Source organism: Peromyscus maniculatus, chromosome 8 (genome assembly GCF_049852395.1).
Source record: "Peromyscus maniculatus bairdii isolate BWxNUB_F1_BW_parent chromosome 8, HU_Pman_BW_mat_3.1, whole genome shotgun sequence".
Lineage (NCBI taxonomy): Eukaryota > Metazoa > Chordata > Mammalia > Rodentia > Cricetidae > Peromyscus > Peromyscus maniculatus.
This window is the reverse complement of record NC_134859.1, coordinates 11,723,334-11,793,768: the sequence shown is the minus strand read 5'-3', so window position 1 is coordinate 11,793,768 and position 70,435 is coordinate 11,723,334. Positions and strand designations below refer to the sequence as shown.

At 44.1% G+C, this 70,435-nt stretch overlaps 6 protein-coding genes across 7 annotated transcripts in view; 4 read left to right on the top strand and 2 right to left on the bottom strand.

Annotated features, from left to right (window-relative positions):
- LOC102915853 (olfactory receptor 1f45-like) overlaps positions 1–820 on the top strand; it is a 945-nt gene extending 125 nt beyond the window's left edge. The window contains exon 1 of the mRNA XM_006996330.3: positions 1–820. This exon is cut by the window's left edge and continues 125 nt beyond it. Within this exon, the coding sequence (XP_006996392.3) occupies positions 1–820 (820 nt within the window).
- Positions 821–16,667: 15,847 nt separating this feature from the next.
- Positions 16,668–17,766, top strand: LOC143274430 (olfactory receptor 1f45-like). The gene has a single exon (XM_076577508.1). It carries the CDS (start codon positions 16,837–16,839, stop codon positions 17,764–17,766), a length of 930 nt encoding a protein of 309 aa, XP_076433623.1. The 5' UTR covers positions 16,668–16,836.
- Positions 17,767–26,462: 8,696 nt separating this feature from the next.
- On the top strand, positions 26,463–27,392 carry LOC143274431 (olfactory receptor 1f45-like). The gene has a single exon (XM_076577509.1). It carries the CDS (start codon positions 26,463–26,465, stop codon positions 27,390–27,392), a length of 930 nt encoding a protein of 309 aa, XP_076433624.1.
- Positions 27,393–42,807: 15,415 nt separating this feature from the next.
- On the top strand, positions 42,808–43,956 carry LOC102910263 (olfactory receptor 1f45-like). Its single transcript, XM_006984717.3, has one exon. The coding sequence runs from the start codon at positions 42,808–42,810 to the stop codon at positions 43,747–43,749; it is 942 nt and encodes a 313-aa protein (XP_006984779.2). The 3' UTR covers positions 43,750–43,956.
- Positions 43,957–44,202: 246 nt separating this feature from the next.
- Znf200 (zinc finger protein 200) lies at positions 44,203–52,472 on the bottom strand. The gene is given in 6 exon segments (XM_076577785.1): positions 44,203–46,249; positions 46,252–46,502; positions 46,504–46,600; positions 46,603–46,843; positions 47,376–47,523; positions 52,402–52,472. Coding segments are annotated over 6 exon segments (939 nt in total). The 3' UTR covers positions 44,203–46,118.
- A 2,251-nt stretch (positions 52,473–54,723) lies between these two features.
- On the bottom strand, positions 54,724–67,112 carry Mefv (MEFV innate immunity regulator, pyrin). 2 transcript variants are annotated; one of them, XM_016003244.3, is made up of 10 exons: positions 66,653–67,108; positions 63,944–64,807; positions 61,949–62,295; positions 61,480–61,575; positions 59,305–59,535; positions 58,863–58,885; positions 57,207–57,322; positions 56,745–57,040; positions 56,371–56,403; positions 54,724–56,214 (listed from the first exon to the last, which is right to left on the bottom strand). In XM_016003244.3, exons 1-9 carry the CDS (start codon positions 66,927–66,929, stop codon positions 56,392–56,394), a joined length of 2,262 nt encoding a protein of 753 aa, XP_015858730.2. In that variant the 5' UTR covers positions 66,930–67,108; the 3' UTR covers positions 54,724–56,214; positions 56,371–56,391. The 2 variants fall into 2 exon arrangements, with proteins under 2 accessions (XP_015858730.2, XP_076433599.1); XM_076577484.1 differs by lacking the exon at positions 56,371–56,403 and having other exon boundaries at positions 66,653–67,112.
- Between the last annotated feature and the right edge of the window lie 3,323 nt (positions 67,113–70,435).

Sequence of the window (70,435 nt, the reverse complement as noted above, 5' to 3'; positions counted from 1 at the left end):
AAACCTGCTCATCATCCTGGCCATCGGCACAGACTCCCGCCTGCACACCCCCATGTACTTCTTCCTCAGCAACCTATCCTTTGTGGATGTCTGCTTCTCCTCCACTACTGTCCCCAAGGTGCTGGCCATTCACATACTCAGGAATCAGGCCATTTCCTTTTCTGGGTGTCTCACACAGCTGTATTTTCTTTGTGTGCTTGCTGTCATGGACAATTTCCTGCTGGCTGTGATGGCCTATGACCGGTATGTGGCCATATGCCACCCCTTACACTACACAACAAAGATGACCCATCAGCTCTGTGTCCTCCTTGTGGTTGGGTCATGGGTGGTTTCCAGCATGAATGCTCTGTTGCACACTCTGCTCATGGCTAGACTCTCTTTCTGTGCAGACAACATCATTCCAAACTTTTTCTGTGACTCAACTCACCTTCTGAAACTCTCCTGCTCAGACACACACCTCAATGAGCTGATGATTCTTTTTGTTGCCGGGCTATTATTGATTTCTCCGTTTGTTTGCATCCTCGTGTCTTATGTCCTTATTGCTTGTGCTATCCTGAGAGTCTCATCCCCAAGTGGAAGATGGAAAGCCTTCTCCACCTGCAGCTCCCACCTGGCTGTGGTCAGCCTCTTCTATGGCACCATCATATCCCTGTATTTCAACCCCTCCTCCTCTCACTCAGCTGGGAAGGACACAGCATCTGCTGTGATGTACACAGTGGTGACCCCCATGCTGAACCCGTTCATCTACAGCCTCAGGAACAAGGACATGAAAGGAGCTTTAAGGAAAGTGCTTACCATGAAATTCTCATCTACTCAGTAAGGCTAAAAAGATCATAGAAAGAAGTAATTTCCGAGAAAACCATATTTGGTCTACTGTGTGAAACTTAACTTTTGTTTCGTTAGGAAAGCATCTACTATCTTTCTTGGGAGAACAAAATCCGAGTTGTAGACTACATAGGAAAAGGTGGAAAGTGGCTTGGGATGCAGCTCAGTTGTAGTGTCTTTATCTGGCATGTAAGAGGCCCAGGTTTGATTCCCTCTCATGTCAAAATAAATATAAAATTTCTTAAATGTTTAAAATGTGTGTGTGTGTGTGTGTGTGTGTGAGTGTGTGTGTGTGTGTGCCACATGTGTATGTGTGTCCAAAGAGACAGAAGAGGTTCACAAGTGTATTTGTATCACCCAACATGGTTCTTGGAAACCAAATCTGGAACCTCTAGAAGAGCAGCAAGTGACAGCTGAGCTATGTCTCCTGCCCAATAAAAATGCTCCAATCAAATCACTCCATTCCATCATGAGTGCCCTCCTGACAAAGGGCACCATAAACATGCTTACACTTTATTCTTGATTAAAAGAGGAGAGAATAAGCACACTTGGGGAACAGTGAAGTGTCTCAGTTGGAAGCTGCTAAAAAGAAATTATGACAAGCTGAGTTTGCTTTGGGTGATGTTGGAAAAGAATTGGGGACTGACTGTGGCTTCAGATGGGATGCTGTTATTCAGGATGCTTGTAGGTGGCTCTCTTAGTGTATTTCATCTAGAAGAAAGGAATATATAAAGCTTGATCTTTGGCCAAGAAGCACTAGCCATTCATGTCAATCATCTTGGAGCACTGGGTATGGGTCATTTTGTGGTTAGGACTATATATACGGTTGTTTTTGCTTTTTTGAGACAGGGTTTCTCTGTGTAGCCCTGGCTATCCTTGAGCTTACTTTGTAGACCAGGCTGGCCTTGAACTCACATAGATCCACCTGCCTCTGCCTTCTGAATGCTTGGATTAAAGACATGCAAAGCCACATCTGGTACAGGACAATATTCTTAATGTTCTCAGTGGTTCTTCCAGAATAACCTTTGTGATGTTACAATCCTAGAGACCTTATTTGCTACAGCTGTCCTATGAAATTCATTACTTTCGTTGGGAAAACTCAAACTGTGCCTACCCAGCTCCTGGGTGACAGCACTAAGCTTCCTTTCTCACAACAGTCTTTGATGTGAGCACATCTGACGGGAATACCTGATCCAGCAAAGTGATTACAGCTATTCATACTATTTCTTCCTGTGTAAGGATTGACATGTAACTGTCTTTAAAAGAACTGGTCTGTTTCACCGATGTTTTACAATTTGTGACAGGTATGTTCATAGAACCCCTTTCTCACTCTTTTAAAATTTGAGCTTTATATTTAAGTATATGGTGTTTGGCCTGTATGTAGGTCTGTGTATTTTGTGTGTGCAGTTCCTGAGGAGACCAGATGAGGGCACTGTGTCCTCTGGAACTGGAGTTACAGGGGTTGCTGATATGTGGGGGCTGGGAACCAAACTGGTTTCCCTGAAATAGCAGTCATTCTTTTAACCACAGAGCCATCTTTCCAGCTCCCTTTTATCATTCTCTTAATGTAGAGAGGACTAGTAATGCTTCCTCAGTGATCTCTGATACCTGTGTTTCAGGTTTATGTGCTACAAGTCTGGTTGCTATTGGGAAGTGATGGGACCTTTGGGGGTAAGGCTTAGTGCAAAGAAGCCAGGTCATAAACAGATGCTTAGGGGACATAGGACTTTTTTTTTTTTTTTTTTTTTTTTTTTTTTTTTTTTTTTTTTTTAGACAGAGTTTCTCTGTGTAGCTTTGAAGCCTGTTCTGGATCTTGCTCTGTAGACCAGGCTGGCCTCAATCTCACAGATATCCACCTGCCTCTCCCCCTGAGTGCTGGGATTAAAGGCATGCACCACCAAGCCTGACTTCTTTCCTTTTTCTTCCCCAGAGCCCTTAGTGTGTGTATTTGTGTACTAATGCTGTCTGCCTTGACCCAATGTTCACTCTTTCCTCATTCTTTATTCTGCCCCTCAACTTCCACACTCTGTATATGAGTAATTACAAGTTTGCCAACTATTTCTTTTTTTTCTTTTTTTTTTTTTTTTTTTTTTTTTTTGATTTTTTGAGACGGGGTTTCTCTGTGTAGTTTTGCGCCTTTCCTGGGACTCACTTGGTAGCCCAGGCTGGCCTCGAACTCACAGAGATCCGCCTGCCTCTGCCTCCGGAGTGCTGGGATTAAAGGCGTGTGCCACCACTGCCCGGCACCAACTATTTCTTGATCTGATTCAAATTTGCTAAGCCCATTTGGTGGACGGTTTATTTCAACTGTCCACTTCCCAGTTCCAGGACTTCCGTTTGGCATTTCCCCACATTTTTGTCTCCTTCCTCCCTGTCTGAGCCGGCACTGCCCTCATGCTTTCATTTATCTCTTCAGTCATGCTCTCCTTTCCGTAGGTCAACATTTTTACCATGGCTGCTTCCAAGTGTTTTGTTAACGATGACTCTGATCTTTCTCACAGGCACTGTCTGTTGCTTGCTGTTTGGTGGCAGAGTCATACTTTCCTATTCCTCTGCATATCTTTCAGTTTGTTGTTGGAAACTGGATATATCTTAAATGCATAGTTGCATATCCAGGTTCTGGTTCCTCCTGGTCTTGTGTTTGTTCTTGTTATTGCTATTTCCTTATTATTGGCTGAGTTCTTTTATGCAGTCCATCCCTCTAACACCGTGAATCCTCTGATGAGGCACCTCATGAAATACAGCTCTGAGTCTGCCTGTCATCATCCTGGGATGGCTCTGAAGCCAGGAAAATTCTCTTCCACTTTGTGGACCACAGGAGTTGATGAACTCTAGTGTTTTAAACCAGACTGACTTACTATATTGAGAGAAATAAGTCCCACTACAGCATCCAATCTGGAGAGATGGCTCAGAGGTAGGAACAGTCACTGCTCTTTCAGAGGACCAGAGTTTGATTTCCAGAACCTACATAGTGACTTACAACCATCATTAATTCCATTTCTAGGAGACCGGACATCCATTTCTGACCTCCGTGGGCACTAGGCATGGCTGTGATACATATACATACGCGTGTGTGTGTGTGTGTGTGTGTGTGTGTGTGTGTGTGTGTGTGTATGTGTGTGTGTGTGTTTAAGCAAAGCACTCATGTAGGGGTCTCTGTGACCAAACAATGCTAGCACAGTAATGATCCTCAGGAGAGAAGAAGGTAGTTCAGTTCAACATGACTCAGTGGCAGTGCTGGTTCAAACTCCCGGACTCCTGACACCGAGTAGTTTATTTTAGGCACATTTAAGCACAACACAATTGTGTAAAACCTTTCCTGGGGATAATTAACTCAATTCCACGTGCACAACAAAGCTTAAGCCTTGACTACATTGAAACTCACTGTAAAGTACTAGTGAGGTCTTCCACAAAGATGGTCCATAGGTTAACCGAGGACACAGGCTCAAGGTGACCAGGCTCACGATAGGGGCCTGGGGGAGTACAGTGCTGTCGACTGACTGAGACAAGTTCAAGATAAGGGCCTGGGGAAGCCAGTGCGGCCTGGCCTCGGAGAGCTAAGAGTTACCAGGCTATTAACCATGTCTGCTCCTAGCTTCCTGGGTGGAAAAAGGTTACACCTGTCTCCCTTTGTAGAGACAGCCCTGTGTGTTTAACATTCCTGGCTCCCTAATGCTTATCTCTGAGCACAAGGACCTCCTCCACTATCTTAAAAGAGACTAGTTTCTGAGGTCCTTGTTAGTATGTGGGAAACCTCTCCCAGGTGGTTTTTGTTGTTGTTTTGTTTGAGGAGTTATGTAGGCCAGGCTGACCTTGTCTCTGGGTCATCCTTGCTCACTCTCCCTGAGGAGACTTAGACGTGTACGGCAGGTATTGTTCCACTCCAGTCAGCCTTTCAATTGTTTCTGAGCGGGTCATGATGCAATCTTTCACCACATCCTCTGCAGTTCTGGTATTTCTATTTTCCTTAAACTTTACTAATCACTGAATAAAACTGTGTGTGTGTGTGTGTGTGTGTGTGTGTGTGTGCGTGTGTGTGTGTGTCTGTGTGTGTGTGTGTGTGTGTGTGTGTGTGTGTGTGTGTGTGTATGTCACGGAACACTACAGAATCTACTATCAAGAGTTTTATTAAAACAAGGAGAAAGGGATAGATGTGATCAGGCCTGCTGAAAGGACAGGTGTGGGAGAAGGAGGCAGGGCAACTTGGGCCTTCTTAAGGGCCACCCCCCACATGCACACATTGGCCCACATGGCTACTCCACTCTTGCGCACCGATCATGTGGTCATACCAGGCATGTGGTCATGCCAGTCACGATTACCTGACCATGCAGCACAGGGGTTAGCACGTATGACCTGGAAATGACTAGGTGGAAATGAGTAAGATTCCCCCTGGCCATGGGCAACAATAGGGACGGGGCTGGTGTGGGAGCCCGTTCTCGGGTTCCTCGTGGCTTTACCCAGCAGGTCCGAATAGAGGATGATCAGGACCACGGGCCTGAGTGCAGGTGTCTGAGATGGCCTGCACTTGGCTGTGCTCGGGGAGGAGGTCTTTTGCTCCACCCCCTTGGCATCTCTATAAAAACCCTGGGCCAGAGACAGTCAGGGCCCGTTGGAATAGGTTCCAGGCCCTCTCGAGGCTATCCTTTATTTTCTATCTGTTTATCTCCCCGATATTCTCCGCAATAAATCCTTCTATCTAATATTTCCTGCTGATTGCACTCAAGAAAACTCTGGGGAACTGTGGGGGTGGTGGGTAAATGCCCCACAGAATGGCACCTTGAACAGGGACTAAAGAAAAAAGAAAAAAGGGACTAAAGGAAAAAAAGGGGGAACAAAAAAATGGGGAACTAAAGACAAATGAACAGGGACTAAAGACAAAGTAATAGGGACTAAAGATAAAGGAAAATAATAGCTTTATTACAGAGTTTTTGGTGAAAGTGCTGTCAGCCCTGCCAGTGAAAAGGCATGCTGGTGTTATGGAAAATATATATTTTTTTATATATATTTTTGGGAGGCAGGGGTTTTATCCTCGAGAGAAAAGGAAAGCAGACTGGAAGGATGTCCGATGCTGCAGTGAAATTCTCTTCTGTCAAAATTTTCTGCCTTCTATCCCTTTCTCAATTTCTATCTGTGAAAAATAAGTATAAGGTATAGGGTAGTAATATAGTTTAGGAAAAACGTAGAAGTGTAAGATTGTGTAGGAAAAATAAGTAAGGCAACTAGACAAAAAAAAACTTCAATTTTCCAAATTTGGGGGCTATGAATGCAAACTGGGGAAAAAAATTTCTTTGGGCTTTACGGGTAGTAAAAAAGCTCTTCTTTGAGCTTATGGGGAAGAAAAAGTTTCCTATGGAAGCTTTTGACCTGGGGACAGCTGAAATGCTAAGTCCAAGTGGCAGGAGAAAGTGTTTTCTCCCTGAGGCAAAAATGGGGGTGTAAAAAGCCAAAAAGTTTAAAGTTCAGAAGTTTTGGGAAAGGTTGGTCTCCTGGGGGGAAAGAAATCATTCTCTTAAACTATAAAGCTTTTCTTGGAAAATTTGGGGGGAAAATCTCTCTAAAAAGCCTTAATCTTTCTCTCTTAAGAAACTTGGAAACTAAAGCCTCTAACCTTCTCTCTCAGAAAGACGAGAGTAGAATCACCTGAAGATATTAGTATGGGGACCACCTGTGATTAGCTCTAAGGGAAAACAGCAAACCTCTTAAGACAGCAAAACCTCTCTAAGTTCTCTTTCAAGCTTTAAAAATCCTCCCTGCAATGCAGGAGGCAGGAACAAGTTTCTAAAAACCTCTTCTAAGCTCTGTCTCTTCAAGCTAGTAAAAGACAGTGGGTCAGAGTACCCTGAGGGAAACGCTTGGGGAGAGTGTGGGTGAAGAGCTACAGAGAGCCCAAAAAGGGCAGGAAACTTCACCTGAGAAAAGCAAAAAACCCAAGCTTCACAGTTACAGCTGAGCTGAGGCATCAAGGGTTTTGAGTGAGCGTTTTTTAGAATGAAAAGGTGCTCCTAATCGTCCTAATGCAAAGATCCCCTGAAGCAATGCAAACTGTTAGCATTGAATCCTCGCTTCTGAGCAAAAACCCAGAGGCGACTGGCCAGTGTCTCTGAGTTGGAGTGCATTTCGGGGATACTAGGGTTCCTATGTTTGTAAACTTCCTGGAGCACAGAGCTGAGGCAGGAAGGTGCAGCACCCAGGGGAAGATTGCTAATAAACAACCAAAGCTAAAGCTGGTGGGAACGGCACAGTTGTCCACTTTCCTACAAGTCCCTGGTTGATAGGTCCACAACTGCAAAAAGAAATCTGAGAAAAAGCTTTCCTATTAGAGAAAGGACCTTTCTGGGAAAACAGTAAAGCTGAACTGTGTCTGAAGCAGTCGTGCTGCCGAGTCAGAATGCTGTCTGGGGAAAGAGCCCAGCCAGGGCAGAACAGAACTAACCAGGAGTAAAGCTTTCTTTTCTGTCAGAGAAAGCATCTCTTTGAGAAAAGCTTTGTTTCAACTGACTTCCTGAGATGAGGGAGTGTAGCCCTGAGGGGTGATTGCCTCTGGCATAAGCTCTGTCCTTGAGCACCCAGACAAGCAAAAACAACCCACTCGGGGACTGGGCCAGGTGAAGGCCTGATGAGGCAAAACACCTGTCCTAATGGGAGTTTAGAGATGGCGAAAACCTCCCTTGTTAGGTTTTCAGTCTGTACGCAAACCACACAGACCCCAAAAACAGAAACGGACTAAAGCCCCTACCTTCAGTAGCAGGGAAAGCCGCCACTGTAGTGTCGGAAACTGTTTCTGGGGTAGAGGGGATAAATTGAGACCAAACTGGGAACTGTCTGGGAGAAAGACTCTGAAGAAACAGAGAAGGGACATAATCCTCCTCAGAAAATATATGACCTAAAAAAGCTGTTAGAATTTGAGGCAGATTCGGGGGGAGAAAAAAAAGCCCCTACCTCCAAAGGCAGCTAGCAGAGGAACAGAGCCGCAGACAGATACCTGAAGCTCTGCATCTGGGGGGGGGGGGAGGAACAAGCAAAATGAGATAAATCAGTAGGAGAAAATCTCTCTGAAAGAGCTATAGAAAAGCTGTTGTACATGATCTTGTTTTTCACTGACTGGCTAAAACAAACAGAAGCCCTGAGGAAAGTTGCTATCAGAAATGCCAGCCTCAATGCCGGCTAACGAGGCAGGTGTGGTTCTGATTTGGGGGCCAGTGTCTGATGAAGTTGAAATACCTGTTAAAGCCAGCTGAGGAGAATAGAAACCTCCCAATGTGCCATAGCTGAAAATGTAAAGTGCTTGTTCAAATCTCCCGTTGCAAAGGCAAGAGACTTTATTTAAACCTCCCAGGCAAGTCTAGTAAAAGAGAACCAGTTGACTCTCAGACCTGAAAAGAACTATGGGAAATGATATAAGGGACTGATATAAGGGACTGATATTATTATGGACTGATATAAGGGAAATGCATTCTGGGAAAGGTAGTTTTTCCCCTAAAGATGGCGACATTGCCCTGAAACACTTTTGTCAGCTCTAAAATTAAAATACAGCTTTTAAAAGAATAGGGAGGAAAATCGTCTAAGGGTTTAAGTGTCAGTTCCAATGAAAAATTGAAAGGATACAGAACTAGGTGCTTTGCGGTTTGGGGCTCCCTTGGTAAAATGCCTTATTTACCCTAATAGCTGTGCAAAGTTTTTACGGTAGTTGGATGACAAAAAGCTACCTTTAAGAGCAAACAAGCCACTTTAAAATCCTTAAAACAATGGAAAGCAGTTTATACACTGAATGTTGTCTTAGATATGAAGGAACTTATATTGAAATTAAAAAAAGTTCTTTGCCTTGAACAAACATCCTTCAATGAGTAATTCCTTTGAAAATCTAATAAGGAGACAAGGAAACAGGCATTCAGAAAAGAAATGACTGCTTTATAGATGGGAAACAAACTTAAAATCTAGCTGTCTTAATAAAAGAGTTGCTTTACTTGAAAGTTCCTTACAAGAAATCAATGCTAATTATCACCACTGCTAATAACATCAGGAGTTAACGCTAATGAAGTGAAAATTCTAAATCCTGAAACTCAAGTGAAATGGAAAGATCCCTGCTCGGGATTATGGAAGGGTCCTGATCCTGTTTTAATATGGGGTCGAGGACATGTTTGTGTTTTTTCACAAGAGGAGAATGAAGCTCGGTGGTTACCGGAGCGTTTGGTAAGGAGCGTGGAACTAAGAAAAGTCAGCTCCAATGACGTTCCTATAAAGGAACCAGAATGAAAATGGCTCGATTAGTATTTGAGGTTTTTGTCACTGTTTTAATGCAAACAGTGAGGAAATAAGAGTTCAGACCTGTGCTGCTTTTGGCTTTACTAGCTCCTTTAGAAAAATACCTTATATCACCTAATAGCTGTGCAGTATTTGGCAAAGAGCTTTACAGCCGCTAAATACGGTAATTTCATCCTCAGTGTGAAGTGAAGTTTTTTGGTAGAGCAAACCAAACGTGCTGCTGTAATAGAAACGTTTGTCTGAATTGAAGTACTTAGGAGCTATTATGAATTTGGGTGAAGGAACAGCCTCTAGTTAAAAACTGTCTACCACTGACAGTGCATCTCTGCCGGTCCGGAATGGCTGAGAGAACTTGGCAACTTTGGAGTGTGGCTTCATCCCGAGAATGTTACAATCCCCTAGCAACAAGTATCACAACTCTATAATGACAACACTCACTAAATCCCAGTGCTTTATAACAAAGCTGACTATAAACTCTAAACTTTAGAAATGATGTACGTACTTCTTGTCTAGTTAAGAGAATCTTTCTAATAGAGATGGTGATAATAATTAAGAGTAAGAAGTAGAAAGATGAAAATAAGATATGTGAGTTTGTAAAAATTCTATCTTGTTAGATCTGTGTTATGAAATCTTTAGGTGTTTGCTAAGTTAGATATATGCTAATGGTAGCCTATATAAGTTGGTAAAATAGATATATAGAGTTCCTTTAAGAATATAAGCTTGCAAGAAGTATCTAAGGTAGACTTAAGACATGTAGTAATAAGCTTGTAAGATGCTAGTTGTAAATGTAAGTTTAAATAAGAAATAAGATGGAATGAATATAAGTATATAAGAATTAATAAGAAATATATTTGCTAAAGTAGTTCTATAGTTTCCTTAAAGTATAAATAAGTAGATGTTAATGTTATATGTGAGTTTGTAAAAATGTATAAATGTTGAGTGAGGTTATGCTTAAGCACATGTTATGTGAGTTTGTAAAAAAGTGTAAATGTTAAGTGTGAATCTATTCTTAATGTATATGGTGAAAGAACCCGAGACACAGAAAGTTAGTGTCCTAGTAGACTGCAAAGCAGGCAGTCTGAATGGTTTCAAAAGCTCCAGAAGCCTCTAAGAATGGCGGACGCCAGAACCAGCACAACAAGGCATCTGCAGCTGAGATTCATGGAAAATCGACGCAACACAGAAAAACCTGAGCTAACATCAAAAACAGTGTGGTTTAGAATACTACTGTACCTAAAAAGGTCTCTGGCTTGAGAATAAAAGTTCAGAGACATTTGTTTGAACAAAAATTATTAACTGCAAAAAATTTTGGTTAAAAAACGTCTCTTCATATTTGGAAGTGAAAGCCTGATACCAGAATTTTTCTTGTTTGAACTTTTTGAACTTAAAATGAGATAAAATTACAAAAAGATTTTGGTTATGGATTTCTCATATTTGGAAGGCTACTACCAGAATTTATCCTTTGAATTTTAAGACTTAAATGAAATAAACAATAGAGATTTCATTGCAATGTGACAGTTTTGAGTAATGACCTAGAAATGGTTTTTTGGAATTGGGTTAAAAATGGAACTGTTTAAATGAAGAAATGTATTTCTACTTAGAATCAAGATGCAATTTTGTGTATGCATATATGCTTTATTAACTGGTGATTTATGAATTGTTTTGTGGAACTGTTTATGTAAAAATGGAATTACTTATGAAACTGGTTTTGTGTTACAAATGGAACTGTTTAAACAGAAAAGTTTGGGTTTTCTAACTAGGCTTGAGATTTTTGCTTAAAATTATAAAGAAAAGGGAGAGTTAATATTCCTTAGTCTATTTAATTTAAATTGTTGTTTGAGTGGATTAATGTCATGTTTTGTTAGTAAGAAATGCAAATGGGGTATACTAAGAGACTACTTTTAAAGTGTGTAAAGAGTTTTATTAAGAAACTGCTTTTGGATGTTTTGCTAAAAGTTTTCCAAGTGTTAATGGTTAGATTGAAAATATTGCTTTTCAATATGGGTTTATAGGAATTGTATAAGTTTGGGTTCCTCTAACTAGGTTTGAGATTTTGTTTAAAAAATTATAAAGAAAAGGAGGAGTTATGAGGTTGAATTATGTTTGCAGAAATTATGTTAAACCTATTGATATTAATGCACCCTGGTTTCTTGGAGTTAAGGGAAAGTTTAAGTTTGATGTGAATACATCGAAGTATTTCCTATGTTCTGTTAACAAGAAAATTCAAATGATTGAGTTAAAGTTGTAAGACGGAGAAAATTGTTAACTATATATAGCACCATATATGCTAATTCAAATGGTTCTGTTAAGAGTTTGCTTTGAGTTGTAAGATTGAGAGAATTGTGACTATGTATAGCAATACTTATGTTAACCTGTTAATGGTAATGATGAAGCTAAGGGATTCTTTAAGTTTGTAGTCGCCTTAAGAGTTTTTGATTTAGAAAGGGCTTGAGGCAGCTAAGACTGCTGTGGTCACCTTGGACCTAATTCAAAAGAGAAATGCCATCTATATCACCCTCTACTCCCATACTGGGAGGTGTAACAGCTATGGAGATTACTGTAAGCCATTAATAGTTATTTTTTTATATATTAAGAAGGGGGGACCTGTGGGAGCCCGTTCTCGGGTTCCTCGTGGCTTTACCCAGCAGGTCCGAATAGAGGATGATCAGGACCACTGGTCTGAGTGCAGATGTCTGAGATGCTCTGCACTTGGCTGTGCTGGGGGAGGAGGTCCTTTGCTCCACCCCTTGGCGTCTCTATAAAAACCCTGGGCCAGAGACAGCTGGGGCCCATTGGAATAGGTTCCAGGCCCTCTCGAGGCTATCCTTTATTTTCTATCTGTTTACTTTCTATAAGCAATATCCGCGATATTCTCCCCAATAAATCCTTCTAACTAATATTTCCTGCTGATTGCACTCAAGAAAACTCTGGGGAACTGTAGGGGTGGTAGGGTAAACACTCCACAGGCTGGAATTCCTATCATCCCGGACTCTTTGTTTTTTATAAAAGATGATGGATGAGTGGGTATGGGGTGTTGTTTCTCCCAAAAACTGCTTCCAGCTGACTTGGTAGGCATAGGTTAGTTCTTAAGGGGGTAAGCAAGGGGGATTCCGAGGTAGACAGGTGTGCTGGGATGATGGGCTGTCCTCAGATGATGATGGGCTGTCCTCACATGGTGGGCTGTCCTCAGATGATGGTGGGCTGTCCTCAGATGGTGGGCTGTCCTCAGATGGTGGGCTGTCCTCAGATGATGGTGGGCTGTCCTCACATGGTGGGCTGTCCTCAGATGATGGTGGGCTGTCCTCAGATGGTGGGCTGTCCTCAGATGATGGACTGTCCTCAGATGGTGGTGGGCTGTCCTCAGATGATGGTGGGCTGTCCTCAGATGGTGGGCTGTCCTCAGATGATGGTGGGCTGTCCTCAGATTGTGGGCTGTCCTCAGATTGTGGGCTGGCCTCAGATGGTGGGCTGTCCTCACATGGTGGGCTGTCCTCAGATGGTGGGCTGTCCTCAGATGGTGGTGGGCTGGCCTCACATGGTGGGCTGGCCTCAGATGATGGGCTGTCCTTAGATGGTGGGCTGTCCTCAGATGGTGGGCTGTCCTCAGATGGTGGGCTGTCCTCAGATGGTGGGCTGTCCTCAGATGATGGCTGTCCTCAGATGGTGGGCTGTCCTCAGATGGTGGGCTGTCCTCAGATGGTGGGTTGTCCTCAGATGGTGGGCTGTCCTCAGATGGTGGGCTGTCCTCAGATGATGGTGGGCTGTCCTCAGATGGTGGGCTGTCCTCAGACGGTGGGCTGTCCTCAGACGGTGGGCTGTCCTCAGATGATGGGCTGTCCTCAGATGGTGGTGGGCTGTCCTCAGATGGTGGGCTGTCCTCAGATGGTGGGCTGTCCTCAGATGGTGGGCTGGCCTCAGATGGCGGACTGTCCTCAGATGGTGGGTTGTCCTGAGATGGTGGGCTGTCCTCAGATGGTGGGCTGGCCTCAGATGGTGGGCTGTCTTGCTGCACTGGAGCCGTTCATCTTTTTTGGTTTGGCACTCTGGCTGCTCTTGTGTCTGACAGGACACTGGTGAGACAGAGAAAAGATTAGAAGAAAGAATTATTATTATTTAGGGTATCCGGGGTGATAGAGAGACCCTGGAAATAGATCCTGGAGAAGATCTTGAAGTAGATCCAACCTGTCCAGATAATTTAAAGCTGGTTTCTGGAGCTTGGGATAATTTTTGAACATATTAAGAAGCAGCCATGAGAATATTAAAGTCTTTGGGCTGATGACCATTGTAGTCTTTGGTACTCTGCTTGAATTGGTTAGTGTTAATGAGAGACACAGAGAGACTGGAACATGATTTTATTTTTTTAACCTAAGAAAAGCTTTATCAGAGACAGGCTATTTTAAGGCACCTGTTTCCTTTACTAGTTTAGCATCCAGGAGACTGATGATCAATTGTTGAGAGCATTTAACAGTAATAGATAGTTATATTAAAGTCTGTTTTTGCAGAGCCCAGACACATTTGGGTCTGGGGTGTAAATAACTTTTGCTGTTAAGGTTTCTTACTTGATGATCCATGGACTCCAGATCTGTGGTGGTCCTGTAACAACTGCCTGAGCAGGTAATTAGGAGAGGGAACCAGGAAGAAAAAAGCTTGTGCAGTGAGATCTCATTCTTTTAGATTTGGTGACAAGGCAGTGGATCCTGGTGTCCTCTGGAACAGAGAGAGCAGGGCCCTGTCTGTGTCACTGTGCATGAAGAGAAGCACTGATGTTGACTTCCTTTTTTATAATAAGCAAAAAGTCTGGATTGTTGGAATTCTGCCATCACTCCAGCTGCATGACTGCACATGCATAGTTCAGGGGTTGATCAAAGGGTCTTGCATCTTACATCATCAGTGAGCCCTGTTGACTACGTGTGCACTGTGTGGTCACATAATCATCGCATGCGTGCGTGGTATAGCTCCCTAAGACCACCTGTGCAAGTTCACCAGGAACCCTAAAAAGTCTGACACAGGTACCACCCTCTCCCTGTTCTGCTCTGTCTCTCCCCCACCATCTTTTCCTCTCACCCCACATGCTCCTTTCCCAGGCCTGGTTCTCTTGAACAGCGCCCCCACACAACCCCTCTTCTTCATAAGAGATCTCTGCTACTAGGCAGCCATGGCTCGTGACTTGTGCATGCTCCTGTGTGTGTACACATATGTGCACAAGCATGTAGAAGTCAGAGGATGGTGCCACGTGTCTTCTGCAATCCCTCTCCACGTTCTATATTGAGGCAGGCTCTCTCTCTGACCCCAGAGCTGGCAGAGTCAGCCAGTTTACCGAGCCGGCTTCCCTTGGGGATCTCATAGCTGCCTCTTGGACTAGATCACAGGCTGGCCACACACTCATTTGGTTTAGATGTGGGTGCTGGGAATCTGGACTGTGGTCTTTAGGACTACAGGGCAAGCACTTTACCTACTGAGCCATTTTCCAAGCTTACAAAAGTCATGGTTTTTGTGTGTTGAGACAGGGTCTCACTGTGCAGTCTAGACTGGCTTCAAACGCACAGGAATCCACTTGCTTCTGTTTCAAGTGCTGGGATTAAAGGCATGTGCCACCATGGCCAGCAAAAGTGCTGATATTTAACTAATATCTTTATTGTAGAGAATTTCAAACATACGTAAGAGCAGATAGCATAGATGTTCAAAGCACATAGATACAAGAATTAACTAAGAGACAACAACATTTCATCGATGCCCTTGAACTCTGCTCTTCTATTTTATCTTATTGTATTTGTGTGTGAGAGAGACATGCCTATGTAGCCCAGACTACATAGTGATTATCATTTTCTTTATTTTTAAAATAATTATTGTATATGTGTTTGTTTTCCTGCATATACATGCATGTGCACCACAGGCATTCCCAAGATGATTAGGAGAGGCTGTCAGGTCTCTAATTACCTGAAACTGGAGTTATGGATGGTTGAGAAACACCATGTGGGTGCTGGGAACTCCTCTAAATCCCTGAGTCATCTCTCTTGTGTCCAGTGTTTCTTTTTCTGTACTCCATTTTTGTTTTTATGAGACAGGGTCTTGGTAGAATAGATCAGGCTAGCCCAGATCATGGCAGCAGTCTTCTCACTTCAGACTTCAATGTGTCTGAATTAGAAGAGTAAGCTACCACATGCTATCAGTTTCTAATCAACAGTTTGATTTTACTGTTGAACATTATTTGGGAATGAAAGCCTCATCTATCCTGTCATTAGAAGTACCCAGAATCCTAAACTCAATATCCAGTAGGACTTCCTCCAGCTTCCTTCCACTCCTCTCTGTGTTTACATTGTTTCTGTCATCTCTAGACTTCTGCTTGTTCATCTATGACTCAAGCAGGAGAAAGCTGTAAGCTTCTAGGTGTTCATGGACGTTGCAAGTCACATTGAGGATAGTCTACCCATTCTCTGTCCACTGATCCCTGGATAAATATATTAGGGTACACAACAAATCACCACATGGCCATGGCCATGACAAGTCAACTGAGGATGGCCTACCCGTTCTCTGTCCTCATGCTAGATTTCTAAGTCCTAGCATGAATCCTGTCTGGGGAGGGGTGGGGAATACAAATGAAGCTGGTGAAGAGTCTGTAGATTTTCAGAAATGGACGACTCACTGTGGGCTGGGAAGACATCTCAAAGAAAGCCTACTCTGAGCATGGATGACCTTTAGTCAAGGCTGACTACACATTCTTCCACCTTGCTCTTCCCTCATTGTACTTTACACTAAATATTTTATAGGATCCAACCTGACCCTGGAATGCCAGGTACTCCCTTCTGGACTTCCAGGGTTTCCTATCAACAAATGTACTGTAAACCCTATGCAGTAAGAGGACAGAGTGCAATACCAATGGTTTCTGGGTCAAGAGTAAGAAGAATCTGGACCAAATCTTAAAATCTACCAGCTTAGATAACCAAGTTGTTGATGCTCTCAGGGAATTTTTTCTGGGACTTGTCTCCTTCCTGATTGTTTCATCCCCAAGTTCTGACTGAGAGCTTAGATGACCTACTCCATCAGTTTGGGTCAACAGGGACCAGAACCTCGGTGACACAACTTTCTGCTGGTCTTTAATGAGATGCTTAGGTAGTCTATACCCAGTGGGACTGGATGCTGCAGGAAATCCCTGTCTAATTCTCCCAAACCTCCTTCCTACACAGAGGGCTAAGACAGTGATCATCCACTCTTCACTTTCTCAGAACCTTCCTATATTTCTGAGACTTTCCTATCCTTTGAAAAAGCAACACTATTGCCCAGCAACTCCAAGGTGAAAACAACAGATCTTGCCTGTCCAGGTACTTCCAGTCCAGATGAAAATGTTTCTTTTACAGTAAGTCCTGCTCACTCTCACATAGAGGAGCAGCAGCAGGAGTCACAGACCGTAGTTGGAGCTTGAGATCTGTACAATAACTGTCAGCTTTTATTTTTCTTCGAGCTGATAAGGGGTGGGAGAGAGACTGGGAGCATTACCAGAGGTCCACATGATTGCAGGGAAGGGTGGTGTATGTGAATGCTTTTATGTTATATTCAGTACAACTATAAGGGTGAACCTGGGAAACCAACACCACGTAAAACTGGGATTTGTAAATTGATTGCATGGAAACAATGAGTGGATCTCAATTCAGAAACTTTAAAGCAGGCTTAATAGACACATGGTTGTAACATCCTAACCTGAAGACTGCATTCTGACCTCTGTCTCCATTCTCTGTAGCTGGGCTCAGATTCATGAGAGGCAGCAACCAGTCCAGCGTCTCTGAGTTCCTCCTCCTGGGACTCTCCAGGCAGCCCCAGCAGCAGCAGCAGCTCCTCTTCCTGCTCTTCCTCATCATGTACCTGGCCACTGTCCTGGGAAACCTGCTCATCATCCTGGCCATCGGCACAGACTCCCGCCTGCACACCCCCATGTACTTCTTCCTCAGTAACCTGTCCTTTGTGGATGTCTGCTTCTCCTCCACCATTGTCCCCAAGGTGCTGGCCATTCACATACTTGGCAGTCAGGCCATATCCTTCTCTGGGTGTCTCACACAGCTGTACTTTCTTTGTGTGTTTGCTGTCATGGACAATTTCCTGCTGGCTGTGATGGCCTATGACCGGTATGTGGCCATATGCCACCCCTTACACTACACAACAAACATGACCCATCAGCTCTGTGTCCTCATGGTGGTCGGGTCATGGGTGGTATCCAGCATGAATGCTCTGTTGCACACCCTGCTCATGGCTAGACTCTCATTCTGTGCAGACAACATCATCCCCCACTTCTTCTGTGACCCACCTCTCCTCCTAAAACTCTCTTGCTCAGACACACACCTCAATGAACTAATGATTCTTTTTGTCGGTGGGCTGTTGTTGATTTCTCCTTTTGTTTGCATCCTTGTGTCTTATGTCCTTATTACTTGTGCTATCCTGAGAGTGTCATCCACAAGGGGAAGATGGAAAGCCTTCTCCACCTGCAGCTCCCACCTGGCTGTGGTCGGCCTCTTCTATGGCACCATCATATCCCTGTATTTCAACCCTTCCTCCTCCTCACATTCAGCTGGGAGTGACATGGCAGCTGCCATGATGTACACAGTGGTGACCCCCATGCTGAACCCGTTCATCTACAGCCTGAGGAACAAGGACATGAAAGGAGCTTTAAGGAAAATGCTTTCCATGTAATTCTCATCTATTCAATAAGGGTAAAAAAGATCATATAAAGAAGTAATTTCCAAGAAAACTACTTTTATTCACTGTGTGAAATTTATCATTTTTGTTTTGTTAGGAAAGCATCTACTATCTTTCTGGAAGAATAAAATCTGAGTTGTACACTACATAGGAATAGGTGGAAAGTGGCTTGGAATGCAGCTCAGTTGTAGTGTCTCTACCTGGCATGTAAGAGGCCCAGGTTTGATTCTCTCTCATGTCAAAATAAATATAAAATTTCTTAAATGTTTAAAATGTGTGTGTGTGTGTGCCACATGTGTATGTGTGTCCAAAGAGACAGAAGAGGGTTACAATTGTATTTGTATCACCCAACATGGTTCTTGGAAACCAAATTTGGAACCTCTAGAAGAGCAGCAAGTGACAGCTGAGCTATGTCTCCTGCCCAATAAAAATGCTCCAATCAAATCACTTCATTCCATCATGAGTGCCCTCCTGACAAAGGGTACCGCAAACATGCTTACACTTTATTCTTGAATAAAAGAGGAGAGAATAAGCACACTTGGGGAACAGTGAAGTGTCTCAGTTGGAAGCTGCTAAAAAGACATTATAATAAGCTGAGTTTGCTTTTGGTGATGTTGGAAAAGAATGGGGACTGACTGTGGCTTCAGATGGGATGCTGTTATTCAGGATGCTTGTAGGTGGCTCTCTTAGTGTATTTCATCTAGAAGAAAGGAATATATAAAGCTTGATCTTTGGCCAAGAAGCACTAGCCATTCATGTCAATCATCTTGGAGCACTGGGTATGGGTCATTTTGTGGTTAGGACTATATATACGGTTGTTTTTGCTTTTTTGAGACAGGGTTTCTCTGTGTAGCCCTGGCTATCCTTGAGCTTACTTTGTAGACCAGGCTGGCCTTGAACTCACATAGATCTACCTGCTTCTGCCTTCTGAATGCTTGGATTAAAGACATGCAAAGCCACATCTGGTACAGGACAATATTCTTACTGTTCTCAGAGGTTCTTCCAGAATAACCTTTGTGATGTTACAATCCTAGAGACCTTACTTGCTACAGCTGTCCTATGAAATTCATTACTTTCATTGGGAAAACTCCAAACTGTGCCTACCCAGCTCCTGGGTGACAGCACTAAGCTTCCTTTCTCACAACAGTCTTTGATGTGAGCACATCTGACGGGAAGACCTGACCCAGCAAGGTGATTACAGCTATTCATACTATTCCTTCCTGTGTAAGGACTGACGTGTAACTGTCTTTAAAAGAACTGGTCTGTTTCACCGATGTTTTACAGTTTGTGAGCAGGTATGTTCATAGAACCCCTTTCTCACTCTTTTGAAATCTGAGATTTATATTTAAGTATATGGTGTTTGGCCTGTATGTAGGTCTGTGTATTTTGTGTGTGCAGTTCCTGGAGACCAGATGAGGGCACTGGGTCCTCTGGAACTGGAGTACAGTGGTTAGCTGATATGTGGGGACTGGGAAACAAACTAGTTTCCCTGAAATAGTAGCCATTCTTTTAACCACAGAGCCATCTCTCCAGCTCCCTTTTATCATTCTCTTAATGTAGAGAGGACTAGTAATGCTTCCTCGGTGATCTCTGATACCTGTGTTTCAGGTTTTTGTGCAACAAGTCTGGTTGCTATTGGGAAGTGATGGGACCTTTGGGGTTAAGGCTTAGTGCAAAGAAGCCAGGTCATAAACAGATGCTTAGGGGACATAGGACTTTTTTTTTTCAAGACAGAGTTTCTCTGTGTAGTTTTGGAGCCTGTTCTGGATCTTGCTCTGTAGCCCAGGCTGGCCTCAATCTCACAGAGATCAGCCTGACTCTCCCTCCCAGTGCTGGGATTAAAGTCGTGTGCCACCAAGCCTGACTTCTTTCCTTTTTCTTCCCCAGAGTCCTTAGTGTGTGTATTTGTGTACTAATGCTGTCTGCCTTGACCCTATGTTCACTCTTTCCTCATTCTTTATTCTGCCCCTCAACTTCCACACTCTGTATATGAGTAATTACAAGTTTGCCAACTATTTCTTTATCTGATTCAAATTTGCTAAGCCCATTTGGTGGACGGTTTATTTCAACTGTCCACTTCCCAGTTCCAGGAGTTCCGTTTGGCATTTCCCCACATTTTTGTCTCCTTCCTCCCTGTCTGAGCCGGCACTGCCCTCATGCTTTCATTTATCTCTTCAGTCGTGCTCTCTTTTCCGTAGGTCAACATTTTTACCATGGCTGCTTCCAAGTGTTTTGTTAACGATGACTCTGATCTTTCTCACAGGCACTGTCTGTTGCTTGCCGTTTGGTGGCAGAGTCATACTTTCCTGTTCCTCTGCATATCTTTCAGTTTGTTGTTGGAAACTGGATATATCTTAAATGCATAGTTGCATATCCAGGTTCTGGTTCCTCCTGGTCTTGTGTTTGTTCTTGTTATTGCTATTTCCTTATTATTGGCTGAGTTCTCTTATGCAGTCCATCCCTCTAACACCGTGAATCCTCTGATGAGGCACCTCATGAAATACAGCTCTGAGTCTGCCTGTCATCATCCTGGGATGGCTCTGAAGCCAGGAAAATTCTCTTCCACTTTGTGGACCACAGGAGTTGATGAACTCTAGTGTTTTAAACTAGACTGACTTACTATATTGAGAGAAATAAGTCCCACTACAGCATCCAATCTGGAGAGATGGCTCAGAGGTAGGAACAATCACTGCTCTTTCAGAGGACCAGAGTTTGATTTCCAGAACCTACAGAGTGACTTACAACCATCATTAACTCCATTTCCAGGAGACCTGACATCCATTTCTGACCTCCGTGGGCACTAGGCATGGCTGTGATACATATACATACGTGTGTGTGTGTGTGTGTGTGTGTGTGTGTGTGTGTGTAAGCAAAGCACTCATGAAGGGGTCTCTGTGACCAAACAATGCTAACACAGTAATGATCCTCAGGAGAGAAGAAGGTAGTTCAGTTCAACATGACTCAGTGGCCAGTGCTCGTTCAAACTCCCGGAATCTTGACACCGAGTAGTTTATTTTAGGCACATTTAAGCACAGCACAAATGGGCAAAACCTTTCCTGGGGATAATTAACTCAATTCCACGTGCACAACAAAGCTTAAGCCTTGACTACATTGAAACTCACTGTAAAGTACTAGTGAGGTCTTCCACAAAGATGGTCCATAGGTTAACCGAGGACACAGGCTCAAGGTGACCAGGCTCACGATAGGGGCCTGGGGGAGTACAGTGCTGTCCACTGACTGAGACAAGTTCAAGATAAGGGCCTAGGGAAGCCAGTGCGGCCTGGCCTCGGAGAGCTAAGAGTTACCAGGCTATTAACCATGTCTGCTCCTAGCTTCCTGGGTGGAAAAAGGTTACACCTGTCTCCCTTTGTAGAGACAGCCCTGTGTGTTTAACATTCCTGGCTCCCTAATGCTTATCTCTGAGCACAAGGACCTCCTCCACTATCTTAAAAGAGACTAGTTTCTGAGGTCCTTGTTAGTATGTGGGAAACCTCTCCCAGGTGGTTTTTGTTGTTGTTTTGTTTGAGGAGTTATGTAGGCCAGGCTGACCTTGTCTCTGGGTCATCCTTGCTCACTCTCCCTGAGGAGACTTAGACATGTACGGCAGGTATTGTTCCACTCCAGTCAGCCTTTCAATTGTTTCTGAGCGGGTCATGATGTAATCTTTCACCACATCCTCTGCAGTTCTGGAATTTCTATTTTCCTTAAACTTTACTAATCACTGAATAAAACTGTGTGTGTGTGTGTGTGTGTGTGTGTGTGTGTGTGTGTGTATGTCACGGAACACTACAGAATCCACTAACAAGAGTTTTATTAAGACAAGGAGAAAGGGATAGATGTGATCAGGCCTGCTGAAAGGACAGGTGTGGGAGAAGGAGGCAGGGCAACTTGGGCCTTCTTAAGGGCCACCCCCCACATGCACACATTGGCCCACATGGCTACTCCACACTTGCGCACAGATCACGTGGTCATGCCAGGCACGATAACCTGACCACGCAACACAGGGGTTAGCACGTATGACCTCGAAATGACTAGGTGGAAATGACTAAGTTTCCCCCTGGGCATGGGCAACAATAGGGACGGGGCTGGAATTCCTATCATCCCGGACTCTTTGTTTTTTATAAAAGATGATGGATGAGTGTGTATGGGGTGGAGTTTCTCCCAAAAACTGCTTCCAGCTGACTTGGTCGGCATAGGTTAGTTCTTAAGGGGGTAAGCAAGGGGGATTCCGAGGTAGACAGGTGTGCTGGGATGATGGGCTGTCCTCAGATGGTGGGCTGTCCTGAGATGGTGGGCTGTCCTCAGATGTTGGGCTGTCCTCAGATGGTGGGCTGTCCTCAGATGATGGACTGTCCTCAGATGGTGGGCTGTCCTCAGATGGTGGGCTGTCCTCAGATGATGGACTGTCCTCAGATGATGGGCTGTCCTCAGATGATGGGCTGTCCTCAGATGGTGGGCTGTCCTCAGATGATGGCTGTCCTCAGATGATGGGCTGTCCTCAGATGGTGGGCTGTCCTCAGATGATGGACTGTCCTCAGATGGTGGGCTGTCCTCAGATGATGGCTGTCCTCAGATGATGGGCTGTCCTCAGATGATGGGCTGTCCTCAGATGGTGGGCTGTCCTCAGATGATGGCTGTCCTCAGATGATGGGCTGTCCTCAGATGATGGGCTGTCCTCAGATGGTGGGCTGTCCTCAGATGATGGCGGGCTGTCCTCAGATGGTGGGCTGTCCTCAGATGATGGACTGTCCTCAGATGATGGACTGTCCTCAGATGATGGGCTGTCCTCAGATGATGGGCTGTCCTCAGATGGTGGGCTGTCCTCACATGGTGGGCTGTCCTCACATGGTGGGCTGTCCTCTGATGGTGGGTTGTCCTCAGACGGTGGGTTGTCCTCAGACGGTGGGTTGTCCTCAGATGGTGGGCTGGCCTCAGATGGTGGGCTGTCTTGCTGCACTGGAGCCGTTCATCTTTTTTGGTTTGGCACTCTGGCTGCTCTTGTGTCTGACAGGACACTGGTGAGACAGAGAAAAGATTAGAAGAAAGAATTATTATTATTTAGGGTATCCAGGGTGATAGAGAGACCCTGGAAGTAGATCCTGGAGAAGATCTTGAAGTAGAACCAACCTGTCCAGATAATTTAAAGCTGGTTTCTGGAGCTTGGGATAATTTTTGAACATATTAAGAAGCAGCCAGGAGAATATTAAAGTCTTTGGGCTGATGACCATTGTAGTCTTTGGTACTCTGCTTGAATTGGTTAGTGTTAATGAGAGACACAGAGAGACTGGAACATGATATTATTTTTTTAACCTGAGAAAAGCTTTCTCAGAGACAGGCTATTTTAAGGCACCTGTTTCCTTTACTAGTTTAGCATCCAGGAGACTGATGATCAATTGTTGAGAGCATTTAACAGTAATAGATAGTTATATTAAAGTCTGTTTTTGCAGAGCCCAGACACATTTGGGTCTGGGGTGTAAATAACTTTTGCTGTTAAGGTTTCTTACTTGATGATCCATGGACTCCAGATCTGTGGTGGTCCTGTAACAACTGCCTGAGCAGGTAATTAGGAGAGGGAACCAGGAAGAAAAAAGCTTGTGCAGTGAGATCTCATTCTTTTGGATTTGGTGACAAGGCAGTGGATCCTGGTGTCCTCTGGAACAGAGAGAGCAGGGCCCTGTCTGTGTCACTGTGCATGAAGAGAAGCACTGATGTTGACTTCCTTTTTTATAATAAGCAAAAAGTCTGGATTGTTGGAATTCTGCCATCACTCCAGCTGCATGACTGCACATGCATAGTTCAGGGGTTGATCAAAGGGTCTTGCATCTTACATCATCAGTGAGCCCTGTTGACTACGTGTGCACTGTGTGGTCACATAATCATCGCATGCGTGGTATAGCTCCCTAAGCCCACCTGTGCAAGTTCACCAGGAACCCTAAAAAGTCTGACACAGGTACCACCCTCTCCCTGTTCTGCTCTGTCTCTCCCCCACCATCTTTTCCTCTCACCCCACATGCTCCTTTCCCAGGCCTGGTTCTCTTGAACAGCGCCCCCACACAACCCCTCTTCTTCATAAGAGATCTCTGCTACTAGGCAGCCATGGCTCGTGACTTGTGCATGCTCCTGTGTGTGTACACATATGTGCACAAGCATGTAGAAGTCAGAGGATGGTGCCACGTGTCTTCTGCAATCCCTCTCCACGTTCTATATTGAGGCAGGCTCTCTCTCTGACCCCAGAGCTGGCAGAGTCAGCCAGTTTACCGAGCCAGCTTCCCTTGGGGATCTCATAGCTGCCTCTTGGACTAGATCACAGGCTGGCCACACACTCATTTGGTTTAGATGTGGGTGCTGGGAATCTGGACTGTGGTCTTTAGGACTACAGGGCAAGCACTTTACCTACTAAGCCATTTTCCAAGCTTACAAAAGTCATGGTTTTTGTGTGTTGAGACAGGGTCTCACTGTGCAGTCTAGACTGGCTTCAAACGCACAGGAATCCACTTGCTTCTGTTTAAAGTGCTGGGATTAAAGGCATGTGCCACCATGGCCAGCAAAAGTGCTGATATTTAACTAATATCTTTATTGTAGAGAATTTCAAACATACGTAAGAGCAGATAGCATAGATGTTCAAAGCACATAGATACAAGAATTAACTAAGAGACAACAACATTTCATCGATGCCCTTGAACTCTGCTCTTCTATTTTATCTTATTGTATTTGTGTGTGAGAGAGACATGCCTATGTAGCCCAGACTACATAGTGATTATCATTTTCTTTATTTTTAAAATAATTATTGTATATGTGTTTGTTTTCCTGCATATACATGCATGTGCACCACAGGCATTCCCAAGATGATTAGGAGAGGCTGTAAGGTCTCTAATTACCTGAAACTGGAGTTATGGATGGTTGAGAAACACCATGTGGGTGCTGGGAACTCCTCTAAATCACTGAGTCATCTCTCTTGTGTCTAGTGTTTCTTTTTCTGTACTCGATTTTTGTTTTTATGAGACAGGGTCTTGGTAGAATAGATCAGGCTAGCCCAGATCATGGCAGCAATCTTCTCACTTCAGACTTCAGTGTGTCTGAATGAGAAGAGTAAGCTACCACATGCTATCAGTTTCTACTCAACAGTTTGATTTTACTGTTGAACATTGAATGGGAATGAAAGCCTATTCTATCCTGTCATTAGAAGTACCCAGAATCCTAAACTCAATATCCAGTAGGACTTCCTCCAGCTTCCTTCCACTCCTCTCTGTGTTTACATTTTTTCTGTCATCTCTAGACTTTTGCTTGTTCATCTATGACTCAAGCAGGAGAAAGCTATAAGCTTCTAGGTGTTCATGGACATTGCAAGTCACATTGAGGATGGTCTACCCATCTCTGTCCACTGATCCCTGGATAAATATATTAGGGTACACAACATATCAGCACATGGCCATGGCCATGACAAGTCAACTGAGGATGGCCTACCCGTTCTCTGTCCTCATGCTAGATTTCTAAGTCCTAGCATGAATCCTGTCTGGGGAAGGGGTGGGGAATACAAATGAAGCTGGTGAAGAGTCTGTAGATTTTCAGAAATGGACGACTCACTGTGGGCTGGGAAGACATCTCAAAGAAAGCCTACTTTGAGCATGGATGACCTTTAGTCAAGGCTGACTACACATTCTTCCACCTTGCTCTTCCCTCATTGTACTTTACACTAAATATTTTATAGGATCCAGCCTGACCCTGGAATGCCAGGTACTCCCTTCTGGACTTCCAGGGTTTCCTATCAGCAAATGTACTGTAAACCCTATGCGGTAAGAGGACAGAGTGCAATACCAATGGTTTCTGTGTCAAGAGTAAGAAGAATCTGGACCAAATCTTCACATCTACCAGCTTAGATAACCAAGTTGTTGAAGCTCTCAGGGAGTTTTCTCTGGGACTTGTCTCCTTCCTGATTGTTTCATCCCCAAGTTCTGACTGAGAGCTTAGATGACCTACTCCATCAGTTTGGGTCAACAGGGACCAGAACCTCGGTGACACAACTTTCTGCTGGTCTTTAATGAGATGCTTAGGTAGTCTATACCCAGTGGGACTGGATGCTGCAGGAAATCCCTGTCTAATTCTCCCAAACCTCCTTCCTACACAGAGGGCTAAGACAGTGTTCATCCACTCTTCACTTTCTCAGAACCTTCCTATATTTCTGAGACTTTCCTATCCTTTGAAAAAGCAACACTATTGCCCAGCAACTCCAAGGTGAAGACAACAGATCTTGCCTGTCCAGGTACTTCCAGTCGAGATGAAAATGTTTCTTTTACAGTAAGTCCTGCTCACTCTCACAAAGAGGAGCAGCAGCAGGAGTCACAGACCGTAGTTGGAGCTTGAGATCTGTACAATAACTGTCAGCTTTTATTTTTCTTCGAGCTGAAAAAAGGTGGGAGAGAGATTGGGAGCGTTACCAGAGGTCCACATGATTGCAGGGAATGCTGGTGTATGTGAATGCTTTTATGTTATATTCAGTACAACTATAAGAGTGAACCTGGTAAACCAGCACCACGTAAAACTGGGATTTGTAAATTGATTGCATGGAAACAATGAGTGGATCTCAATTCAGAAATTTTAAAGCAGGCTTAATAGACACATGGTTGTAACATCCTAACCTGAAGACTGCATTCTGACCTCTGTCTCCATTCTCTGTAGCTGGGCTCAGATTCATGAGAGGCAGCAACCAGTCCAGCGTCTCCGAGTTCCTCCTCCTGGGACTCTCCAGGCAGCCCCAGCAGCAGCAGCAGCTCCTCTTCCTGCTCTTCCTCATCATGTACCTGGCCACTGTCCTGGGAAACCTGCTCATCATCCTGGCCATCGGCACAGACTCCCGCCTACACACCCCCATGTACTTCTTCCTCAGTAACCTGTCCTTTGTGGATGTCTGCTTCTCCTCCACCATTGTCCCCAAGGTGCTGGCCATTCACATACTTGGCAGTCAGGCCATATCCTTCTCTGGGTGTCTCACACAGCTGTACTTCCTTTGTGTGCTTGCTGTCATGGACAATTTCCTGCTGGCTGTGATGGCCTATGACCGGTATGTGGCCATATGCCACCCCTTACACTACACAACAAAGATGACCCATCAGCTCTGTGCCCTCCTTGTGGTTGGGTCATGGGTGGTATCCAGCATGAATGCTCTGTTGCACACTCTGCTCATGGCTAGACTCTCATTCTGTGCAGACAACATCATCCCCCACTTCTTCTGTGACCCACCTCCCCTCGTAAAACTCTCTTGCTCATACACACACCTCAATGAACTAATGATTCTTTTTGTCGGTGGGCTGTTGTTGATTTCTCCGTTTGTTTGCATCCTTGTGTCTTATGTCCTTATTACTTGTGCTATCCTGAGAGTCTCATCCACAAGGGGAAGATGGAAAGCCTTCTCCACCTGCAGCTCCCACCTGGCTGTGGTCAGCCTCTTCTATGGCACCATCATATCCCTGTATTTCAACCCTTCCTCCTCCTCACATTCAGCTGGGAGTGATATGGCAGCTGCCATGATGTACACAGTGGTGACCCCCATGCTGAACCCTTTCATCTACAGCCTGAGGAACAAGGACATGAAAGGAGCTTTAAGGAAAATGCTTTCCATGTAATTCTCATCTATTCAATAAGGGTAAAAAAGATCATATAAAGAAGTAATTTCCAAGAAAACTACTTTTATTCACTGTGTGAAATTTATCATTTTTGTTTTGTTAGGAAAGCATCTACTATCTTTCTGGGAGAATAAAATCTGAGCTGTAGACTACATAGGAATAGGTGGAAAGTGGCTTGGAATGCAGCTCAGTTGTAGTGTCTCTACCTGGCATGTAAGAGGCCCAGGTTTGATTCTCTCTCATGTCAAAATAAATATAAAATTTCTTAAATGTTTAAAATGTGTGTGTGTGTGTGTGTATGTGTGTGTATGTGTGTGCCACATGTGTATGTGTGTCCAAAGAGACAGAAGAGGGTTACAATTGTATTTGTATCACCCAACATGGTTCTTGGAAACTAAATTTGGAACCTCTAGAAGAGCAGCAAGTGACAGCTGAGCTATGTCTCCTGCCCAATAAAAATGCTCCAATCAAATCACTTCATTCCATCATGAGTGCCCTCCTGACAAAGGGTACCGCAAACATGCTTACACTTTATTCTTGAATAAAAGAGGAGAGAATAAGCACACTTGGGGAACAGTGAAGTGTCTCAGTTGGAAGCTGCTAAAAAGAAATTATAATAAGCTGGGTTTGCTTTGGGTGATATTGGAAAAGAATTGGGGACTGACTGTGGCTTCAGATGGGATGCTGTTATTCAGGATGCTTGTGAGTGGCTCTCTTAGTGTATTTCATCTAGAAGAAAGGAATATATAAAGCTTGATCTTTGGCCAAGAAGCACTAGCCATTCATGTCAATCATCTTGGAGCACTGGGTATGGGTCATTTTGTGGTTAGGACTATATATACGGTTGTTTTTGCTTTTTTGAGACGGGGTTTCTCTGTGTAGCCCTGGCTATCCTTGAGCTTACTTTGTAGACCAGACTGGCCTTGAACTCACATAGATCCACCTGCCTCTGCCTTCTGAATGCTTGGATTAAAGACATGAAAAGCCACATCTGGTACAGGACAATATTCTTATTGTTCTCAGAGGTTCTTCCAGAATAACCTTTGTGATGTTACAATCCTAGAGACCTTACTTGCTACAGCTGTCCTATGAAATTCATTACTTTCGTTGGGAAAACTCCAAACTGTGCCTACCCAGCTCCTGGGTGACAGCACTAAGCTTCCTTTCTCACAACAGTCTTTGATGTGAGCACATCTGACGGGAAGACCTGACCCAGCAAGGTGATTACAGCTATTCATTCATACTATTCCTTCCTGTGTAAGGACTGACGTGTAACTGTCTTTAAAAGAACTGGTCTGTTTCACCGACGTTTCACAATTTGTGACAGGTATGTTCATAGAACCCCTTTCTCACTCTTTTGAAATCTGAGATTTATATTTAAGTATATGGTGTTTGGCCTGTATGTAGGTCTGTGTATTTTGTGTGTGCAGTTCCTGGAGACCAGATGAGGGCACTGGGTCCTCTGGAACTGGAGTTACAGTGGTTAGCTGATATGTGGGGACTGGGAACCTAACTGGTTTCCCTGAAATAACAGCCATTCTTTTAACCACAGAGCCATCTCTCCAGCTCCCTTTTATCATTCTCTTAATGTAGAGAGGACTAGTAATGCTTCCTCGGTGATCTCTGATACCTGTGTTTCAGGTTTTTGTGCTACAAGTCTGGTTGCTATTGGGAAGTGATGGGACCTTTGGGGTTAAGGCTTAGTGCAAAGAAGCCAGGTCATAAACAGATGCTTAGGGGACATAGGACTTTTTTTTGTTCAAGACAGAGTTTCTCTGTGTAGCTTTGCGCCTGTTCTGGATCTCGCTCTGTAGACCAGGCTGGCCTCAATCTCACAGAGATCCACCTGCCACTCCCTCTGAGTGCTGGGATTAAAGGCATGCTCCACCAAGCCTGACTTCTTTCCTTTTTCTTCCCCAGAGTCCTTAGTGTATTTGTATTTGTGTACTAATGCTGTCTGCCTTGACCCTATGTTCACTCTTTCCTCATTCTTTATTCTGCTCTTAAACTTCCACACTCTGTATATGAGTAATTACAAGTTTGCCAACTATTTCTGTATCTGATTCAAATTTGCTAAGCCCATTTGGTGGACGGTTTATCTCAACTGTGCACTTCCCAGTTCCAGGAATTCCGTTTGGCATTTCCCCACATTTTTGTCTCCTTCCTCCCTGTCTGAGCCGGCACTGCCCTCATGCTTTCATTTATCTCTTCAGTCATGCTCTCCTTTCCGTAGGTCAACATTTTTACCATGGCTGCTTCCAAGTGTTTTGTTAACGATGACTCTGATCTTTCTCACAGGCACTGTCTGTTGCTTGCCGTTTGGTGGCAGAGTCATACTTTCCTGTTCCTCTGCATATCTTTCAGTTTGTTGTTGGAAACTGGATATATCTGAAATGCATAGTTGCATATCCAGGTTCTGGTTCCTCCTGGTCTTGTGTTTGTTCTTGTTATTGCTATTTCCTTATTATTGACTGATTTCTTTTATGCAGTCCATCCCTCTAACACCGTGAATCCTCTGATGAGGCACCTCATGAAATACAGCTCTGAGTCTGCCTGTCATCATCCTGGGATGGCTCTGAAGCCAGGAAAACTCTCTTCCACTTTGTAGACCACAGGAGTTGATGAACTCTAGTGTTTTAAACCAGACTGACTTACTATATTGAGAGAAATAAGTCCCACTACAGCATCCAATCTGGAGAGATGGCTCGGAGGTAGGAACAGTTACTGCTCTTTCAGAGGACCATAGTTTGATTTCCAGAACCTACAGAGTGACTTACAACCATCATTAACTCCATTTCCAGGAGACCTGACATCCATTTCTGACCTCCGTGGGCACTAGGCATGGCTGTGATATATATACTTACATATATATGTGTGTGTGTGTATTTGTGTGTGTGTGTGTGTGTGTGTGTGTGTGTGTGTGTGTGTGTGTGTAAGCAAAGCACTCATGAAGGGGTCTCTGTGACCAAACAATGCTAACACAGTAATGATCCTCAGGAGAGAAGAAGGTAGTTCAGTTCAACATGACTCATTGGCCAGTGCTCGTTCAAACTCCCGGAATCTTGACACCGAGTAGTTTATTTTAGGCACATTTAAGCACAGCACAAATGGGCAAAACCTTTCCTGGGGATAATTAACTCAATTCCACGTGCACAACAAAGCTTAAGCCTTGACAACATCAAAACTCACTGTAAAGTACTAGTGAGGTCTTTCACAAAGATGGTCCATAGGTTAACCGAGGACACAGGCTCAAGGTGACCAGGCTCACGATAGGGACCTGGGGGAGTACAGTGCTGTCCACTGACTGAGACAAGTTTAAGATAAGGGCCTGGGGAAGCCAGTGCGGCCTGGCCTCGGAGAGCTAAGAGTTACCAGGCTATTAACCATGTCTGCTCCTAGCTTCCTGGGTGGAAAAAGGTTACACCTGTCTCCCTTTGTAGAGACAGCCCTGTGTGTTTAACATTCCTGGCTCCCTAGGGCTTATCTCTGAGTACAAGGACCTCCTCCACTATCTTAAAAGAGACTAGTTTCTGAGGTCCTTGTTAGTATGTGGGAAACCTCTCCCAGGTGGTTTTTGTTGTTGTTGTTTTGTTTGAGGAGTTATGTAGGCCAGGCTGACCTTGTCTCTGGGTCAACCTTCCTCACTCTCCCTGAGGAGACTTAGACATGTACGGCAGGTATTGTTCCACTCCAGTCAGCCTTTCAATTGTTTCTGAGCAGGTCATGATGCAGTCTTTCACCACATCCTCTGCAGTTCTGGTATTTCTATTTTCCTTAAACTTTACTAATCACTGAATAAAACTCTACGTGTGTGTGTGTGTGTGTGTGTGTGTGTGTGTGTGTGTGTGTGTGTGTGTGTGTGTGTATGTCACGGAACACTACAGAATCCACTATCAAGAGTTTTATTAAGACAAGGAGAAAGGGATAGATGATATCAGGCCTGCTGAAAGGACAGGTGTGGGAGAAGGAGGCAGGGCAACTTGGGCCTGCCTTCCTAAGGGCCACCCCCCACATGCACACATTGGCCCACATGGCTACTCCACACTTGCGCACAGATCCCGTGGTCATGCCAGGCACGATAACCTGACCACGCAACACAGGGGTTAGCACGTATGACCTCGAAATGACTAGGTGGAAATGACTAAGTTCCCCCCTGGGCATGGGCAACAATAGGGACGGGGCTGGAATTCCTATCATCCCGGACTCTTTGTTTTTTATAAAAGATGATGGATGAGTGGGTATGGGGTGGAGTTTCTCCCAAAAACTGCTTCCAGCTGACTTGGTCGGCATAGGTTGGTTCTTAAGGGGGTAAGCAAGGGGGATTCCGAGGTAGACAGGTGTGCTGGGATGATGGGCTGTCCTCAGATGGTGGGCTGTCCTCAGATGGTGGGTTGTCCTCAGATGATGGTGGGTTGTCCTCAGATGATGGTGGGCTGTCCTCAGATGGTGGGCTGTCCTCAGACGGTGGGCTGTCCTCAGATGGTGGTGGGCTGTCCTCAGATGATGGACTGTCCTCAGATGATGGGCTGTCCTCAGATGATGGTGGGCTGTCCTCAGATGGTGGGCTGTCCTCAGATGATGGGCTGCCCTCAGATGATGGTGGGCTGTCCTCAGATGATGGGCTGTCCTCAGATGATGGTGGGCTGTCCTCAGATGGTGGGCTGTCCTCAGATGGTGGGCTGTCCTCAGATGATGGACTGTCCTCAGATGGTGGGCTGTCCTCAGATGATGGGCTGGCCTCAGATGGCGGACTGTCCTCAGATGGTGGGTTGTCCTGAGATGGTGGGCTGTCCTCAGATGGTGGGCTGGCCTCAGATGGTGGGTTGTCTTGCTGCCCTGGAGCCGTTCATCTTTTTGGTTTGGCACTCTGGCTGCTCTTGTGTCTGACAGGACACTGGTGAGACAGAGAAAAGATTAGAAGAAAGAATTATTATTATTTAGGGTATCCAGGGTGATAGAGAGACCCTGGAAATAGATCCTGGAGAAGATCTTGAAGTAGATCCAACCTGTCCAGATAATTTAAAGCTGGTTTCTGGAGCTTGGGAAAATTTTTGAACATATTAAGAAGCAGCCATGAGAATATTAAAGTCTTGGGCTGATGACCATTGTAGTCTTTGGTACTCTGCTTGTATTGGTTAGTGTTAATGAGAGACACAGAGAGACTGGAACATGATTTTATTTTTTTAACCTGAGAAAAGCTTTCTCAGAGACAGACTATTTTAAGGCACCTGTTTCCTTTACTAGTTTAGCATCCAGGAGACTGATGATCAATTGTTGAGAGCATTTAACAGTAATAGATGGTTATATTAAAGTCTGTTTTTGCAGAGCCCAGACACATTTGGGTCTGGGGTATAAATAACTTTTGCTGTTAAGGTTTCTTACTTGATGATCCATGGACTCCAGCTCTGTGGTGGTCCTGTAACAACTGCCTGAGCAGTTAATTAGGAGAGGGAACCAGGAAGAGAAAAGCTTGTGCAGTGAGATCTCATTCTTTTGGATTTGGTGACAAGGCAGTGGATCCTGGTGTCCTCTGGAACAGAGAGAGCAGGGCCCTGTCTGTGTCACTGTGCATGAAGAGAAGCACTGATGTTGACTTCCTTTTTTATAATAAGCAAAAAGTCTGGATTGTTGGAATTCTGCCATCACTCCAGCTGCATGACTGCACATGCGCAGTTCAGGTTGATCAAAGGGTCTTGCATCTTACATCATCAGTGAGCCCTGTTGACTACGTGTGCACTGTGTGGTCACATAATCATCGCATGCGTGGTATAGCTCCCTAAGCCCACCTGTGCAAGTTCACCAGGAACCCTAAAAAGTCTGATACAGGTACCACCCTCTCCCTGTTCTGCTCTGTCTCTCTCCCACCATCTTTTCCTCTCACCCCACATGCTCCTTTCCCAGGCCTGGTTCTCTTGAACACCGCCCCCACACAACCCCTCTTCTTCATAAGAGATCTCTGCTACTAGGCAGCCATGGCTCATGACTTGTGCATGCTCCTGTGTGTGTACACATATGTGCACAAGCATGTAGAAGTCAGAGGATGATGCCAGGTGTCTTCTGCAATCCCTCTCCACGTTCTATATTGAGGCAGGCTCTCTCTCTGACCCCAGAGCTGGCAGAGTCAGCCAGTTTACCGAGCCGGCTTCCCTTGGGGATCTCATAGCTGCCTCTTGGACTAGATCACAGGCTGGCCACACACTCATTTGGTTTAGATGTGGGTGCTGGGAATCTGGACTGAGGTCTTTAAGTCTACAGAGCAAGCACTTTACCTACTGAGCCATTTTCCAGGCTTACAAAAGTCATGGTTTTTGTGTGTTGAGACAGGGTCTCACTGCGCAGTCTAGACTGGCTTCAAACGCACAGGAATCCACATGCTTCTGTTTCAAGTGCTGGGATTAAAGGCATGTGCCACCATGGCCAGCAAAAGTGCTGATATTTAACTAACATCTTCATTGTAGAGAATTTCAAACATACGTAAGAGCAGAGAGCATAGATGTTCAAAGCACATAGACACAAGAATTAACTAAGAGACAACAACATTTCATCGATGCCCTTGAACTCTGCCCTTCTATTTTATCTTATTGTATTTGTGTGTGAGAGAGACATGCCTATGTAGCCCAGACTACATAGTGATTATCATTTTCTTTATTTTTTATTTTATTTTTTTGTTTGTTTTTTTAGTTTTATTTATTTAATTATTTTTTTGAATTTATTTTTTAATTACACTCATGATATTCATTAATTACACTCATGAAATTAATTGCATTTGTGGTATTCATTGATTGCATTTGCAGTATTTATTCAATAACTATATTTATGATATTCATTAGTTACATTATTGTATTGATTTATTACATTCATGATATTATGTCCTGATACTACTGTCCATTTGTGGGGCTTTTCCATCACACAAAACAGAGATTCTGTACTTAGAAAATCATTGTTCTATATTCCTTTCTTCTCCATGTTGAGATAGTATCTAATCTTTCTGTCTCTGTGAATTTGTATATTCTATATATTTTATGTAATACAATTCTATAGTACAATTTGTCCTTTTTTGAATGTCAAAAAAAATTATGTACAACTGCAGGAGATACACAGATAGCTTGAAAATAAAAACAGGTTATAATTCAAAAGTCCAAGGTTATTTAAAACTGGTAAATACTTTCTCTGTAGAAAATAGTAAAAATGATAACATTTCCCAATAAGCCCTTTTAAGCCAAATAATAGCTGAATTATACATATAAATATTGATTAGATTCTGGGATACAGAAGTTACCTATCTTCATCTGTTCAGAGAGCTATGTTTTACTTAAGTTCTGTAAGTGAGATTCTTATCTTCCCCTTCTCTGTTTGATTTTAAGAAGACATTTTACTATAGGCTAATCCATAATCTAAAAAGATTTTAGCCTCCCCTCCTGAAAGTACAGCCAGCATATTCTTTCATCAGCTTGATACAGTACAAATTCTTATCCTAATAGTGAAATGTTTCACTAAAGCTTGCCCAGTGATTGGGCAAAACCAAAACTTATTATAAGCTACAGTCATCCTAGGGTCCTCCCTGCTAGGTAGCCTCCCTGGATCTGTGGGTTGAAGTCTGATTGTCCTTTGCTTTATATCTAGTATCCACTTATAAGTGAGTACATATCATGTTTTTCCTTCTGAGTCTGGATTACCTCACTCAGGATGATATTTTCTAGTTCCATCCATTTGCCTGCAAATTTCATGATGTCACTGTTTTTCTCTGTTGAGTAGTACTCTATTGTATATATGTACCACATTTTCTTTCTTTCTTCTTCTTTTTTTTGTACCACATTTTCTTAAACCATATTTCAGCTAACGGGCATCCAAGTTGTTTCCAGGTTCAGGGTATTATGAATAATGCTGCTATGAACATAACTGAGCATGTATCTTTGTGGTATGATTGAGAATTCCTTGGGTATATGCCCAAGAGTGGTATGGCTGGATCTTGAGGTAGATTGATTCCCAATTTTCTGAGAAACCAACATACTGATTTCCACAGTGGTTGTAAAAGTTTGTACTCCCACCAACAGTGGAGGAGTGTTCCCCTTGCTCCACATCCTCTCCAACATAGACTGTCATTATTGTTTTTGATCATAGCCATTCTGACAGGTGTAAGATGGTATCTCAGAGTTGTTTTGATTTACATTTCTCTGATGACTAAGGATGTTGAGCATTTCCTTAAATGTCTTTCAGCCATTTGAGATTCTTCTTTTGGGAATTCTTTGTTTAGCTCTGTAACCCATTTTTAATTGGATTATTCAGTATTTTGATGTCTAGTTTCATGAGTTCTTTATATACTTTGGAGATCAGTCCTCTGTCAGATGTGGGGTTGGTGAAGGTCTTTTCCCATTCTGTAGGCTGTCTTTTTGTCTTATTGATTGTTTCTTTTGCCCTGCAAAAGCTTCTTAGTTTCAAGAGGTCCCACTTATTAATTGTTGCTCTCAGTGTCTGTGCTACTGGTGTTATATATAGGTAGTGATCTCCTCTGCCAATGTGTTCAAGATTACATCCTACTTTCTCTTCTGTCAAGTTCAGTGTAACTGGATTTATGTTGAGGTCTTTGATCCACTTGGACTTGAGTTTTGTGCATGGTGACAGATATGGATCTATTTGTAATCTTTTACATATTGACATCCAGTTATGCCAGCACCATTTGTTGAAGATACTTTCTTTTTTCCATTGTATAGTTTTGGCTTCTTTGTGAAAAATCAGGTGTTCACATGTATGTGGATTAATGTCAGGGTCTTCATTTCAATTCCATTGGTCCATATGTTGGTTTTTATGCCAGTACCAACCTGTTTTTGTTACTATAGCTCTATAGTAGAGCTTGAGGTCAGGGATGGTGATGTCTCCAGATGTTGCTTTATTGTGCAGGATTCTTTTAGCTATCATAGGGTTTTTTGTTTTTCCGTATGAAGTTGAGTATTTTTCTTTCCAAGTCTGTGAAGAACTGTGTTTGGATTTTGATGGGGATTTCATTGAATCTGTAGATTGCTTTTGGTAAGATTGCCATTTTTTCTATGTTAATCCTACCTATCCATGAGCATGGGAGATCTTTCCATTTTCTGATATTTTCTTCAATTTCTTTCTTTAGAGACTTAAAGTTCTTATTATACCGGTCCTTCACTTGTTTAGTTAGTGTTACCTGTAGAAGGAATCTTAAAAGTTCTTATTAATAAAATCAAACCTGTGAGCCAGGTATTGGGGTGAAGCTGGAAGATCAGAGATACAGAACAAGCCACAGCTACCTCACCTCACCGGCTGGAGAGATGGCTCGGCCGTTAAAGGCTAGGCTCACAACCAAAAATATAAGAGCCCGGCTAGCTCAGTCGGTACAGCATGAGAGTCTTAATCTCAGGGTCGTGGGTTCGAGCCCCACATTGGGCGCCAGTTACCCCAAAGTATTTTATATTATTTGTGGCTATTGTAAAGGGTGATGTTTCTCTGACTTCTTTCTCATCCCCTTTTATCTTTTGTGTATAGGAGGGCTACTGACTTTTTTGAGTTGATCTTGTATCCTGCCACTTTACTAAGGAATTTATCAGCTGTAGGAGTTCCCTGGTAGAATTATTGGGGTCACTTATGTATACTATCATATCATCTGCAAATAGTGAAAGTTTGAATTCTTCCTTTCTAATTTGTATCCACTTGATCTCCTTATGTTTTCTTATTGCTCTAGCTAGAACTTCAAGTACTATATTGAATAAATATGGGGAGAGTGGACAGCCTTGTCTTGTTTCTGATTTTAGTGGAATCGCTTTGAGTTTCTCTCCATTTAATTTGATGGTGGCTATTGGCTTGCTGTAAACTGCCTTTATTATGTTTAGGTATAATCCTTGTATTCCTGATCTTCCTAAGACCTTTATCATGAAGGGGTGTTGAATTTTGTCAAAGGCTTTTTCAGCATCTAATGAAATGATCATGTGGTTTTTTCTTTCAGTTTGTTTTAATGATGTATTACATTGACAGATTTTCATATGTTGATCCATCCTTGCATCCCTGGGATGAAACCTATTTGGTCATGGTGAATAATTTTTTTAATGTGTTCTTGGAGTCTGTTTGCCAATATTTTGTTGAGTATTTTTGCATCAATGTTCATGAGGGAGATTGGTCTGTAATTCTCTTTCTTCGTTGCATCTTTGTATGGTTTGGGTATCAGGGTAACTGTAGCCTCATAAAAAGAGAGTTTGATAATGTTCTTTCTGTTTCTATTGTGTGGAACAATTTGAAGAGTATTGGAATTAGCTCTTCTTTGAAAATCTGGTAGAATTCTGCACTGAAACCATCTGGTCCTGGGGTTTTTTTGGGGAGGGGAGGGATGGGGGAGACTTTTAATGATTGTTTCTATTTCCTTAGGGCTTATTGGTCTATTTAAATAGTTTATCTGATCTTGATTTTACTTTGGTATGTGGTACCTATCCAGAAAATTGTCCATTTCTTTCACATTTTCCAATTTTGTGGAGTACAGGTTTTTGAAGTATGACCTGATGATTCTCTGGATTTCCTCGTTGTCTGTTATGTCTCCCTTTTCATTCCTGATTTTGTTAATATGGATGCTCTCTCTATCTCCCTTTTGGTTAATTTGGATAAGGGCTTGTCTATCTTGTTGATTTTCTCAAAGAACGAACTCTTTGTTTCATTAATTCTTTGTATTGTTCTCTTTGTTGCTATTTTTATTGATTTCAGCTCTCAATTTGATTGTTTCCTGGCATCTATTCTTCCTGGGTGAATTAGTTTCTTCTTGTTCTAGAGCTTTCAGGTGTGCTGTTTAGACATTAGTGTGAGATTTCTCCAACTTCTTTATGTGGGCATTTAGTGCTATGAATTTCCCTCTTAGCACTGTTTTCATAGTGTCCCATAAGTTTGGGTATGTAGTATATTCATTTTCATTGATCTGTAGGAAGTCTTTAATTTCTTTCTTTATTTCTTCCTTAACCCACTGGTGATTCAGTTGAGCATTATTCAGTTTCCATGAGATTGTAGGCTTTCTGTAGTTTTTGTTGTGTTGAAATCTAATTTTAAATCATGGTGGGCTGATAGAACACAGCAGTTTATTCCAATTGTTTTGTATCTGTTGAGATTTGCTTTGTGGCCAAGTATGTGGTTGATTTTAGAGAAGGTTCCATGGGGTGCTGAGAAAAAGGTATATTCTTTTTTTTGTTAGGATGGAATGTTCTGTAGATATCGATTAAGTCCATTTGAGTCATAACATCAGTTAAGTCCTTTATTTCTCTGTTAAGTTTCAATTTGGCAGATCTGTCCAGTGGTGATAGTGGGGTGTTGAAGTCTCCCACTAATAATGTGTGGGGAATTATATGTGATTTAAGCTTTAATAATGTTTATTTTACATATGTGGGTGCCCTTGTGTTTGGGGCATAAATGTTCAGAATTGAAACTTCATCTTGGTGGATCTTTCCTATATATTACATAGTATGTAATGCCCTTCTTGATCTCTTTTGATTGATTTTAGCTTGAAGTCTATTTTGCTGAATATTAGGATGACTATACCCGCTTGCTTCTTAAGACCATTTGATTGGAAAGACTTTTCCCAGCCTTTTATTCTTAGGTAGTGTCTATCTTTGAATTTGAGGTGTGTTTCTTGTATGCAGCAGAAAGATGGGTCCTGCTTTCGTATCCATTCTGTTATTCTGTGTCTTTTTATAAGTGAATTAAGTCCATTGATATTAAAGGATATTAATGACTAGTGATTGTTCATTCCTGTTTTTTTTTGATGGTAGTGTGTGTGTGTTTAATTCTTTGGGGTTTACTGCTGTGGTGTTATCTATTGCCTGTGTTTTTGTGGGCATATCTGACTTCCTTAGGTTGGAATTTTCCTTCTTGTGCTTGCTGTAGGGTTGGGTTTGTGGATAAGTATTGTTTAAATCTGGCTTTGTCTTGGAATGTCTTGTTCACTCCATCTATGATGATTGAAAGTTTTGCTGAGTATATTAGTCTAGGCTGGCATCCATGGTCTGTTAGTGTCTGCATTACATCTGTCCAGGTCCTTCTGGCTTTCAAAGTCTCCATTGAGAAATTGGGTGTTATTCTGATGGGTTTGCCTTTATAAGTCACTTAGCCTTTTCCCTTTGCTGCTCTTAATATTCTTTCTTTATTCTGTACATTTAGTTGTTTAACTATTATGTGGCGAGGGAACTTTTTTGGGGGGTCTAGTCTGTTTGGTGTTCTATAGGCTTCTTGTATCTTCACAGGCATTTCTTTCTTTAAGTTGGGAAAGTTTTCTTCAATGATCTTGTTGAATATATTTTCTGTGCCTTTGAGTTGGTATTCTTCTCCTTCCTCTATCCCTATTATTCGTAAGTTTGGTCTTTTCATGGTGTCCCAGATTTCTTGGCCATTTTGTGTTATAATTTTTTTGGCATTGGTATTTTCTTTGAGTGATGAATCCATTTCCTCTATTGTATCCTCTACACCAGAGAGCCTCTCTTCCATCTTTTGTATTCTGTTGGCTATGCCTGCATCTGTGTTTTCTGTTTGTTTGCTCAGATTTTCTATTTCCAGCATTCCCTCTGTTTGTGTCTTCTTCATTGTTTCTATTTCCCTTTTCAGGTCTTGGATTGTTTCCCTCACCTGTTTCATTGCTTTTTCATGGTTTTCTTTAAGGGATTTATTGTTTTCTTCTGCTTTATTTGTCTTTTCCTCTTGTTTTTTATAGAGTTCTTCCCATTTTTGTTTGACTTTTCATTTTCTTTATTGATTTCCTCCACTTTTTTGTTTATCTTTTCCTCAATTTCATTTTTGATTTTTATCTTTAAAGGCCTCTAGCATCTTCATGATGCTATTCTTAAGGTCGCTTTCTTCTGCTTCTTCCACTTTTTGATGTTCAGGTCTTGCTGTTGGAGGAGGGCTAGGTTCTGGTGATGTTGTATTGCTCTTTATGTTGTTGTATGTACTTCTGCCTTGATGTCTGCCCATCTCCTTGTGGATTCATTCTTGGTCTTATCAGGGTTCTTGGTCCAGTTAGAGCTGACAGATTTGGTGTTTCAGGAAGCCTCTCTTGGTCCAATGAGAGGTGTCAGATTCTACTTCCCAGAAAGCCACTCTTGGTCTAATCAGGAAAGCTAGGCAGTGGTGGGGCATGCTTTTAATCCCAGCACTTGGTAGGCAGAACTAGGTAGATCTCTGTGTGTTCAAGGATACAGCCAGCATTGGAGACACATGCCTTTAATCTCAATACCAACCATGGAAGACCTGGAGGTCTGTACAGGCAGGCAGTGACTAGGAGATCATGTGGTTGGGTTTAAAACCAATGAGAAGGCAGAACAGAAACTCTATAAAAAAAGACAGACACAGGAAGTAGGTCTCTTTCGGAGAGGTAGGACCACCGCGAGAGGAAGGGTGAGGTTTTTAGCTCTTAGCTCTGACCTCTTGGCTTTCTTCTTTGCATTGGTTCTGTGTTTCTTATTTAATAAGACAAATAGTTACATCTACATGTGTGTGTTTTCCTGTATATACAAGCATGCGCAACACAGGCATTCCAAGGAGATTGGGAGAGGCTGTCAGGTCTCAGATTACCTGAAACTGGAGTTATGGATGGTTGGGAAACACCATGTGGGTGCTGAGAAGTCCTCTAAACCACCGAGTCTTCTCTCTAGTCTCCAATGATTCTTTTTCTCTACTCCATTTTTGTTTTTATGAGAGAGGGTCTTGGTAGAATAGATCAGGCTAGCCCAGATCATGGCAGCAATCTTCTCACTTCAGACTTCAATGTGTCTGAATAAGAAGAGTAAGCTACCACATGCTATCAGTTTCTAATCTGCTTTCAAGGCTGAGCTAAGAAAGACATTGATTTTACTGTTGAACATTGAATGGGAATGAAAGCCTCATCTATCCTGTCATTAGAAGTACCTGGAATCCTAAACTCAATATCCAGTAGGACTTCCTCCAGCTTCCTTCCATTCCTCTCTGTGTTTACAATTTTTCTGTCATCTCTAGACTTCTGCTTGTTCATCTGTGACTCAAGCAGGAGAAAGCTGTAAGCTTCTAAGTGTTCATGGATGTGACAAGTCACATTGAGGATGGTCTACCCGTTCTCTGTCCTCTGATCCCCAGATAAATGTATTAGGGTACCCAATATATTGGGGGTACACAACATATCACCACATGGCCATGGCCATGACAAATCACACTGAGGATGGCCTACCCGTTCTCTGTCCTCATGCTAGATTTCTAAGTCCTAGCATGAATCCTGTCTGGGGAAGGGGTGGGGAATACAAATGAAGCTGGTGAAGAGTCTGTAGATTTTCAGAAATGGACGACTCACTGTGGGCTGGGAAGACATCTCAAAGAAAGCCTACTCTGAGCATGGATGACCTTTAGTCAAGGCTGACTACACATTCTTCCACCTTGCTCTTCCCTCATTGTACTTTACACCAAATATTTTATAGGATCCAACCTGACCCTGGAATGCCAGGTACTCCCTTCTGGACTTCAGGGTTTCCTATCAGCAAATGTACTGTAAACCCTATGCGGTAAGAGGACAGAGTGCAATACCAATGGTTTCTGGGTCAAGAGTAAGAAGAATCTGGACCAAATCTTCAAATCTACCAGCTTAGATAACCAAGTTGATGAAGCTCTCAGGGAGTTTTCTCTGGGACTTGTCTCCTTCCTGATTGTTTCATCCCCAAGTTCTGACTGAGAGCTTAGGTGACTTACTCCATCAGTTTGGGTCAACAGGGACCAGGAGCTCGGTGACACAACAACTTTCTGCTGGTCTTTAATGAGATGCTTAGGGAATCTATACCCAGTGGGACTGGATGCTGTGGGAAATCCCTGTCTAATTTTCCCAAACCTCCTTCCTACACAGAGGGCTAAGACAGTGATCATCCACTCTTCACTTTCTCAGAACCTTCCTATATTTCTGAGACTTTCCAATCCTTTGAAAAAGCAACACTATTGCCCAGCAACTCCAAGGTGAAAACAACAGAGCTTGCCTGTCCAGGTACTTCCAGTCCAGATGAAAATGTTTCTTTTACAGTAAGTCCTGCTCACTCTCACATAGAGGAGCAGCAGCAGGAGTCACAGACCCACCATTTGGAGCTTGAGATCTGTACAATAACTGTCAGCTTTTATTTTTCTTCCAGCTGGTAACGGGTGGGAGAGAGACTGGGAACGTTACCAGAGGTCCACATGATTGCAGGGAATGCTGGTGTATGTGAATGCTTTTATGTTATATTCAATACAACCATAAGGGTGAACCTGGGAAACCAGCACCACGTAAAACTGGGATTTGTAAATTGATTGCATGGAAACAATGAGTGGATCTCAATTCAGAAACTTTAAAGCAGGCTTAATAGACACATGGTTGTAACATCCTAACCTGAAGACTTCATTCTGACCTCTGTCTCCATTCTCTGTAGCTGGGCTCAGACTCATGAGAGGCAGCAACCAGTCCAGCGTCTCTGAGTTCCTCCTCCTGGGACTCTCCAGGCAGCCCCAGCAGCAGCAGCTCCTCTTCCTGCTCTTCCTCATCATGTACCTGGCCACTGTCCTGGGAAACCTGCTCATCATCCTGGCCATCGGTACAGACTCCCACCTGCACACCCCCATGTACTTCTTCCTCAGCAACCTATCCTTTGTGGATGTCTGCTTCTCCTCCACTACTGTCCCCAAGGTGCTGGCCATTCACATACTCAGGAATCAGGCCATTTCCTTCTCTGGGTGTCTCATGCAGATTTATTTTCTTTGTGTGTTTGCTGTCATGGACAATTTCCTGCTAGCTGTGATGGCCTATGACCGGTATGTGGCCATATGCCACCCCTTACACTACACAACAAAGATGACCCATCAGCTCTGTGTCCTCCTTGTGGTCGGGTCATGGGTTGTATCCAGCTTGAATGCTCTGTTGCACACCCTGCTCATGGCTAGACTCTCATTCTGTGCAGACAACATCATCCCCCACTTCTTCTGTGATATCACTCCCCTCCTGAAACTCTCCTGCTCAGACACACAACTCAATGAGCTGATGATTCTTTTTGTTGCAGGGCTGTTAATGATAGCTCCGTTTGTTTGCATCCTTGTGTCTTATATCCTTATTGCTTGTGCTATCCTGAGAGTCTCATCCCCAAGTGGAAGATGGAAAGCCTTCTCCACCTGCAGCTCCCACCTGGCTGTGGTCAGCCTCTTCTATGGCACCATCATATCCCTGTATTTCAACCCCTCCTCCTCTCACTCAGCTGGGAAGGACACAGCATCTGCTGTGATGTACACAGTGGTGACCCCCATGCTGAACCCGTTCATCTACAGCCTCAGGAACAAGGACATGAAAGGAGCTTTAAGGAAAGTGCTTACCATGAAATTCTCATCTACTCAGTAAGGCTAAAAAAGATCATATAAAGAAGTAATTTCCAAGAAAACCATATTTGTTCTACTGTGTGAGACTTAACTTTTGTTTCGTTAGGAAAGCATCTACTATCTTTCTTGGGAGAACAAAATCCGAGTTGTAGACTACATAGGAAAAGGTGGAAAGTGGCTTGGGATGCAGCTCAGTTGTAGTGTCTTTATCTGGCATGTAAGAGGCCCAGGTTTGATTCCCTCTCATGTCAAAATAAATATAAAATTTCTTAAATGTTTAAAATGTGTGTGTGTGTGTGTGTGTGTGTGCGCGCACGCGCGTGCGCACGCGCGCGCGCCACATGTGTATGGGTGTCCAAATAGATTGAAGAGGTTTACAAGTGTATTTGTATCATAGAACATGGTTTCTGGAAACCAAATTTGGAACCTCTAGAAGAGCAGCAAGTGACAGCTGAGCTATGTCTCCTGCCCAATAAAAATGCTCCAATCAAATCACTTCATTCCATCATGAGTGCCCTCCTGACAAAGGGCACCACAAACATGCTTACACTTTATTCTTCATTAAAAGAGGAGAGAATAAGCACACTTGGGGAACAGTGAAGTGTCTCAGTTGGAAGCTGCTAAAAAGAAATTATGATAAGCTGAGTTTGCTTTGGGTGATGTTGGAAAAGAATTGGGGACTGACTGTGGCTTCAGATGGGATGCTGTTATTCAGGATGCTTGTAGGTGGCTCTCTTAGTGTATTTCATCTAGAAGAAAGGACGAGATAAAGCTTGAGCTCTGGCCAAGAAGCACTGGCCATTCATGTCAATCATCTTGGGGCACTGGGTATGGGTCATTTTGTGGTTAGGACTATATGTACTGCTGTTTTTGCTTTTTTGAGACAGGGTTTCTCTGTGTAGCCCTGGCTATCCTTGAACTTACTTTGTAGACCAGGTTGGCCTTGAACTCACATAGATCCACCTGCCTCTACCTTCTGAATGCTAGGATTAGACATGCAAAGCCACATCTGGTACAGGACAATATTCTTAATGTTCTCAGTGGTTCTTCCAGAATAACCTTTGTGATGTTACAATCCTAGAGACCTTACTTGCTACAGCTGTCCTATGAAATTCATTACTTTCATTGGGAAAACTCCAAACTGTGCCTACCCAGCTCCTGGGTGACAGCACTAAGCTTCCTTTCTCACAACAGTCTTTGATGTGAGCACATCTGACGGGAAGACCTGACCCAGCAAGGTGATTACAGCTATTCATACTATTCCTTCCTGTGTAAGGACTGACGTGTAACTGTCTTTAAAAGAACTGGTCTGTTTCACCGATGTTTTACAATTTGTGACAGGTATGTTCATAGAACCCCTTTCTCACTCTTTTGAAATCTGAGATTTATATTTAAGTATATGGTGTTTGGCCTGTATGTAGGTCTGTGTATTTTGTGCGTGCAGTTCCTGAGGAGACCAGATGAGGGCACTGGATCCTCTGGAACTGGAGTTACAGGAGTTAGCTGATTTGTGGGCACTGGGAACAAACTGGTTTCCCTGCCATTCTTTTAACCACAGAGCCATCTCTCCAGCTCCCTTTTATCATTCTCTTAATGTAGAGAGGACTAGTAATGCTTCCTCGGTGATCTCTGATACCTGTGTTTCAGGTTTTTGTGCTACAAGTCTGGTTGCTATTGGGAAGTGATGGGACCTTTGGGGTTAAGGCTTAGTGCAAAGAAGCCAGGTCATAAACAGATGCTTAGGGGACATAGGACTTTTTTTTTCTTTTTACAAGACAGGGTTTCTCTGTGTAGCTTTGCAGCCTGTTCTAGTACTTGATCCGTAGACCAGGCTGGCCTCAAACTCACTGAGAACTGCCTGCCTCTGCTTCCCGAGTGCTGGGATTAAAGACATGCACTGCCACCACCTGGTCACATTAGTACTTCTAACATCTCCTGTGTCTTCCTTTGCTGGCAGGACCCCATGAGGTAATCAGACCCCCCATGAGCCCACACTCCCTTCTGATATAGGGAGCTTCCACAGATCCAAAACAAGAGATCAACAAGTATGGATGGAGAGCTCAGAGATGGACTCAAAATAAACCTTTCCTTTTGGTTTTCTCAGGTCTCGTTACTGAAATGAAAAGCTAAAGCCATCCTCTCAGATCCTGCTCAGTCATGTATTAGAGGGTAGAGCCGGCCCTGCTGTCCTCTTCTTCACCTTGCACACTTTAGAACACTAAATTTTATTTACATCTTTGCCATGTTTTACCTGACATCTTTTCCCCTTGACCCATTTATTTAGAAGTGTTCTTTAATCTCAAAGTATTTGGGATTCATAATTCTTTGTGAAACTTTTCAGACAGAGGCAGGACCTTTCCTAACCTCATTTCTGTTCCTGGGTTTTAGAGGTTAAGTGAATTCTCTTGTGCCACTTATGGGTTGACACCGGCCAAATCTTCCACTTTTTTTTTTTTTTAAACAACTGTATGTTCTCTCAGCCTCATGACTCTGCAGATGAAGCATGAATTCTTCATTTTGCAGAAGGTTTTTCCTGATTCTAGATACTTAAATATTATCTTCCTTACATGAATTCCTTCATGGCAACTCTGCTGAAAGTTTTTCCCACACTGAGAACAGGAACAGGGTTTCTCCCCTGTATGGATTCACTTGTGCTTATTAACGTTTGTTTTATGACTGAATTCTTTCCCACAGTGGCTACAGTCAGAGCTCTCACCAGCGTGAATCCTCTGGTGGGAAATAAGGTAAGACCTTTCTTGAAACTGCTTCCCACACAGGACATGTGGACAATGTCTTTGTTTTCTCATCTTGAGAAAGTGCAGTAATACTAATGTCCACAGATTTTGAGAGATCTTCCAGGAGAACATTATTTCAATTGTAACTAGAAGGCTTCTCAATTTCCTCTGATGTGGAATCAGAATGTTTATTCTTTCTTCTTGGCAAGCTGGAGGTCGCTCAGAAACCCAGGAATAACCCATTGCATCAATATTTGAAGCTTTCTCTTTACAATCTTGTTTCTGAAGATCTTCATCCCTGAGATCACTCTCACTGCCAGCTGAAACGGAAAACGTTATACTGTTGTGTCCTGACAACACTGGCCAGGAAAAGCCAGGTTTCTTATGAAACAACTACCTTGATGAGCCATAATGATGGATGCCTGTCATCCCACACAGGCAAGAGGAATGCTGTTAAGTTCAAGTCCAGCCTGGTATACATAATGAGGTCCACCCAGTCAGGGTCAGACAGTAAGACTTTGTCTTGAAAAAAACAACAAACAATAAAAGCGGCTGGATATGGAGACACTAGCCTTTAATCCCGGCACTTGCAACAGAAAGGCAAGGAGACCTATTAATTTGAGGCCAATCTGCTATACATAGCAAGTTCCAGGCCAGCCAGAGCTACATAATTATGAGAGTCTGCAAATAAATTAAAAAAAAAAAGCAATAAAATAAAATAAACACATTCTTAAAGTCAGAAATCTGAGGACTAGCACATAATCACTCTTTTTCATTTCTTACTGAGCATGGGATAATGAGTAATAAATCTTCGAACCCCCACAGGACAAGAACACAAGCCCCTTTACTTCTAAAAAAATGAGTGGGATTGCACTGAAAGATTTCCTGTTGTTCTGCAACAGGGACAACTTACATAGAAGCTCTTCTGGACTTTCTCTGTAGAGAACTCCCTAAGTACGAGGAGCTGAAGGACGCCACTCACAATCACCAGGAGTCCAGTAATGAGGTAACTGTAAGACCGACTGCTTCCAGGCTTGTATACATGCTGCACAGCCGCAGCACTGTAAGAAGGTCATCAATCGTAGGACCAACTGCTTCCAGACCTGCACTACATACTGCAAGGCTGCAGCACTGGGCAGCACTACAATATTCTAGTCGAGGCAAACCTGGAAACAATTCAAATGGGCATAGCACATTCACACATGTATTTGGCCAGCTAAAGAGATTTCTATCATAAATACAATAAAATTATTGCATTAGAAGTCAACTGTGTTTTCTCAACAAGAGTAATGATCAGATTGGGATGTTAGATAATTCCAGAGGTGCTCAGTACAGAAATTTTGAATAATAATTAATTAAATAAATACATACATTTTGTGAAAATTTTAGCTTTTATTTATTTAGGTTTTTTCAAGTCAGGGTTTCTCTGTGTAGTTTTGGTGCTTTTCCTAGATCTCACTCTGTAGACCAGGCTGGCCTTGAACTCACAGAGATCACCTGGCTCTGCCTCCCAAGTGCTAGGATTAAAGGCGTGCGCCACCACTGCCCAGCCTGAAAACTCTAGCTTTTATAATATATAGGCTGTTGTGTGTTTAGCTTACACTTCACAATCAAGTCTGGCCTAGGGAGCTGGCTCAGTGGGTTCAGGGTTTGGCAGGAAAGCATAAGGACCTGAACTTAAACGTCAGCACCTGTGTGAAGCCAAGAAGGGTGTGGGCACCTGCAACCACAGAGCTGAGAGGCAGACACGAGGCTCACTGGCCAGCCAGTCAAGCATGAACAGTAAGCAGAAGGTTTAAGGAGAGACTCTGTCTCAAAAAATAAGGTGGAGCTGGGCACAGTGGTTCACATTTTAATCCCAGCACCTGAACGCAAAGGCAAATGGATCTTCAAATTGGTGGTCTATAAATTACCTGGTTAACCAGGGCTACACAGTAAGAGCCTGTTTCTAAAACAAACACAAAACCATCCGCTCCCTCCCTGGAAAAAAAAAAACATGTATCTACTGGATCTGTTTAGTTTTTTTAAAGCATAAATCATACTTTGTTTCCCCCTTTTCTAATATCTATTTCTCTTAATTCCATTTTCTTATCTTACTGCTGTAAGAAATTTATATAAATTTATATAAATCTTTATATTAAAGATATAAAATTTATTTAATAGGCTTAATAAATGTCAGATTTCTATTTTGTTTTCAATTTTAAGAAATTACCATCAGTTTTTTGTTTTTTTACCATCAATTCCTGAGTTAAGTTTAAGTTAAGGAATTGAGGTTATAGCTCTGTTGCTAGGGTTGGCATTCACAATGTCCTGGGTTCGCTGCCCCAGCTATCTCAACCTGGCACAGTGGGGCATGCCTATAGTCCAGCACGTAGGAGATACAGGAAACCAGCCGGTTCCAGGAGAAATGCCTTTTGATGACATTGAGTCTTCATAGTTTTTTTTTTTTTAATTTCTTTCTATTCATTCAAATCACCTTTTTTTATCCTTTCCACACACCAGAAGTTTATTCCTAGACATTTAATCTTTCATGTCACTGTTTTAGTGAGGTTCCCACTGTCTGCCTGCATAGATGAAAGCTACTGTTTGTCAACTTGACAGCCATTACCTTAGTGAATGCTCTGTTCAGACATGCTGTACGGCTTTCCAGCTACAGTCTATCATACATCAACAGAGTTTTCTCTCAGATCCTAATGCATCTCATTTCTTACTCATGTACCCGCAGTAGCTAGAATCTGAGACAAGATGCTAAGTAGGAGCAGCACTAGTGGGATTTTTCACTGTGGTCTCAGTCTTAGTGGGATGTCTCCCATTAAAGAGGCATTTAAGGGCTGAGGCTAAAGGTCAGTTGGTAGAATGCCTGCCTAGTGTGAACAAAGTCCATCTGGGTTTAACCTCTAGCACACATAAACAGGGTGTGGGGGCACACGCCTGTAATCCCAGCACTTAGGAGATAGAGGAAGGAGAATCAGAAGTTCTAGGCCAGCCTGGGATACACAAGATTTTTTTTTCTTTAAGGAGAAAAAAAAGCATTTTAAAATCAGGAACTGGGGGCTGGAGATGGCTCAGCAGTTAAAAGCACTGGCTGCTCTTCTAGAGGACACTGGTTCAAAGCCCAGCACCCACATGGCAGCTCCCACCTGTCTGTAACTCCAGTTCCAGGGTACTCGACACCCCACACAGACATACATGCAGACAAAACACCAATGAACAGTAAATAAAAATAAATTATATAAAAAAGAATTAAAAAAACAGGAAATGTAGCTCAGTGATAGAATGCTTATTGACTATGCACTGGGTTTGATCCCCAACACAGAAATAAACCACACATTAACACTAGTTGAAGGGATTAAAAACTTATTACTAACTCACTGGACCTTCTTATGAAGAAGGGAGTTGAATCTTATCATTTCAGTAACTATGAAAATGACCATAATATTTTTTTATTGTAAGATGTTAGTAAAATTGTTTTAAAAATATATTTTTTATATTTTTTATTTTATTTTATGTGTGTGGTGATTTTAGGCTTGTATATTTGAATGCTTAGTCACCAGAGAGTGGCACTATTTGAAAGGATTATGAGGATTAGGAGTTATGGCCAGTGTGTCTCTGCTAGATCAGGGTGTAGCTCTTAGCTACTGCTCTGGTGCCTGCCTGGATGCCACCATGCTCTCCACCATGATGATAATGGATTCACCCTCTGAAACTGTAAGCCAGCCCCCAATTCAATGCTTTCTTTTATAAGAGTTGCTTTGGTCACAGTGTCTCTTCACAGCAATGGAACAGTGACTAAGACACTGCATGGGTATTTTGCTTACATGTATGTTTGTTTGTGTGCCATGTGCATGCCTGGTGCCCAGGGAAGTCAGAAGAGGGAATCGGATCCCTTAGGACTTTAGTTATGGATGGTTGTGAGCCACCATGTGAGTGCTAGGAATCAAACCTGGGTCCTCTGCAAGAACAAGTGTTCTTCCCTGCTAAGTCACTTCTCAGCTCCCTCACTAGACTTTAAAAAAATTCAATGAGACAGGCAGTGGTGGCGCACGCCTTTAATCCCAGCACTCGGGAGGCAGAGGCAGGTGGATCTCTGTGAGTTTAAGGCCAGCCTGGTCTACAGAGCGAGATCCAGGACAGCCAGAGCTACACACACACACACACACACACACACACACACACACACACACACACACACACACACACACGAGAGAGAGAGAGAGAGAGAGAGAGAGAGAGAGAGAAAGAGAGAGAGAGAAACCCTACTTTGAAAAAACAGAAAAATACAAAAAAAACAAATAAATTCAATGAAAGAGTTTCTTTTATTTTGATTCTAAAAGTAGACTTTTTAGAAATTAGTAAATGACTATTAAGTTGTTTTTGCATTCTGGAGATAAATCTTTGATTCACACATGGTAGAAAAATGGTACCATTGAAAAATAATAATAATTTTTCAGATTTCAGTGGGTTTTTTTTTTTGTTGTTGTTGTTGTTGTTGTTTGGTTTTGGAGACAGCGTTTCTCTGTGTAGCCCTGGCTGTCCTAGAACTCACTCTGTAGACCTGGTTGGCCTCAAACTCTTAAGATTTGCCTGCCTCTGTCTCCAGAGTGCTGGGACCAAAGGTTGTGACACCACCCAGCCAGTTTTCGGTGTTTAATTACACTCATTTCGTAAAAAGCAATTTCTAAAGTTTCCTTCTTTTTTCTATATTCTGGTGTGTGTGTGTGTGTGTGTGTGTGTGTGTGTGTGTGTGTGTGTGTGTATGTATATGTATTCTTTGATTTGAATTATCGAAAATTTAATGATTTCAAAGAATGTTCTGTGAAACAGCTTGAAACTAAAAATATTTTCCCCACAGGTAGAAGCAAATCTTTCAGGAATTTAAATCCCCTTTATGGAAGTTGTGTTACATAGTTTTAAAATTTTGACTTAATAATTTCTTTTTTCTAAAACTAACACATGAATTTCTAGTTTTATATTAACATCTGTTATTTTAATTTATCCTGCTTTCTTACATTTCAACCAGAAGTTTAATTACCATCATTTAAAATACATATGAATTATATAGTAAATAAAATGAACAGTTATGCATTTTCTTCTGAGAATAATTTTAGTTTTCATCAGATTGTTTTTCTTTTTTGTTTTATTCTGTTTGACAGGGTCTCACTATGTAACCATGGCTGGCCTGAAACTTGCTATGTAGATTAGGCTAGCCTCCAATTCACAGAGATCTGCCCGCCTCTGCCTCCTGAGTGCTGTGATTACAGGCAACACACCTAGCCCTCAACATAAATGCACATGAGGTTCTGACAGTGTTCTCTAAAAAAATTAGTCAATTTGTATTTGTTTTTCCTCTTTTGGTCTAAAATTTTTTCAGGGGCTGGGGATGCAGCTCAGTTGGTAAGAGTGCCTGCCTCAGTTGCACAGAGGCCTGGGTTCCGTTTCTAGCACCACACAAAGCAAGCATGCTAACACTTCTTGTACTCTCAGTACTCAGGTGAGAGGCAGGGGGATGAGGAGCTCAGGGTCATCCTTGCCCACACAGTGAGCCTGAGGCCTGCCTGGGCTACAGAGATCCCATCTCAGGGGAAAAACCTCCTCTTCTCTCTGTCATCTTGTTAAAGTGACACAACACTGACTGTCACTGTCACACAGGGCTGGGACCTCTCCTGCTCTGTTCTTCCTTCTTTCTAGATCCCTGGTTAACAGAACAATTCCGCCCCCCCCCACTACATTCCAGGTCAGATTGTCAAACTCCATTAAAAAAAAAAAAATCTTACTGCTATCATCAAAGGAATTATACCAAATTAAAAGTCAATTATTAAGTCTCATAAAAGTCCTCTGTTCCATTAGTGCGTCCAAGTATAGGGAAAATAGTCACCCGTAGCTGCAAGTCTGTGGTTAAACTCTATTAAATGAGATGGAAGAAAAACAAGACTGTGTACTTGTACTTTATTAGGTGCGAGTACTTCTTCAACCACTCCAAAGACGAAAAACAGACTTGCAGGCTGTGCATGGTAGTATACACCTATAAAGTTAGTACTTGGAAGTAGAGATAGGAAAATTGTTCCAGGTTTTCTATCAGTCTGTTCTATCTAGTGAATTCCAAACAAGCCAGGGCTACAAAATGAGACCCAGCTCTCGCTAGAGTACACGCTCGGAACACAAAGCATTTCTTACCCAGTGACATCATCTCCCCAACATGACTACTGTTTTCCTTCTCTGAGTTGGGTTGCTGAGCATGATCTGTGCTCACACATTCTTCTTGGGAGTGATATACATTCAAATCCTCAAAGACCATCCATGCCTGAAAGAACAAGAGGCCCCTTTCTGTTTAATAACTGAGATTCCTTGGCAGCTCTGCTGCTTAAGAAAGACTTAGACCCAGTTAAGGGAAAGATTGGTGAAGGGACCTAGAAACCCCATACAGGAGCCGCACAGACAGGACAGCTAGGCTGAGGAGCCAGGAAGAAAAAACAAAAACAAAAACAAACAAAAAAAAAAAAACAGAAGAGAAATACCCACGGAAGTTTACTTCAAAAGAATGTACTCTATGCAGTTTGGCTGAAAGGGAAGGCTGCGAGAGCATAAGGCAATGCATCAAACAGTGCGTGGAAAACAAAATGCACCTTCGAGTCAGCTTTAAAACACAGAAACGGCCGGGCGGTGGTGGCGCACGCCTTTAATCCCAGCACTCGGGAGGCAGAGCCAGGCGGATCTCTGTGAGTTCGAGGCCAGCCTGGGCTACCAAGTGAGTTCCAGGAAAGGCGCAAAGCTACACAGAGAAACCCTGTCTCGAAAAACGGGAAAAAAAAAAAAAACAAAAAAAACACAGAAACACTGTCCCCGTTTCTGCTGGACTCCTCTGGAAAGAAGCTTTACCAAAGGACAAGTTTGCACTGGAGAACGAGAAAGCTGTGGTTAGTGAAAACTCGGTGACTCTGCTGGACACTCGGTCCATTGTTCAGCCGAGAGTCAACCGTGGCACTCTTTGGGGGCGCACGTGGTACCCTAGCTGCTCTAGCGTCTAAGTAAGGGATGATGCTCACCCATCAGCCGCCCCAACCTGACTGTTTGTCCAAACCGCCTCAGTTCCCGGCGATAAGACCTGGGTTCCGGAAATGACCCAAAAAGCCAGGCGCTAGAGGCCGATCTCTCGCCTCGTCCATCTGACTATCCTCAAAGATTGTCAGCCACCTTTTGGAACTTGCCGCCTTCCGCTGAGAGGACATTGAACACTAGTTCCTTCTGGGAGGCCGGATGTTTCTGCTTCTGTGGGACCACTTTCGGTGAGGCACTTCCGGTGTGGAAGCCTAGGTTGAAGACTGCCTGATGGAGCTCTTAGAGCCCGAGGGAGCCCGGGCAGGCGGGAACTACTCTGTGTGGCTCACTTCGGAGTCAAGAAGCAGGAAGCTACCTCTGGTCCTCCCTGGCGGGCGCGCAGGTCGCCGTGAGTGGCCAATCTAGTGTCCAGTGCTCGCTGGGAAATGTAGTTCCCTCCAAACTGTTCCCGGGAAAGCACCTGGTGGCCGGGTGGGCGGGGGACAAGCGGAGACGCTACGGGAAGTTGGCCACACCAGGTCGGCCTGGGTTTCCTTTGCAGCATTCCCGAGGGTTCGGGACCTCCTGGCATGCGCCCTGGGTGTGTCCGGTGCTGGTGTTCGCCCCTCCTGGACGCTCTCAACGGAGCCTGCGTGCCGGGCTGTGCTTAGGTTCCAGTTTACTAACCTCTACATTGTCATTGTATTTTTAAAAGAGAGTTTCCATTTCCCTACTCATTTTTGGCCTCTCACAGACTTTCTGACCTGGAACTCCTGGCGGTCTCCTGCCTCAGCCTCCTGAGTGCAAGGAAAACAAGTGCGACCCACCAACTCTGCTCTTTCTTCACTCTTTCCGTACTCAGTTTATTCCCGGAGAAATACTGAGGAAGTTTAGGACAATCTATGGGCACTGGTTGCTTTCCTCTGTTGTGGCGTTCGAATCCACGGGGAGAAACCAAAGACTCAGACTCAACTCAAATTCAGATGAAATGAATTTATTCTCACTGCTAGCAGAAGGACTGCCGACTTAAAGGGGTTAGGGTGGGGTTTTTAAGGCAGGCATCACAAAGGTATGCATTACAAATATCCATGGAATCCACAGCTGGGCAGGAAAATTGCTTTACTATATAGTAATAAAGAGACCATTCCGCCCCTTTCCCATAGCGATAAGCAGGGTTTACAGAAGCAATAGCAGCTGTTAATACCTCACAGCCCATTATCACATTCTGTTTGTTTGTTTTTTCAAGACCTGGGTTTCTCTGTGTAGCCTTGGCTGTCCTGGAACTCACTTTGTAGTCCAGGCTGGCCTCGAACTCAGAGACCGCCTGTTTCTGCCTTCCAAGTGCTGGGATTAAAGGTGTGTGCCACCACCGCCTGGCCTATTATCCTTTTCTTATCTCATCCGAAAACCACTAGGATCTCCCAGGCATTCCAGAGCAAAAGGTCAAGGGCCCATAAGGGATGCCCGGCTCCATATTAAGTTTCGTTAGTCATCACAGGGGACATGTGTAAATTATTGCTCAGATCCGAGCACTCCAATGACAAGAATAGAGCAGTTCATTTCTGGTTAAGCAAAAACATAGTGCCATCAGGTTAGGACTGACTGTCACAGCCCCACACCTCCAGGAATGAAAGGACAGCCTCCAGCAGGATGTCGAACTTTTTCTTTTTAAATGTGCCAACACTAATAGCCAACTCACTCAACCATGGCTTAAAATACAGAGTATGAAAACTGGCAACAGAATGAGTAAACAGTAGAAAACATGTATGTGTGTGTTGTTGTTGTTTTAAAAAAAGCCAGACATAATCCCAGTGCTGGGGAGACAGACATAGGGGATTCCCTGGGGCTTGCAAGACAGCCATCCTATTCTGCTTAGCCAGTTTCAGGCTAGCGAGAGATCCTGTGCAGAAAATCAAAAAAAGGATGGCATCTGAGGAATGATCTGAGGTTGATCTCTGCTCTCCATATGCCACATACATGCACATTTACACACACATGTACACCATCATGCAGACGGGCACACACCATATGCGTTCATGCACACACACAAAATTAATATTGTTACCCAGTAAAATATGTACAGCCTACCTTCAAAGCTATGGTTAAATCATTATATGTTAATGTAGTACAATACAATACAACCAATAAATAGAATAAATTAAAAGGCAAGTTACAAAACAGTATTTTGTAATGATAAGAATAGCAGCAGTCTGCCTAAAAGGAAGCTGATACATAATTCCCTTCAGGTATGAGATTTATTAGAATATAAGGGTCTCTGGGCCATGATTGGGCCTCGAGATGGAGGAAGAGTGTTGGAGATACAATACATGCAATGGAGAGCTAAATGTGCTGCCTTTAAAGGCATCACCTTCAAAACCCAGAGAGGTAAAAGTGAGAACTAAGCTGTTCAGTGGTAGTGCACACCTTTTAATCCCAGCTCTTGGGAGGCAGAGGCAGGTGGATCTCTGAGTCTGAGACCAGCCTGGTCCATAGAGTTATATTTCACTTTCTGCTTGCCAGTACTTTGCACACTCCCAAACTCCACCTCCCAGTGACGGCAGCTGGAGTCAAGGCTAGGAGTATCCAGGGTGATGATGTAACTTTAGAATCTTCGGGGACCGTCAGGCAGTAGGTATGTTTTGTTTCCAAATCTCACACTCTTCATGTCAGAGAAGTTGAGGTTGGGGTAAGCAGTTGCTAGACCAGAATTCCGGAAACTGCAGGAAGAATAAGAACACCTGGCTGGGGGTGGGGATCTGTAGGCTTCTCTCAAGGTTCTCCCCATCGAAGGCAGAGGGATTTCACTGAGATTGTGGTAGGGGACAGGGACCCAATATACCAAGGCTACTGCTTGCCTTGATCTAGGCACTTACCAGCATGTTCCTGAGCACCAGTCAGTTCTGGAACTACAGAGGGGGAAAGATGGAATAAAGGAAGTTCTAAGCATATCTATCGAGGAAGTCTGAATTATACTATCCCCACAAGGAAAGACAGGATTCTCTGCTTAGGGCTCTGCATCCTAGGTTAGTTATAACCCATGGCCTCCCAGGCACCCTAGAGACTGAAGAGGTTACTTCAATAAACAAGGCAGACACAGGGACCAAACAGAGCTGTGGGGGCCTTTTATGACCTGTCTGGTGCCTCTGTCCTAGGTGTTTCCCCTCTTCTGAATAGTTCCCCCAGAGCAACAGATGAAGAACAATGACAAAATCTCTTGGTTGGCTTATATCTCCACCACCATACTTACAAATGAAGGCTTCCATTTCAGGAGAGATCTAAGTTTTCGTTTGTTGTTCTGAGAAAGAGTCTCATGTAGCTCAGGCGTGCCTTGAGCTTGCTGAGACTGAAGGTAATCCTGAGGTTCTGATCCTCCAGCTTCCACTTCTGGATAAAGTGCTGGATCATAGTCCTGTGCGTTTCCACCATCCCATTTTAGGTCAGTGCTGGGAATCAAACCCGGGGCCTGTGGTGTGCTAGGCCAGCGCCCTCCCCACTTTGCCTCATCCACAGCACTAAATATTTCCATTTCAGAGCGCAGTGTTTCTAAAAAGAGAGAAACTGAGTTAGTGGAATGAGTTAGGTCAGAAAGAAGCTAGGCAGGGTCACAAAGGCTTTGGTAGATGGGGAAATGAATGGACAGGCTCTGGGCTGCGTGGATTCCATAGAGGAAGTGAGCAAGTGCTTCTCATCTCCCTCCAAGCTCACTCACCTGAAAAGTTCTGCATACTCTTCTCCATAAACTTTGATTTCTGGTAGAGCAGGTGGATCTTTTCTCTGACATCTGGAGGAGTGACCAGTGGCTCAGAGAGAGTCACCATCTTAGCCCTAGAGACAAGAGATTGTTGGCCAGAGAAGACAAGAGCAAGATGGAGCCTGAGTCCCTATGAGGTGACAGTTAAGACCATCCCCACTAAACACACCCATCCCGGTTTGGGTGACACAAAGAAATCTTCCCTAGACTCAAAGTTCTGACACTGGTCCTCGATTTCAGCTGCAGATCAGCATTTCTGGGCCACCGTTATAAAAATCACAATGAGTTTAAATAACAGCCTTCAAATTGAGTTACTCTCGCTATCAGAATTCTCCGTCAAATTAATTATACTTCTCTACTATTTCTATTGAGAGAATAAAAGGGAAAGGGAGTGCCACTTCACACCTGTTAGAATGGCCATTATAACAGCAGTAAAATGATAATAGGAAATTACAAGTTGATGATGAGGATGTGGAGAAATTAGCACTGTGAGTGGGAATGCAAAATGGTGCTTCTACTGTGGGAAATAGTATGCAGATTCCTTAAAACTTTTAAATAGATGGACATACAGTGATTCTACTTGTAAGTGTAAAATCTGAGAAATTGAAAGCGGGTCTCAAGTAGCACTTGTATATCCCTGTTTATAACAACACCGTTCCCAACAACAGCCCAAAGGTAGAAACAGTCTAAATTTCCATCAGTAAACGAATAGATAAGGAAGCTGTGATGTCTGTGTACAAAGGAGTGTCACTTGGCAATTAAAAGGAGTGGAATTCTGATACATGCTACACCATGAACTGTGAAACATTAGATTGAATTAAAGTAAGCCGAAGGCTAAAGGACAAAGTTTTTATGATTCTGCTAATGTGCAGTACTTAAAACAGCCAGACTAAGAAATTGGAAAAACAGAATGGTGGTTGCCAGGCAATAAGGGACCGAGGATGAGGAATGAGTGTTTAATGGTACAGAGTTCCTATGTGGGAAGATGAAAAGGTTCTGGAGGTGGACAGTGGTAGCATGTTCACACTAATATGAATGTATGAATATCAGTGCACTGCAGACATAAAATAGCTGAAATTTTATGTTACACATATTTTAAAATAATTTTTAAAAAAACCACTAATGTCCAAGTCCCAACCCCAAGATTGAGACTTAATTGGTGTATCTGTGGCTTAGACACCAGCATTTTGTAAAGCTCCCAAGTAATGATGAGATGTAGCCTTTTCTATCTCATCTCTCTCTTCCCCTTGCCTGTTGGGCTTAGCCTACCTCCAAACTGATCCCCAAGGACTCCCCAAAAGTACTTGAGGCCAGAGGCAGTTCTTCAGGGGCCACTGTCATAAAACAAATGGCATGGGATGCAATCCATTCAAAAGGATGCAAAGAAGCATCTGTGTCCAGCAGGACTGGAATAAATCCCTTCTCAGTATTCCATTCATGCCCTGCACACTCCCACCTGGCCAAGCTCCCACACAAATCCAGGAAGGATGAGCTCAGGAAGCTTAAGGAAACAGGAGTCCTCAATTACAGACCCAGGTCTTTCCTAGGACTGTCCCATCCAAATACTTCCTGCAAGACACCAAGGGGACACCATGGGACATCTGCAATGTGTACCTGTGCAACATGACTCCAATGTCCTAGGAGAGAAAAGAGGGAAGCTCTCTGTTACCAGTCTCCAAGAGTCTGTGATTCCCAGGCTGCAAGCTGCTCTCCGGTCTTTCAAGGACTCCCAGTGGTAGGGTACCAACAAATAGGAACTTTCCTCCTTTATTGTTATTCTAATCACAAGGGTAGAAACCCTGCCAGAGCCTACTCTTCAACTGCATTGCAGTTTGTTTATCTTTTCTGGGCGATTCCAGGGGCATCCCAGATGCTGAGATATTCTGGGCTCCCAAGAGACCTTATCAAAGAGATGTGAACCCAAGAGGCATGGGTCAATTGAGACCAAGTCCCGTTCCAGGCCTCAACAGCCTTGCTTCCTGCCTTGGGCAGTGACAGGTCTGAATTTCCCACTGGGCACAGCAGGCAGGGAAAGGCCAAGCACACTCACACCCACCTGCATGAGCTTCCACTCTGGCTGGTCTTGCTTGGCCTCTAGTTCTCCAATAAGTTCATCCAGGAGGGCAATGTCTCGGAAAATTCGGGTGTCACATGTCTCTCGGACCTTGCCAATGGTCTGGCCTAGCTCCTGTAGCCAGGTCACAAAGAGTTGCTCTTGCTGCTCCAGAAATTGGTACAGCTTCTCAAACTGGCATGAAATCTTCTGCTGCTGGGTTTCTGTTTGTTTCTTGGGAACACAGAATCAGGAGATATATGGGTGTGTGCTGTGGGCTGGAAGTATATATCTAGGGATACCCTCAAAGCCCACCTCACAGAGATGGATGAAAGGAAGGCTTCCTCATTGTGAAGTTTGAATGAGAATGGCCCCCATAGGCTCATATATTTGAATGTTTGGTCCACAGTTGGTGGACCTGTTTGGGAAGGATTAGGAGGTGTGGTCTTGGGAGGAGGTGTGTCACTGAAATTGAGCTTTGAGGTTTCAAAAGCTTACACTGTTCCCAATTAGTTCTTGCTCTTTCTTGGCCTAATGCTTGTGACAAAGATGTAAGTTCTCAGATACTGCTCCAGCACCATGCCCGCCTGCCTGCTGCCATGCTCCCAGCCATGATGGTCATGGACTCTGACCCTCTAGAACTGTGAGCCCCCAATTAAATGCTTTCTTTTATAAGTTGCCTTGGTCACGGTGTCTCTTCATAGCAATTATTTTTATTTTTATGTGAACAAACGTTTTGCCTGAATGCATGCATGCCCTCAGAAGTCAAAAGAGGGCTTCAGATCCTCTGGAACTGAAGTTAGGGGTGGCTGTAAGCCACCATTTAAGTGCTGTGACTTGAACTTGGGTCCTCTGCAAGAGCAACAAGTGCTCCTAACTGCTGAGCCATCTCTCCAGCCCCCATCTTCACAGCAATTTAAATGTAACCAAGATTCTCAGCCTCTTAGAGACCTGGGCTCCAGAATTGGGAGCAGTCTATATGGAACTTTCCAGAACAGACTGAGCATAAAAGGGGCTAGCTCTTGGGAAAATGTGCTGAATATGGTGCTAGCTTCAGTGATTTCCCCTCCAAAATTTCCATGTTGAAGTCCAAGTACCTCAGAACATGATTTTATCTGGAGGTAGGACACTTGTGGATTTATTTAGTTAAGATGAGGTCATTCTTCAAGGTTGTGGGGTGCACGTCTTTAATCCCAGTACTTTGGAGGCAGAGGCAGGCAGATCTCTGAGTTTGAGGCCAGCCTGGTCTATAGAGCGAGTTCCAGGACAGCCAGGGCTACACAGAGAAACCCTGTCTAAAAAAAAAAAAAGCAAACAATAAAAGAGGTCATTATAGTAGGTTGACATCCAGGCCATCCAGGAGTATATAATGAGATCTAGTCTCAAAAAGCCAAAAAAATGGGGGCTGGGGGATTTATCTCAAGGATAAAACCCCTTCCTAGAAAATACAAATCCTAGGTCCTGTCCCTAGAACTGGGGGAAAAAACCCAAAAGTCAATAGTTTTTATAAAATTTATAAATAAAAATTATGTTATTATTATTATTGTCATTCTAAGATGGGATCTCACTATGTAGCCCTGGCTAGCCTGGAACTTGTTATGTAGATCAGGCCTCAAACTTGTGGCAGTTTTCCTACCTTTTCCTCCTGAGTGCTAGGATTACAAGTGCGTGTCAACATTACCAGATTTTTTGCTATGTGTGGGAGTCTAATGTAGCCCAGGCTGGTTTTGGACTTGCTATGTTAATGATGAACTTGAATTGATCCTCCAACCTCTACCCTCCAAATGCTGAGGTCATCCGTGTGCCCCCACATCTAGTTTTTACCACACTGGGGATGGGACTTGGGGCCTCATTGGTTCTGTGTTTCCACTCTCCCGGCTGAGCTACATCTTCAGCTCCAACAATAATTCTATAAACAATACAGAGAGTTTTTGAAGTGACAGTTCTAGTTTCTCTAAACTGATTGTGAGAAGGAGAAAATGAGCAGCCCTTGGAGGTGGCCCTCTCCCCTGACAGGGAGCTGCAAGGATGAATGAGCTCACCTTAGACCTCCCTACCATCCCTCTGAGACCACCCCTGCTGCCCTGTGAGTCAGGGCAGAGCCTCAGGGACCATTGCACATGCTCCCTCCTCTTTCCTGCAGGTGGAAAGGGGCAAGGACTGGCCGTGGGGACGCACCAGGAAGTTCTCTGTCTTCTTATCTCTCTGGAGTCTGTATTTCTCCACACATCCCCTCAGCTCTCTCAGACGCTCCAGCTGCTCCTGGATTTGCTCCTGGAGAAGAATACGCATGTAGATGCTTACTTTTGAATCCTGCCATTTTTTAGCTCATACCAGTTCTAAAGGAAAGAATCCACTCCTGGAAGCAGAGCTGGGGCGCTGCAATTGGGAGCAAGAGGAGGGTTCTGGGAAAGAAATGGTGTGGATCCATCACCAAGGGGCCCCCACAGGGGGACCCTGGATCCATTCTCAAAACCAGTAACCTTGGACTTCTGAGAAATATGAATTATCAGTTCCTTCTTTGCTGTCCTAGTTTGTCTTGCGTTTTGACCATTTAGAGCCCAGGAATCCTGACTAACACACCCACATCCCAGAGGGTTGGATGAAGAACACAAGCAGAGACGTCTATGTGGGAGTGAACACCTACTTTATACTCCAGTGCAGCCTCCTCTATGGGACGCACTCGATGGCCTTGATGCTCCTGACTCAGCCTGCAGATGAGACATATGGGCTCCCTGTGGTCCTCACAGAAGAGCAGCTGCACCTGCTTCATGTGACGTGGGCACTGTGGTAGGGGCTGGGGGCTCTGGTCTCCACAGCTCTTTCCTGCAAGTGAACCTTGGCACTGGGAGCATATGGGTGAGCATCTGCCTGGGGCCTTGGGATCCCCAGGAGCAATGGAGCAGCTGCAGGAACTTTGCACACAGGTACCACCATGCAGGTCTCCTTCCTGGGTGTGGCAAAGAGGACACGCAACCTTGTCCTGTGACCTTCCTGGAGACACAGCAGTGGAAAAAATCTCCTCAGTGACAAACCCAAGATAGTTACAAGAGAGCAGTTGTTCATAGGTCACACACATTCTCAGTTAGAGCTGCCCACTTCCCAGCATGCTCTTCTCTGACTTCCATCCAAATGAAGCTATAAACAGGCCACTGAGGCTGAGAGCTGAGGGCGAAGCTCTTCTGGGCTCTCGCATTCTCCAGCATTGATTCTGTGGGACATCTGTGGCCTTTTGCTGTAAATACTATGCTTTCCCCCTTCCGTAGACACAGATCTAGTGGCTCATTTAAAAGAAAGCAAACCATGCTAACAGCATTTGCTTTTGCATTTCAAACCGCCACAGATTGCCCACAACTCAAGCAAGAGCTCTTGGGGATGGTTACTGTGTGTCTCATTCATGGACAGGTCTTCACTCCCAGCAGAAAATCTGGCCAGAGAGTATGGCAAGCATTTGAAACGTGTGTGTTGGGTGAATCCCCTGCTCCCATTCAAGAAATAAAAGCAAAGAAAGGAGCCTTACTTATAAAGCTAACAGGTGAATCTCACAGTGAAGACAACAGTTAAGAAAGTTCTGCTCCAAGGCTATAGGCAATGCTTCTCTACATCAGAAACAACAGAAGACAGGTGGCGCACGCCTTTAATCCCAGCACTCGGGAGGCAGGGGCAGGCGGATCTCTGTGAGTTCGAGGCCAGCCTGGGCTACCAAGTGAGCTCCAGGAAAGGCGCAAAGCAACACAGAGAAACCCTGTCTCGAAAAACCAAAAAAAAAAAAAAAAAAAAAAAAAAAAAGAAAAAGAAAAGAAAAAGAAACACACACACAATCCATTAGCTCTTCCTTCCTCCTCCCTCCCACCCCAGGAATTTGCCTCACAATCAAACGTCATAGTGTTCCATAAGGACCCTTTCTCGTGACAGAATAAACTGTTTGCCTATACAGCTGCTCCTCCACCTCACTCCAAACAGAATCTCAGTCTCGTGTGCAGTTAGCAGAAGCCATTTGATCAAATTCTAGTCAAAGGGAAGTGAGAACAAATGACTTGTAGAAACCTTTAAAAACTTTCTCTACATCATGATGTCCCCTCTGTCCCTCCAAACTCTTGAGTGGAGCCAGGGGCTCATAACCTCTGAGGCTATGAATTTCAGGGGGAAAAACTTGAAGCAGAAAAACAGCTCAGCAGAAGTCTAGTTGTGGTCACACAAATGACTCACATTTGTATGAAAGAGGAACAAGCTTCTGTATTATTCTTCTGAGCTGGTGGTTTCTATTTCTCACAGACAACATAATCCTGATGACTAATTTCCCAGTAAGAGGGTTTGGGGTCAACATCTTTCCCCCTCCCTGTTCAGAGAAAGGTGGTTAGCAGAATCTCTGCCCCAAGACTTACACTGTGGAGTCACAGTGGGAGACGAATGTTTTAACCCACTCTTTAGATTCTTAACCTAGCCTGTGGCTCTATCGAGGACTTCTGGGAGCTCAGGCACCAACTGAGATTGGATTGCAACCCTTTGTGCAAGATGGGTAAATGTGCATCCTCCTGGGCCCTGCCCACATTTGCGAAGGGACCCCTGGAGGCGACCAGGTATCCCAGCAATATAAATGTGATAAGCATAAAAGAACATTCCCGAGAGCTGGGGAGGATACCTTTACAAGCTGTCGATCCTAAGGATGCTGGGTCTTCTGGGTTTGGGGCTGGTTTTTCACATAGTGGCAAAGGCTCTTCTGGATCGCAGGGCTCACAGCACGTGCTGGCCGCCATCTTCCCCAAGCTCGCAGGGGCCTCTGGACTCCCAGTTCCATTTTCCTCCCAGGATGTAGTGCGTTTCTCCTCTCCAGTCAACGATGTTTTGGAAGGCATGTTCCTGAATGTTTCTTCATTGGGGACCATGGAAAGTTCTGGATTCCCTGAGCCCTTTTCTAGAGCCCCAGTAGGCCCTTCATTCAGGACGGCTGTTCTCACGGTAGTAGCGGCCGGGTGTGGATTCCCATTCCTCGTTTCCTCCGGAGTCAGAAGAGCTTCTGAAGTCGGGGGTTCTCCTTGGCCTGAGTAAGTGGTAATTTCAAGGCTTTTGGGTCGCTTCTTTCCTGAGGGCAGATAGGCTTCAGCTTTCTTGCAATCCCTCCTCCCCGGGACATTGCTGCAGAGTCCCTGCAGCCTTCCTGCAGAGCTGGCATTCCTGCGGAGCTGGGCGCTTGCCCGGCTCTCCTTGTCCCCTGGGGGCTGGGTGGTGACCAGGTTTCTTCTATAGGGTGGTGCTGTGCCCCTGGCCCATGGCTTGGTCTGTGAGTCCAGGCTCTCAGGACCCCTTGGATCCCTCCGTTTGACCAGAGACTTCTTCTGGGACCCCTTCTCCACTTCAGACTGGCTGGGTGGCAGGCCATCTGATCCATCACCACTCTGCCTCGTCCCATCACCTTCCAGGACATCTGGTACTTTCACACTCTTGGGCTTGTTCTCTCCAGAAGACTGGACAGGACCACCAATTCTATTTTCTTCAATTAAATGTTCTAGAAAGACAATCAGATAGAGGCATGAAGCTGTCCTACATTCAAGGCTGAGGCTGGAGGAAGGAAGAAAGAATCACCTCAGAAGTTACTAAAAGGAAAAGCACAGAACATTCTAGACAACAGAGCTCAATTACACAGAATCATAAAATATAAAGTAAATAAGCCAGGCGGTGGTGGCGCACGCCTTTAATCCCAGCACTTGGGAGGCAGAGCCAGGCAAAAAACAAAAACAAAAACAAAACAAAACAAAAACAAAAACAAAAAAAAGGTGGTTGGGGATTTAGCTCAGTGTTAGAGTGCTTGCCTGGCAAGCACAAGGCCCTGGGTTCGGTCCTTAGCTCCAGAAAAAAACAAAAACAAAAACAAAATCAAAAAAACAAAACAAAACAAAACAAAATACACACACACACACACACACACACACACACACGCTTATTGTTATAGATGAATGTATGATTATAGATGTGAAAATTGATTTATAAAACAAAGCAATAAAGAAGAATTAAAGCAGACCAGCTCAGTGAGTAAAGGCACTGCCAACGAGCTTGATGACTGAATTTGACCTCCAGAATCCACAAGGGGAAAGGAGAGACGCAATTCCTTCAAGCTGTCCTCTGACCTCTATATGTGTAACATGGCATGCTAACACTCACTTGTATATATGCACACAGACACAAGTACATATATAAAATATAATTAAAATAAAAATTAATAAAGGAGGCTGGAGAGAGAGAGAGAGATGGCTCATTAGTTAAGAGCTCTGGAGTCTCTTCAAGAGGCCCCAGATTCAGTTCCCAGTGTCCACCTGTGGCTCACAAGTGCCAGTAATTCCAGTTCTAGGGAATAGGATGCCCTCTTCTGGCCTTTGTGGAACCAGACATGCAAGTGGCGCACACGCATACCTGCAGACAAAACACCCATACACATAAAATTAATTAATTAATGGGGACTTATAAATGAATCTTTTTCATTCATTACACAAGCTGAAGGAAATCCCAGGTCACAAAGATAAATACAGAAGACACTTGAAAACAATTTTGAATGGGTGTGGTGGTGCACATCTTCTAATTTCAGCACTCTGAACACAGAGGTAGGTGGATCTCTGTGAGTTTGAGGCCAGCCTGGTCTTCATAGTGAGGCCCTATCTAAAAACCAAAAGAAGAACAAAAATGGCAAGCAACCTTGCCTGAAATTTCAGAATATTTCTGTTTAAAAGGCTTAATTCCAAAGTCTACATAATGAAGATAATCTCTAATTAGCAACCTATGTTTTAATTTGAAGAAACTTTTCATTAAAAATAAAACCTGTTTAAGTATGCTCGTAAAGTATGCTAAAGAAGAATTCTAAAGTGAAATTGGGCCGTTAATGAGATTTTCAGCCATGTTAGTATGGCTGGATTTCCAGGCCTTTCTGCCAACCTAATGTTTGTCTGGGCAGGTGTATTAGTTGAAAAATGGAGTAAAGAATTCTGTAGGAACAGGTGTTCCAGCTCTGCCTGTCCTGATTCTGACCCACAGTCAGAATATCCGTTTTTATTTTTAAAGCCTTTAGGTGCCGAGGGAGCATCAGTCAGCAGGCTACAAAGGGACAAGATGAGCTGGATTGACATTGCAGTGGACAGCTGGATTGACATTGCAGTGGACAGCTGGATTGACATTGCAGTGGACAGCTGGATTGACATTGCAGTGGACAGCTGGATTGACATTGCAGTGGGCAGCTGGATTGACATTGCAGTGGACAAGGGCTTCCCAGCCACTAAGCTAGAGAGCTTGGGTGTGAGCATTGCTTCCCTTCACCACCAGTAGCCAGCAGCCATCGTGGCTAGGAAGGGGCTTGGCCACTTACCTGGGTCTGTGGCCTTACGAAGCTCCTCTGCTAGTAGACGCTGGTTGGTGGCCCTCAGGATCTGCAGGGTCAGCCTTACAGCATACTTCTCCCCATAGTAGGCGAGCAGCAGGCTGGCCAGCTTAACTGGCCTGGCCATCTGCAGATGACCCCGGGGGATCCGGGAGTGGCCCTTCTCCAGGCTGGTGTTCTGCAGCTTGAACTTGAACTTCTCGAAGTCATAGGGCAGCAGCTCCTCCAGGGTGTTTAGCAGATGGTCACCAAGGGTCTTGGCCATGGCGCTGGCCAGGAGGGACTGCAGCCAGCTGCGTGGCTTTGGGCAGAAGATAAAGACCTGTCTCCTGGAAGTTCAGAACAAACAAGAAATAGCTTGTGAAATAACGGACAAGGCACAGGAAACACCACAGGCTTTGGTGGGAACTGAGACTGACGATGAGGGCGTGTCCAGGGTCCGGCCTGCCACATCTTTTCTTTGAAGTTTCATAGGATTTCCAGTGGGGAGAGGTCTGCTTGGCCAGCCTATGCCCTGGTTGAACAAAAGGCAGGCTAGACTGGAAGGGGGATTTTGGGATTGGGATCCAGACCTTCCAACTGCTCTCTTGCTCTTTCTTGCTCTCAGGACCCCAGGATGATGGAAGAGAAGGAGAGAGGTGGCCTTGCTCGGAGTTGGCCCCTCCGGCCATCTGCTCTCTTTGGACTCTTGGGGTTTAGTTTATAGACCTTAAAGCCAGCAATAGGTGAAGGAACAGATGGCAATAAATCCCGATAGACTTTGCCTGGGCCTGCTCAAAAAAGCAGAGGAAGCCAGAAGGACAGTGGGGTGCAGTTCCAGTCTGTCTGTCCAGCAGCACAAAGTCCTCATGGTGGCACCGAGGACCACCATTCTCATGCTTCTGTCCCCACAGCTGACTTGGCCCTTGCTCCCTGAGCATCAGGATGTTTTTTTCTGTACCCTCTGAAATGTACTTTCTAGGCACTTGCCAGGACACTTGAGGTGCAAGGTTGGAGAGATGCAGGCATCCTTTGGCCCTGCAGTTGAGCCAGGATGAGCCTCTCAAAGTGGCTCCAAAGCCACTAGAGGATGCGTGGGCGGGGGTGGGGGCAGGGCACTGATCTCTGCTTCACTTTCCTGTTTCGGCCTTTATGCACTTCTTGGTTTTTATCCTCAATTTTTTATCTTGAAAATTTTCAACCTACAGAAAAGTGGAGAGAGAGTACACGGCACACTTCATATCCTTTACATAGGTCCACTAACTGCTTCTGTTTTACATTTTCTGCTCCATCCTTCACTGTTTTCTTTACCATTTGATAATAAATGAAAGGACACATGCCCCTGAACACATGTACACTGGGTGCTGGGAGGAGTGTACATAAAGCCTACCCTATTATTGAATAAATGAGTTTGTTATTTGCTTTCAGTGGACGCCCAGTGCCTGTGCCATTGATGCCACGCCTTCTCACCCCCTCCCCTCCCCCAAGGGAGCTGTTAGGATCCAAGCAACGTAACTGTAACCTGGAAGATGAAATAAACCCTTTCTTTCTCCAGTTGCCTATTGGTCATGATGTTTATCCCAGCAACAGAAACCAAACTAGGACAATACCCTAAATACTTCTAGTAATGTAGTAGGACAGGCCCATAGGGTCAAGGAAATTGGCTCAGACCAGTAGCCAAGGCATGCACATAATATAGGATCCAAGCAACATAATAATATATTACTTTATTGTGGACGTGTTTGTGGTGTGTGTGTGTTTGTGTGTGCACATGTGTTCAGGGGCATGTGTCCAAATGTGTGCATTTATAGAGGCCAGAGATTGACATTGGGTGTCTTTCTTTATTGATTTCCATCCTATTTATTTATTTATTTGAGACATGGTTTCTCACCTGAACCTGGAGCTTACTAATTCAACTAGATGGAGTGGTCTGACGACCCTCGGGATTCTCCACCCCTCTGGTACTGGGATTATACACATATACCATGCCTGACTTTTTACATGGGTGCTGAAGATCTGAACTCAGATCCTTATGGTTGTATGGTGAGCATCAAACCTACTGAGGCAGCCCCCCAACCAATAAGGTGCTATTTTAAGTAATTGCAATTCAACTTTTACACTTAAGAAAGGTAACATCGAAACAGAACAACCAGTCCATGAAATTTCTCCATTTGTCCTTTGATTTTTTTATTTGATATATTGACTTTTCCCTTTTTTTTTATTACTTAAGATAGTTTCTTTATTGATTCTTTGGGAATTTCACATTATGAATCCCCCTAATTCTACTCACCTCCTGGTCCCCCCATATCCTCCCCTCACCCCTGCAGCATGCTCCCAAAAGAAAATTTTTAAAAAATTAAAAAAAACAACAAAGCAACCAAACACAAACAAAAACAAGAACGAACCAACCAAACAAACAAACAAACAAACAAAATAACCTCTTCATTTCTCCGTCTTTCCTGCCTCTCCAACACCTCTTCATTGGTCCTGGTGGCATTGGGAGAGGTGTGTCACACAGTACACCCTTTTGTCTAATCAGCTTTATGAGCAAAATGTTCGTTGCAGTGAGTCACTGGTCTGGTTCAAGGTCTCATCTGGTACACCATCATAACTGGGCCTTCACTGCCGTCCTCTGGGACATCCCATGGCCACCCCCCAGTCATGGAGATCCTGCAGGTATTGCTCCACAGGACCCATCCCTTCATGAGCTCCAGCAGGTCCTAGATGAGGTAGATGTTAGGGTAGGCCAACCCAAGGCCCAGCTGTAGGCCTGAGTGGTAGCTGAGCTGGTCAGTCCAGGCTACTGGGGCCACCCACTTCAAGCAAGGGGGCAGAGCCAGCTCCCCTGTGCCCATGCCATCAGGGTCAGTTTTCCCTCGCCTGCGGTGAGGGTAGGGCCAGCTCTCTTGCTGCAGTGTCCAGTGAGAGGCAGCACCAGCTTTCCCTGAGCCAGTGAACGACAGGGCTGGCTCAGGATGGACCTCTAATTTCATCACACATGGTTCCTATGCCCCCCTGAGGTGACACAGGCCACTGACACTAACACAGACCACAGCTGAAGCTGGACCATGGACCCAGACATTGCCCTCAGCAGCAGCTTGGACCCGAATCAGTAGAAGCCCTGGCTGCTCTGGTGGCAGCATGGACCCCGGACACCACCAAGGCCTCAGGTTGTGGCCCCAACCCCGGGCTTCTGTGTGACCTTTGGTGGCAATACAGGACTTGGACTTTGGCACAGACACCAACCATGGTAGGACCATGGACCCAGACATGGTCCTTGGCAGCAGTCAGGTCTGGATGTCACCATTGCCTCAGGTGGCAGTGTATGTCACTCAGATCAGCATGACCCCAGCAGCCATGTGGCCCTTAGCCACCAACATGGCTCCAGACCTTGGGTGTCTGCATGGCTTTCAATGGTAACAGGAACCTCAGACGTCAATACAGACCCTGGTTGCAGTAGGGCCACTGACCCAGACCTGGCCCTCAGCTGCAGTTCTGGCCCAAACATCACATGGCATTTGGTAGCAGTGAGGACCACTCAGATCTGCATGGCCCTGACTGTATCATAGCCCTTGGACACCAACATAGACTCAGGTGGTTGACCTGACCCTAGGCAACCACATGGCCCTTGGTGGCAATAGAGCCACGTATGTCCACCCAGACCCTGACTGCTGGTCCAGCCCAGGCCACACAGATCTGTATGGCAGCAGCTACAGCCTGGCTCCCAGACTCCAACAAGGCCACAGGTTGCAGCCCAGACCCCGGGCCTCTGTGTGGGCTCTAGTGGTCTTC

Coding starts and splice junctions, on each gene's coding strand:
- LOC143274430 (XM_076577508.1), top strand. CDS start 16,837: ATGAGAGGCAGCAACCAGTCCAGCGTCTCTGAGTTCCTCCTCCTGGGA.
- LOC143274431 (XM_076577509.1), top strand. CDS start 26,463: ATGAGAGGCAGCAACCAGTCCAGCGTCTCCGAGTTCCTCCTCCTGGGA.
- LOC102910263 (XM_006984717.3), top strand. CDS start 42,808: ATGAGAGGCAGCAACCAGTCCAGCGTCTCTGAGTTCCTCCTCCTGGGA.
- Mefv (XM_076577484.1), bottom strand. CDS start 66,929: ATGGCCAAGACCCTTGGTGACCATCTGCTAAACACCCTGGAGGAGCTG. Junction 58,886..59,304: donor CAGAGTGGAAGCTCATGCAG/GTGGGTGTGAGT, acceptor TTTCTCTCCTAG/GACATTGGAGTCATGTTGCA. Junction 56,215..56,744: donor TGAAATGGAAGCCTTCATTT/GTAAGTATGGTG, acceptor TTCTTCCTGCAG/TTTCCGGAATTCTGGTCTAG.